The sequence below is a fragment of the Prunus persica genome, chromosome G8, assembly GCF_000346465.2.
Source record: "Prunus persica cultivar Lovell chromosome G8, Prunus_persica_NCBIv2, whole genome shotgun sequence".
Classification (NCBI taxonomy): Eukaryota; Viridiplantae; Streptophyta; class Magnoliopsida; order Rosales; family Rosaceae; genus Prunus; species Prunus persica.
In genome coordinates, this window is record NC_034016.1 from 2,780,568 (window position 1) to 2,852,656 (window position 72,089).

The 72,089-nt window shown below is 37.4% G+C and overlaps 4 protein-coding genes across 4 annotated transcripts; 3 read left to right on the forward strand and 1 right to left on the reverse strand.

Moving 5' to 3' along the window:
- On the forward strand, positions 17,649 to 18,557 carry LOC18768995 (protein PHLOEM PROTEIN 2-LIKE A1). Its single transcript, XM_020570315.1, has 2 exons — positions 17,649 to 17,781; positions 17,891 to 18,557. The coding sequence occupies exons 1-2, from the start codon at positions 17,678 to 17,680 to the stop codon at positions 18,246 to 18,248; spliced, it is 462 nt and encodes a 153-aa protein (XP_020425904.1). The 5' UTR covers positions 17,649 to 17,677; the 3' UTR covers positions 18,249 to 18,557.
- LOC18766689 (protein PHLOEM PROTEIN 2-LIKE A1) lies at positions 26,679 to 29,232 on the forward strand. Its single transcript, XM_007200777.2, has 4 exons — positions 26,679 to 26,701; positions 26,786 to 26,976; positions 28,375 to 28,487; positions 28,630 to 29,232. Exons 2-4 carry the CDS (start codon positions 26,863 to 26,865, stop codon positions 29,003 to 29,005), a joined length of 603 nt encoding a protein of 200 aa, XP_007200839.2. The 5' UTR covers positions 26,679 to 26,701; positions 26,786 to 26,862; the 3' UTR covers positions 29,006 to 29,232.
- On the forward strand, positions 39,243 to 40,603 carry LOC18766909 (protein PHLOEM PROTEIN 2-LIKE A1). Its single transcript, XM_020570314.1, has 3 exons — positions 39,243 to 39,541; positions 39,812 to 39,924; positions 40,096 to 40,603. The coding sequence occupies exons 1-3, from the start codon at positions 39,380 to 39,382 to the stop codon at positions 40,493 to 40,495; spliced, it is 675 nt and encodes a 224-aa protein (XP_020425903.1). The 5' UTR covers positions 39,243 to 39,379; the 3' UTR covers positions 40,496 to 40,603.
- LOC18767808 lies at positions 53,718 to 58,369 on the reverse strand. Its single transcript, XM_020553872.1, has 5 exons — positions 57,497 to 58,369; positions 57,181 to 57,330; positions 56,426 to 56,536; positions 54,699 to 55,231; positions 53,718 to 54,578 (listed from the first exon to the last, which is right to left on the reverse strand). Exons 1-5 carry the CDS (start codon positions 58,194 to 58,196, stop codon positions 53,952 to 53,954), a joined length of 2,121 nt encoding a protein of 706 aa, XP_020409461.1. The 5' UTR covers positions 58,197 to 58,369; the 3' UTR covers positions 53,718 to 53,951.

Below are 72,089 nucleotides of genomic sequence, written 5' to 3' on the forward strand. Positions count from 1 at the left end.
GGAATTTATTTTAAAGTTCTCGTTCGAACTATTTAAATTAATTTAGTCTTCGTATTCTTAAATAGGTACTCTGACCCAACGTACGCAATAGGCGGGACTATTATGGAAGTATTGGAATTATATTCGAATAATTGTGGCTTATGAATATTTTGAATGGATATGTGCTATTTTTGAGAATGTTATTTATACTTGGATATGTGTTGAGTACATGTGTTTGTTGAAAATAGTTTATGAAATGTGGATTGGGTTGTGGTTAAGTTAGTTTTGAGTGCTATTAGCACTACCTTATGTACCTCCCCGGATTTGAAATACTTGGATTGAAAATTTGGAACTATGGGATATTTGGATATGTCGGAACCCGGGCACCCTTGACGAGGTGTTTCGTAGACAATTAGTGGGGTTAGTCTGCGCTCGTAAGATTTGTCATAAGCGTACGAGTATTGAGGATTCTGCTGTATGTGCTGGTGAGCCTAGTCCCCTGGTTGGACGGCTCATTCTCTAGCCACATGGTCAATTGAGGATTCTTCCATGTGGTCTAGTCAAACAATCCCCCGGTTGGATTGTTTCCCCAGTACAAGTTTGGTAATAGCCATACTTATATATATGTAGATATATATTATATTTAATATGTATATATAGATACCTATACATTTATTCTTGTTTATCGATGAGGATACATCCTTGCTTGTAGTGCCAATGAGCACGCAATTCAATATAATAGTTTGGGGAAAATGAAAAAGGTTTTGGAATGGGATAGGTGTTAATATGCTATTACGAGAATATGGACTCCACAATGGTTTTGACTTAGCTATATATATACTTTGGTTTTGAATGCATGTCGTTTTTAGCATCGTTTTCTAAATGGTGGGGTCATTATAGGTTGTTTTCAAATATAACGAAACTTTGTTCTTGTCCACTCACACATTTTCTGTTTTGTGCCCCCTAGGCAGTAGATAGACTCGTACCGAGCGGTCGAATCGAGATAGTCACTTCTGGGCCCGATCTCTTGTAGTATGACTTTTCTTCGTTTTATTTCCGTTGAACTTTTTGTTTCACTTGTAAAATCAATTTCATTAGATATGCTCTGTTCCTGCCCATGCTAGGGTTGGATGTAAGGTCGGAGGCCTATTATGCAAACTGCATGAATTTACATTGTCCATGCTGTCGGTTGGTGTTTATAATTGTGTTTTTAATTGGTTGAAAATTTTGGAAAATGTCCATTTTTTAGGGGAGACTCTTCTGAAATTTTAGTAGAAAGTCTTGTCCCTTTTTAGTAAGTGGGCACGACATCAGTTTGATGTTGGAAATACCACAGAATTCGTTCCGGATTCCGAGGATTTCAAGGTGGGTCCTGTCAATTCTCAAATAAGATTATTTGAGGGATCCCTCAACTAAAGCTCTCTATGTGTGTACACACACACACACACACACACACACACACACACACACACACACACACACATATTTATATATTGAAGGGAAATCACTTGAATCCGAAACCATTTGACCACTCAATTAGATGGGTGTTATTATAGTATATTCTTGAAGCACCCTGCTCGTCTATTTTGTTGGCCTTAATTAGATGCCTTAATGATTTTCAATTTTCATAATTTTTTGCAAGGACAATCCATGAATAAACATGTTAAAAATAGATGGTTTGGATCGTTCAAAAAAAGTTCGTAAGGGACCCTAAATGGTGTCTCCTCAAATAAGCTTATTTGAGGGACACCCCTTGTAGGCCCCACTCCGGATTGTATTTCACTAATCCAAACCATCTATTTTGTAGATACTCATTCAAAGATCACCTCTACAAAAAATCACTTGAATATGATATCATTTGACCACTCAATTAAGTTATTGAAATTTTAGCATTTTCTTAAAGCACCGTGTTCATTGATTTTGTAAGACACAATTGGATGTCGAAACGGTTTCCAGTTTGTCTAATTTTTTGTAAGGACGATCTATGAATGAAGGCCTAAAAAATAGATAATTTGGATTATTGGGAAAAAAAAAAAATTAGGGTACCCTAAAAGGCATCCCTCAAATAAAATTATTTGAGGGATCCCTCAATAGAAGGGGACTATATATATATATATATATATATCCTGTCTAATGTTTAGATATTCCCTCAAAGATTATCTGTGCAAAAATAATTTGAATCCGAAATAATTTGACCACTCAATTAGATTATTTTAGTAATTTCTTGAAGTACCGTGTTCGTCGATTTTGTTGCTTGCAGTTAGATGCGTTAATGATTTTCAATTTATTTTATTTTTTACAATGAAGATTTATGAATGAAGACGTGAAAAATTGACGGTTTAGATCGTTTAAAAAAAAATCATAGGCGTACTCCAAGGGGCGTCTCTCAAATACAATTAAAGTCTAAACCTACACCAGGTTTAACAAAAAAGTTTCTTATGCTATTTGGACGGTATTTATTGGCCATATTGATGACCCTAAACCCTAGTAGCAACAGCCTTTCATATTATGGAAAAATAACTTTTATTTTTTATTTTTAACAAAATAAGTTGTTTTTAAGATTTTATGCAAGGATGACATTATATATGATAAACACAAACAAAACACACACATACACATATATAACTTTGAAAGTTTGATTAATTACCCGTAGTCTTCCTTGAACAACTAGATTGGCAAGGCTGACTGATCCTGTGACAGGACCCGCCTCGAAATTTTTCGAAAACCGAAGCGGACCCCGTCTTTGTTCCGACATCACCTCGATGCCGGGCCCACTTACTAAAAACAGAGACTCACTACCAAAATTTGGCAGAGCCTCCCCTGTGAATTGAACAAACCCAACAAAATTTAACATGCATAAAAATACAATAATCCCAACCAGCAGCATGCTTTAAAGCGAATAAAAAGTTTACAACAAAATGGCCTCCGGCCTCACAAATTAAACCCTAACAGGGGCAATAACAGAGCATGACTAAGAACTTCAATTTCAACAAAACAGAGTTCAAAGGGAATAACATGAAGAAAGAGTCCTACGAAGGATCAAGGCTCGGAAGCGCAGGATCCGGTTCTGCTGCGGAGCTCAGTCAACTACTGGTTGGGGGGGGCAAAACAGAAAATTGTGAGTGGACAAAAATAAATTCAGTTCAGTGTAAACCAATGTAATAGAACCCCACCGTTTAGAAAATCATGCAAGAAATCCCATGCATCTCAAAACCATCATACTCAAGTATATATATAAAATATATATAAAAAAACAAATCAATACCAGATGCCAAGTCCGAAACCCATAAAGAACGCTTTACAAAACCCACCATCCAAAACTTATAAATCCCACAACTAAACTCTCGAAAGCGTACCCATTGGTACGACTGGCAAGGAAGTATCCTCACCGAAAAACAAGAATGAATGAATATATATAAATATATAATATAAGAGATATATAATATAAATATGACCATCACCTGGTTGTACCGGGGAAACAATCCAACCGGGGGATTGTTTGACTAGTCACCCTGGCAGAGTCCTCATGAAGAGTCCTTAATCCACCATGTGACTAGGGAACGAGTCGTCCAACTGTGGGACTAACTCTCAGCCATCACGTACCGTCGATAGCCTCAAAACCCGTACGTCTGTGATCAGTCTTACGCGCACAGACTACCCAATCAAGGGTCTACAGCAACATCCCGTCAAGGATGCCCCGGGTTCCGACAATTCCAAGTATCTCAAGTCTCTATATCTAAGTTCCAAATTCAGGGAGGTACATAGGGTGGTGCTTATAGCACTCCAAACTGACATTCTATACTCATCACTTTCTACAATCTCATCTTAACAACCCAAGTGCCCCACACATAGCCAAACATATATAGAAATCCTCAAAATCCATATATTCATACTCAAGATACTCAAATATGTCAAAACCCAAAATATATTTCCAATGCCTCATAAAAATATCACTTTCAACAATTAAATAAATAATATATCCAAAATACCATTTAAAACATCATGCATAATATTTCCCAAAATTCATATAAAATATACTTTCAATACCCAACTATGCCAAACCCACAATATATTGCCAAAGCGCTATACAAACATCAAATTCAACCCATGAATATAATATATTCAATAAATCATTAAAAACATTATGCATAAATCTTTCATCAATAAAACCATGCATAAGATTTGAAAAAAAAGTCCACTCACAAGTAGTCCCACGCTGCTTGACCTTGAGAGGGTCCCGCCTGTTGCGTATGCATGGTCGGAGTACCTATTTCAGAATACGTATACGAGATTAATACGAAGCGTTTCGAACGAGTACTTTGAATTTAATATCCTAATTTCCCAGGTTTCTAGTAAGTGTACTAGGAACGAGACGTTCTAAGGTCCAACTACCCAATTTGGACGATGGAACTGCTTCGGGAGACACTCGGTCAACCGACGGTCAACCTTCCCAATTCGGGTCAACCGGGCCCATGGGACCCACACCCTCCGTTTTACAACCCGAAAGTTCCTGAAAGTTTCACGAGGTCTAAGATACCCGTCTCGCAAGTTTGGTCTGAAACGGACGGTTAGATCGCTTACGATCGCACGATCGGACGGTTATTATAAAACATAAACTTTAAGTTATTGAATTGGAACATCCGGGGCTCTGATTCACAATCCGCGAATTCCTATACGATCCTAGGAATACCTAGAACAACATATATTGATTGGGAAACAATCCAATGGTCAAAACCTATCGAACCCGGATAATGCACAATATGCGAAAATCCGTTCGATAGTCAAACGATGTCTGAATTGAGATCCGCAAAATCCTATGCACTCGTGACAACCAGGAGATCGCATTGGGACAATCATGCCCCTCTGTAGTGCCCACATTCCGCCATATGCGCCGGCAGCCCGCGGGTGTCCAAAGCGATAAAGCTTCACCAGAAAATCTCCAAATTACAAGCCACCCTCCCAGCTACAGGTTCTACTCGACAAGTGGAACACTTTATTCAACTACACCCAAGTCCAATTCAGATGGCAAGTGGTCGGAATCGGCGTCGAAAACTCACAGTTTAACCCGGAACTTCACGACCTCGATCCGGTGACCATCGTTGCCATTGTCGTCGCACAACCTAGGAAATAGCTAGAAGGGGAGGAGAGCTACCTGTTCCAAGCGACGGCGCAGCTCACCATGGCCAAAAACGTAGCCGTTGATGTCGACAGTTTTGGCTGATTTTTCACGTCGTTGCCACCGCTGTTTGCTGGGTTTTCGATCGGAGAAAAGGGGTGGGCTGGGTAGAGGAGGAAGAGAGGAAGCTTTTGCAAGAAACGGCAACCGAAATGGAGGTCAGACGGCGAAGTTCTCGCCCTCTGAAATTCCGGCGAAAAATTGAATCGGGGAGGGGGGTTCAGCCGCGGGGAGAGAGAGAGAGAGAGAGAGAGAGAGAGAGAGAGAGAGAGAAGTCAGATATTTTTAAACCCAAATTTTGAAATATTTACGGTTTTGCCATTGTCGATGTTTTGATCATAATTTCTTCGTCACAACTCCAAATTAAGTCTACCTTGTGTCTACGAATTCTTCTCAGTATCACCTACCCAAAAATACCAGTCACTGCCCCCAAACACTTTCCGGACAAGAAAATGACCAATTTACCCCTATCCTAAGGGTAAATTCGTAAATTCACTTAAATAATTTAAAATAGGAATTAAATTTGGAGTCGGGGTGTTACATCCTGCTCTCCAAGTCATTGTAAAACCCCGACTCCAAATTTAATCCCATATTTAAATTATTTAAGTGAAATTACGAATTTACTATTTGGGTAGGGGTGTTTCGAACATTTTATTACCCGAAAAGAGTTTGGGGCAGTGACTGGTATTTTTAGGTAGATCGTACTGATATGAGTTCGTAGACACGTAGTGGGCTCAAATAGGAGTTTTAACGAAGAAGTTACTTGCAAAACATCACCAATGGTAAAATCGTAAATATTTCAAAATGGGTTTTTTAATAAAAAAAAATTGAAAAACCCTCTCTCTCTCTCTCTCTCTCTCTCTCTCTCTCTCTCTCCCCTATCGCTAACATCCCCCCTCCTCTTCCTTTTCACAGCCACCACCCTCCAAGGCTGTTGCCGCCGCCATAGTCAACGACCGGCCTCGAGACCGGTCCCATTCGAACCGCCACCTCTCCCTCATCCTTTCCCAACTGGTCTCAGCCATCCCCGTCCACTGTGCTCGCCGGAATCCATCGATAACGAGCCAGTTTTGACAGAACTTCTCACCGCTCGATCTCTCTCCTCCAGCCACCAATTACGTCTGGTGAGGTATGATTTCTCATCTATTTTCCGAGCTCTAGCTGTCTATGGGATAGGATTGGATCGATTTGCTGTCTAGAAAACCGATTTGAAAACCTAAGTTTTGACCAGATTTCAAAGTGAAATTCTGGCCAGTTGCCGTCCGAATTGGACCTCCCCATAGTTGAATGAAGTGATTCTTGCCTCGAGTAGTAGCTAGGATGGGAAGGGTGAGCAGTTGTGTGGAGTTTTTCCGTCACCAGAATTTACTCTACACACCCACACGCTGCCGGCAGGTGTGGCGGCCCATGAGCAAGGGTGGTGAAGCTACACTTTGTCCTGATGAGGTCCTCAGGTTGTCATGAGTGCGTAAGATTTCGCGGATCTCGATTCAAAATTCGTTTGACTATCGAACGGATTTCGCATATTGTGCGTTATCTGGGTTCGATAGGTTTGAATGGTTGGATAGTCTTAGATTTATTATATTTTAGTCTGCACATCCTCAGGATCGTATAGGATTCAACGGATCGTAAAACGGAGTCCCGGATACTCCGAAAATGCCAACCTTAGGGCTATGTTTATAGTATCCGTCCGATCGTGCGATCGTGAGCGATCCGACCGTCTGATTTGGACCAAATTTGCAGGACGGGTGTCCTAAACCTTGTAGGACCCATAGGAACTTTAGGTAGCTTGAATCGGAATTTGAAGGTCGTGGGGCCTGTGGGCCCGTTTGACCAAGTTTGGGTAGTTTGACCCTTGGTTGATCGTGAGTCTTCTGAGGTAGTTTTACCTTCCTAGGATGATTATAATGACCCTAGTGACATGTCTTGAGCGTTATTGAGCTATGTTGACTAGGTTGAGATTTTTAGAGTGTTTAGTATTATTGTAGGAAACTCTTAGATATTATTTTAATAATTGAAATTATGAAATTTATGTTTATGTGCGTTATTGTTGGTCTAAAAATAATATTATTTTTCTGATGAAATTACGTTGTAGTCTACTATAGACTGGTGTCACTAAATTATGATTACCTCTAGTATTAGTTTAGAAAATTAAGAGTATGTCAGTTTGAAGTGCTATACGCACTACCCTAAAGTACCACCCTGTGTTTGTCAAGTCACCCGTGGAATAGGATTTTCCGATGGGATGACAGACCCCATACATGACGTATGGGGAGATTATGTGATTGTTAAGTCCCACATGGCGTAGGTTATCCGGCGTGAGGACAGACCCTATATGTGACGTTGGAATTTTCGGCGTATGGAGATGCTATGATTGTTAGGTCACACGTGGCGTAGGTGATCCGGCGTGCTGACAGACCCTATACGTGGCGTTGAAATTTCAGACGTATGGGGAGATTATGTGATTGTGAGGTCACCTGTGGCGTAGGATTTTTCGGCGGGATGACAGACCCCATACGTGACGTTGGAATTTCCGGCATCTGGAGAAATGTGATTGTTAGGTCCCACGTGAGGTAGGTTATCCGACGTGAGTACAAACCCCATATGTGGCATTGGAATTTCCGGCATATGGGGAGATTATGTGATTGTTAGGTCTCGCGTGGCGTAGGATTTTCCAGCGTTGAGACAAACCCCATACATGGTGTTGGAATTTTCGGCGTATAGGGAGATTATGTGATTAACAGAGAGATGAATAAAGGTATATTGTGTGTTTGGAATCGGAATTTAGTGGGAAGAACTATGTGTGGCTTGATCCCTTAGTGAGGATACGTAGGCAGCCTAAGGTTATTAGGTGTAGCTGCGGACATAGATGTAATTGTATTAGGAGGTTAAAACCTCGTATGATGAAATTGGAAAAGTTTTATGATGTATGTTGTATTTAGTATTCATAATTCATAGTTGAGTTTATTATGTGCCTTGCTGAAAGCAATATTTGGCTCAAGAGCCTTGTGGGTAGTTTGGTTTCGCTTCGGTTTTTGTGAGGGCCGAAGGCCGAGTTTGTGAATTGCATGAAATTATATTGTGTGTGCTGCCTGTTGGGTTATTAAATGTGTTTTATGCAGGTCGAGAAATTTGGGGAATGATCAATTTACAGGGGAGACTCTGCCGAAATTTCGGCAGAAAGTCCCGGTCTTTAGTAAGTGGGCCCGATATCGGGGTGATGTCGGGAATTCCACAGGATTCGTCTCGGGTTTCAGGAAATTCAGAGCTGGTCCTGTCAATCATCCTTTTGATTCGGTGGGACATCATCAGTAGAAGGGAAAATGCCTAAATGTATAATAAGGGGAGCACAAAGATCAGCATTATCACTATTAGAAAGGCTTCCATAAATAAAGGGGGCACTATTCTTGCTCCATAAGCTTGGCTTGGACTTCATTCTGAGAGTGTAACTACCAATGGTAATTCTTTTAAGAAAAATCAAAGAGCTAATAAATAAATATGGCACTCCCAGGATCTGACTTCTCCCAGCCTTGTGTAAATAAAATGGACAAAATTAACACTCTATCTTCCACTAAGAAAAATAATGGGAATACAAAAATAATCTCACCAAACACCGGTGGCTAAACTCTCTCTTGGTTTTTCTCTCAAGAGGATTTTTTCTCTCACACAAGTGAGGTTTTCTTATCTCTCAAAACTATCTATGTTTTGGTTTTCTAAAGGATGATTTGAACTAAATGAAGGCAGCTGCTTTTATAGCCAACGTTCCTGACAAATTGGTGGCCTTGCATGCGAGAGAGTTTTTCTCATTTTCTCTTCCGTTCGTTTTCTTCAAATTTTCCCGTCCTTTCTTTTATTTTATTTTAATATTTATTTTCCTTCTTTTTCTCTCCTCCACTAATGAGGGAAACCCATCAATCTCCCCCTCCCGATTTGGGTGGAGGGCTCCAGCAGCCCAGCTGCTATTCTGCAAAATTCGTACTTGTCCTTAGGTAAGGACTTGGTCATCATATCTGAACTATTGTCATCAGTATGGATTTTCTCAAGCTGTAATTGCTTTGACTCTAACACATCACGTATCCAGTGATATCGCACATCAATGTGCTTCGACCTCGAGTGAAAACTCGGATTCTTGCTCAAGTGGATCGCACTCTGACTATCGCAACGCAAAATGTATTTGTGCTGCTCTTGCCCTAATTCTTGAAGGAATCGCTTCATCCAGAGCATTTCTTTGCATGCTTCAGTATCTGCAATAAACTCTGCCTCTGTAGTTGATAGAGCAACACATTTCTGTAACTTTGATTGCCACGAAACTGCTCCCCCTGAAAATGTAATCAGGTATCCTGAAGTAGATTTTCTGGAATCAAGATCTCCTGCCATGTCTGCATCTGTGTAGCCAATCAATTCAGGTTTTCCACCTCCAAAGCACAAACTCATTTTGGAAGTACCCCTAAGATATCTGAGAATCCACTTAACAGCATTCCAATGCTCTCTGCCTGGTTTAGACAGGAATCTGCTTACAACGCCAACTGCGTGCGTTATGTCTGGCCTTGTGCAAATCATTGCATACATCAGACTACCAACAGCTGAGGAATATGGCACCATAGCCATGTTTTCTTTTTCTTTCTCACATGTGGGACTCTGCTTTGAACTAAGCTTGAAGTGACTAGGAAATGGAGTAGAAACTGGTTTTGCTTTATCCATGTTAAACCGCTTTAATACCTTCTCGATATAACTTTCTTGTGATAACCTCAACTTCCGATTTTTTCTATCACGGGATATACTCATACCGAGGATTCGTTTTGCGGATCCTAAGTCTTTCATAGCAAAAGACTTGCTCAACTCTTTCTTCAGCTTGCTAATCTTGTCACTGTTTTGTCCTATGATCAACATGTCATCGACATAGAGAAGAAGTATGATGAATTCACCATCATCAAATCTTTTCACAAATACACAATGGTCTGAAGTAGTCTTTCTATATCTGTGTTCAATCATGAAGGAATCAAACTTCTTGTACCATTGTCGAGGCGCCTGCTTGAGTCCATATAAGCTCTTCTTCAGCCGACATACCAAATCTTCTTTTCCTTTGACTTTGAATCCTTCTGGCTGCTCCATGTATATTTCTTCTTCAAGATCTCCGTGAAGAAAAGCTGTCTTCACATCTAGTTGTTCGATCTCAAGATTCAGGCTTGCAGCCAAACCGAGTACAACCCGTATGGATGACATCTTCACTACGGGTGAGAAAATCTCTTCAAAGTCAATTCCTTTCTTCTGACTGAAACCTTTCACAACTAGCCTTGCCTTAAACCTGGGTTTAGAGTTGTTTTCTTCCGTCTTCAGTCGATACACCCATTTGTTCTTGAGTGCTCTTCTACCTTTTGGTAGGTTCACTAGATCATATGTGTGGTTCTCATGCAGAGATTGCATCTCTTCATGCATGGCTTTCAACCACTCATCTTGTTGATCATGAGTCAATGCTTCTTTATAGCATTCTGGTTCTCCCCCGTCTGTTAGGAGAACGTAATCATCTGGAGAGTACCTACTCGGAGGTCTCCGTACCCTGGTCGATCTTCTTGGTTGGAATTCAGCCTCTGGCTCTTCATCGGCTTGTGCTTCTAGCTCTTCATCCGCTGCATCATCTGCTATACCATCAGTTGTATGACCATCACTCATGTCACCATCAACTGGTTCATTTATAATAGGATCACTAGCTAGATCATCAGTATCATTGGATTCATCTCGCTCGTCATTGTGCTCCAATGGGGAAGGAACTGGATCTAAGTTAGTTGGATATTCTCTAGGATTATTAGGTTTATCACCTCTTCGAATGTCTTCAATGTTCTGATCTTCAAACAAGACAACATCTCTACTTCTAATAATCTTTCTAGCTACAGGATCCCATAACCTGTAACCGAATTCTTCATTCCTATATCCCACGAAGATACATTCTTTCGACTTTGCGTCGAGCTTGGATCTCTCGTCTTTAGGAATATGAACAAAAGCTCTACAACCAAAAACTTTCAGATGATTGTAGGAAACGTCTTTTCCTGACCAGAACTTGTTCGGGACATCACCATTCAAAGGTGCTGAAGGAGAAAGGTTGATTAGATCAACCGCAGTCATCAGGGCTTCACCCCAAAAACTTTTGGGCAGCTTGGCATGAGATAACATTGTTCTTATTCTTTCAACAATTGTTCTGTTCATTCTCTCAGCTATGCCATTATGCTGAGGAGTCTTCGGAACAGATCTTTCATGCCTGATTCCATTACTTCTACAGTAGTTTCTAAATGCCCCCATATATTCTCCTCCGTTATCGGTGCGAATACATTTGAAGCTTCTACCAGTCTCTCGTTCAACGCTAGCATGAAACTGCTTGAAAACTTCATACACTTGATCTTTTGTTCTAAGTGCGTAAGCCCATACCTTCCTGGAATGATCGTCAATGAAGGTAACAAAGTATCTTGCACCACCAAGAGTACTAGTGGTCATAGGACCACAAACATCAGAGTACACAACATCCAATACATTGGGTTTTCTTTGTGCATGACCATGTTGGAACGAAGCTCTATGCTGCTTTCCAGCCAAGCAATGCGTGCATGATTTTAGAGGCATGTCTTTCTTCATCCCAATCAGTGCCTCTCTTTTGGCTAGAATTTGCAGCCCTTTCTCGCTCATGTGACCGAGCCGTTTATGCCATAGCTCGATTGAGTCTTCTGCGAGAGCATTTACGTACCCATTACTAACTTTTGCATGTGTCATGTATAGGGTGTTCTCCTTCTTCCCTCGTGCTAGGACAAGAAAGTTCTTGCTGAGTTTCCATTTCCCTTCAGCAAAGACATTGGTGTATCCTTCATCGTCAAGTAATCCAGTGGAGATTAGATTGAGACGCATGTCTGGAACATGTCTCACATCCTTGAGAACCAAGTGACAACTTGTGTTGGTTTCAAGGGAAATATCTCCTCTTCCCACGATCTTGGACAATTTGTCATTTTCCATCCTCACATTACCAAAATCTCCATTGGTGTAAGATGTAAAGAAGTCCCTCCGTGAGGTAACATGAAATGATGCACCAGAGTCCACTATCCAACATGTATCTTGAGATGACAAATTAACGAAGCCATCACCACATAGAATAATTACCTCATTTCCACCAGAGGTAGTTGCGGTCGTGTGCCGGGCATCACTTTTTTCGTTACCTCTATCTTGCTCTCGTTTAAACAATCTGCACTCTCTCTTCATGTGGCCTATCCCGCCACAATGGTAACATTCTAGGTCCTTTCTTGTCTTGAACCTTCCTCTCGAGCCATCTCTTGGCCTGCCCTTTGACTTGTCTCGTCTGTGGAATTTTCTATTGTTAGTTCTTCCACGATACTCTGAGACGAGGGCTTCTGACTCGGCTACTACACCTTGTTCTTTCCTCCTTGCTTCTTCATTGAACATGCTATCTTTAACTATGTCCAATGTAAGAACGCCTTGAGGAGCTGAATTGCTTAAGGATACAACTAGTGTATCCCAGCTATCAGGCAAAGAGCTGAGTAACATTAATGCTTGTAACTCATCATCAATCACCATCTTCATATTCGTCAACAGGTTGATCAAACCTTGGAAGTCACTGAGATGCTCGGTAACACTTCGACCATCTCTGTACTTAAGGTTTACCAACCGTCGGATAACCGATGCTTTATTTTGAGCGGTCTTCCGCTCGTACATGGACGACAATTTTGTCCATAATTTGTATGCATCCGTCTCTTGTGCCACATGGTGGAACACACTTTGATCCACCCATTGTCGGATTTGTCCGACAACTTTTCTATTCAGAATGCTCCATGCATCGTCTGACTTCCCTGCTGGTTTTTGTCCCAGCAATTGAAGAGGCTCATACAAATCCTTGCAGTAAAGGATGTCCTCCATTCTTGGATTCCAAATGGAGTAATTGGATGCAGTCAATTTTAACATTGTTGCTAATGATGATGATGATGACTCCTCCATCTTAAATTACACAAGAATATAATTTTTGAGCCGAAGCTCTGATACCACTTGTTGGGAAAGATTGCGAAAAATCAAAGAGCCAATAAATAAATATGGCACTCCCAGGATCTGACTTCTCCCAGCCTTGTGTAAATAAAATGGACAAAATTAACACTCTATATTCCACTAAGAAAAATAATGGGAATACAAAAATAATCTCACCAAACACCGGTGGCTAAACTCTCTCTTGGTTTTTCTCTCAAGAGGATTTTTTCTCTCACACAAGTGAGGTTTTCTTATCTCTCAAAACTATCTATGTTTTGGTTTTCTAAAGGATGATTTGAACTGAAGGAAGGCAGCTGCTTTTATAGCCAACGTTCCTGACAAATTGGTGGCCTTGCATGCGAGAGAGTTTTTCTCATTTTCTCTTCCGTTCGTTTTCTTCAAATTTTCCCGTCCTTTCTTTTATTTTATTTTAATATTTATTTTCCTTCTTTTTCTCTCCTCCACTAATGAGGGAAACCCATCAAAATTTTTTGATATAAACCTGAAAAATGGGCATAAATTGATCCTAAAGAATAATAGATGGGTTGTTCCTAAATTGAAATTTTGAGTTTATTATATCTAATTTTAGTAGTAGTGTAAAAGCAGCAGAGTAGATAATACATTTATAAAGGAGCATCGTCCATATGCTTTTGCGAAATTTGGGTCCAAAGGCAGATGGCATTTGGGCTAGCAATTGAAGACTTGTGAGGCCATTGCTTTCCTTTATGTTCGCAAGACATGGGTGCTTTTTTAGTAACCAAAGTGCAGTCTCTGCATTGAAGGAAAATCATGTTAATAATAATTCGAACCAAACACACCAAGACATGTTCAAACTAAAAATGCAATTGTCAAATTCTGGAGAGGGGGAGAGAGAGACCAAAATGTTGGCCGATGACTGCGATATGAAGAATGGATATTTTATCTCTCTTTCGTTTGAAGTGCAGCTCCATATCCTCCATTTCGGAAGCCAAATATTCAACAACTTTCATTTGACGAAAAGCAGCTGCCCTGTAGAGTGGGGTCTGTCCTAACTTGTTCTCAATCTTTAGCACACATTGATATTCAGGCTTACTCTGAACTATGTCTTCCAATTGCAAAAAATGCTTTGCTGCGTCCAGATTTCCAGACGCAGCCACCTCATGAAAAACGGTGTTGCCACGGTTTTTCTGCACGTTCAACGCAGCGCATAACAAACTAGATTCAGTACATTCATTTATCAGTAGCTTCAGTAAAAACTCAAGCACGTTCCGCTTGGCGAAGGGCTGCGACGTGAAGTGCAATGTCGTTGTTCATTGTCAATTGGCCAACTATTTCCTCCGTCTTATCATCCTCCTTGTGGAATTTTTTTAGGCCTTCCCAGTTGCCGCTCATGGCAAATTCATATGGCTCTTTTGCGATACTCAATGCCTTTCCTCTACTTTCAATACTTTCAACCTCAGCATCGCTCGCCTCCTCCATCTCTAGCTATATTATTTTTCGACTCAATTCATCGCTCGCCTCCTCCATCTCCAGTACTCTATGTAGCAGTTCAAATCTTTTAAAAAGAAAAAGTAGTAAAGCAAAAGTAGAATAACAAGTTATAAGGATCAGCCATGATTCACGTTTTGGTACCGCGCCTAGGTATAAGCAAAAGTAAAAAAGCAAAGTAGAATAACAAGTTTAAAGAAGCATAAAGTAAACTAAACTTTACTGTTTGCTTATCTGATTTTTTTCTTCGAGTTTTTGATAAATTATTTACGCAATCCGATAATTTCCATCCATGAGCCACTAATCTACTCGCCACCTTGCCAAAAATTGGATAATAGGAGTTGCACTCAAGGGGATTCAAACCCCCTACCCTGCGCTTCAATACCTGCCAGCGCCACTCTGCATCTTGTTTTGTGATATGTTCCATTTCTATAATATGGATACATATTTAGACTTGTGTGAAGGTATATGTTATTATTGTGATAATCTAACCTCATCAATAACATGCTCCTCTCATTCAATTTTTTTCTCACAATTTCCCTGTTCATATGTAAAAAAAAAAAAAAAAAACCTATTTCTCACCAATATCCTGAACCCCAAAGGTAATATTATTTTTTGGGAAAAACATCAAAAGACCCCTCAAGGTTTGGGGTCGTTCTTAATATGGATCACCGGTTTTTAATGTTATCATTTTACACCCCATAGTTTTCAAATTCGGCCAATTTACACCGGCTGTCAAGTTCACCGTTAGATTTTCTGTTAAATTGGTGACATGGCAATTGTGGTACCCACTTTGATGCTAATCTGTGAACAAAATAATAAAAAATTCTTTAATAATATTATTAAATTAGATTTTTAAAAACAGAAAAAAAAAAAAAAATTCTCCACTCTCTCTCTCCTATCTCCCTCCCTCTCTTTGCCCAGAACTTGAAAACCCCACCCACATCTCCGACCCATCTCCGACCCATCTCCGACCACCTCCCCAGCCAACCACCATTGAAGCCATACAAACCCCACCCACATAAAGAAAAATGAAGAAGAAGAAAAAGACAATAAAGAAAAAATACTCCGAGAACCCCCACCTTAACTTGGTTTCTGATTCCTTGAGAGAGAGAGTTTTTTTTTCTATTTGTTGGGTTGTGTTTATTTCAGCATTTTTCTTGTTCTTTTGATTGTTAGCTTTATGTTCTCTCACCTAGAAGAGAAGACCAAGGAGATTAATGTTGGGCCGATCAACACAATGAGGGGACCATGTGGGTTTTTTGACGGTTGAGATTTGGCCCTTGCTGTTTCTGTTCATAACTCTAGCTTTGCTAGAGTTCAAGTAGTTAATGAGGGAGAATCTGATTCAGGAAATGAATCTAAGTTTGGAGATGATAGGCAGGATGACCAGTCATACAGGGAACTATGTGAAAATTTCAATGAAACCTGTAATTTCAAAGAACAAAATCACATGCTAGAACAAAAGGTCAAAAAACTTGATGAATTGAATGAAACTCTCAAAATGACCAAAAACAAGTTGAGTGATATTTGGTATGAGAATGAAGTTGACATGTATGAATTGTATCATAAAGTTAGCACTCTTGAAAAAGAAAATTCTAATTTCATTGAGAAGTTGAATATGCTTGAAAATGACAAATCCTTGTTTCTTCATAGACTAACTTTGTTTGAGTTTGACAAGTCATTAGTTGAGATGGTATTTGAGAAAGATATTGAGTTGCAAAACTTGTTTGTGATGGTAAAATCACTTGAAAACAACATGGTTAAACAATTTGAATCTTTTGATGCTTTACAATTTGAAAAATATAAGATTAGAACATGAACTTGAGTTGGAAAAAGAAAAAATTCAACGTTTAACCATTGGTGCTGGAAAGATTTATAAAATGCTCAATTTGGGAAAATTGTTTGGTGATAAAAAAGGTTTATGATATATAGATGAGTCTTCTACACCTTCATCATTTGCGACAATCTTGGTCAAATATGTGTTAACTCAAGAAGCTCCAAAATTGGTTCATGATCTGAACTTGGGTTTCGATTCTATGAATATTGTTTCAAAGGGAAAGTTATCTCCTCCACAATCCAAAATTGTGCTTAGTTATCACCATTGTGGTGTGAAAGGACACATCTGACCTAAGTGTGATATTTTTAGGATTGAGTCTCGAGCTACCAAAGAAAATGAGTTTAAGAGTCATGTGTCATCTTGTAAGGGGTATGTGGCTATAAAGTCAAGAGTTTGTACAAGAGGTAACAATCTTCATTGCAAAATTTGGTTTCTCAAAACCAAAAAGGTTCATTCCTACATGTCATCATTGTGACACATTAGACCAAAGTATTTTGAGCTTAGGAATTTTGAGCGAAACCCTTTTGTTCATTTCAAGAAAGTAAATGGTAATTCACTTCAAACTCAAGTGAATGATCTTCTTTATAAAGTTGTCAAAATTCCTAAGTTGATCTCTTTGCTTCGTAAAGTTTCAAAAGTGAAGCAAGTTCGGGTCAAGAAGGAAGACCATGTTCTTCTTCATGTTGGTGACTAGTTTCTTCGTGTTATGTATCTAGACCATTCTCTTGTTTATATGTGCTTCATGTCTCCTTCGATACCTGCCAGCGCCACTCTGTCAGAACCCTCAAAATATGAGAGCCGGCTTTGCTAGGAATGATGTAATTATGCATAAGAAAGAAAAATGAAAAATGTAAAGGTTCAAATATAAATGTTCAAAACAGCAAATATTACTTTATAAAAAGGGAATACATATATATCGGATGTGAAGAATGGAATATTATATGCAAACAAAAGCTTCTTTTTTTGTGAAGAATGGAATATTATATGCAAACAAAAGCTTCTTTTTTTTGGCGTTTTTCTGATATTCCAAAGTGTTTTCGAACCCATCGTACACGAAAAGCAAACAAAAGCTTCTTTTTTTCTGATATTGCAAACAGAAGTGTTTTTCTGATCCTCATCCTCATATGCATGGAAATGACCAACTTAGCCCTGTTTTTACCTATATAAGCAACAAAAGAATTGGATGGAAGACGTATATTGAAGAGATGGAGGAGTCCAAAAATGACTATATGGTCTGTGCAAGGGATCTCAAAATCATTTGGTCTAGAGACCGTCGTTACTGGCGATGGGTCAAAGAGACAGAAAACAGGTAACGAAAACTTCATTACATAACTTATGGTTTTTCATTGCAGTTACGTTGCTGAACTGTTAAATTTATGCTATCAGTAATCTCAGTCCTAACTTCGATTTCATTGCAGTTACGTTGCTGAACTGTTAAATGTATGTTGGCTAAAAGTGAGTGGAAAAGTTGAGAACTCAAACCTGTCACCAGGAACTCAGTATGAAGTTGTACTTGTGGCCAAGATGAAAACTAGAGCTTATGGATGGGATGCTCCAGTGAATTTCAAATTCACTCACCCAGGTGGTACAAAGGACTGGACCATTAATTTGGAGAATAAGTTTAAGGATAGTAAAGATCAGTGGAAAGATATTAAGTTGGGTGAGTTTATTGCATCTGCAAATCCAGGGGACATCGAGTTTTGGCTGTATAAATATGGTGGGAAATGGAAGAGCGGACTTGTTATCAAGGGTGTTGCCGTTCGACCAAAGAGCTAAGTTGCAGAATATTATTGTAATAACTAGTTGCCAAAAACTCACATTTTGCTTTCAATCTTAATGCCATCTACAGCTTCCCATTTTAGGATTTAAGGTTGATTTCTTTCCCAGTGTTAAGCTTGTAAATAACTAAATAACTGATTGTCTTTAATTTCCTATTTTCTTTCCCATAATCTTTGCAGCAGTGGTGGTTTCGATTAGCAAGAGCCATGCTGCTCATGATCATTACCATGTTTATATCAGAATTAGAAGTACAATTCGGACCCCCACCTTTTCCTGCTTAATAAATTACTTGAATTCATAAGATTATTTTCTCCTTATTTAATTCATTTAATGTTTTTTCTTATTTAGTTGTATCATTATTATCTACTATAGTTGATTAAATCACTCAATCCCAATCTCCAAATGATTTTGTTTATGAACAACATTGAGCAGTGCCAAACCCATATTATAACTACCATCACCAACTAGTTTTATTTTTATATGACTGACATAATAACTACATGCAAAATTATTTGGAGATTTATCGTTCATGATTACTCTTGATAATACATGTACTATACACATAGACATGATGAAGACAACGATCCTTTATTCCTACACTCCACCTGCCACCTGCCACAATTAATAAGTGAATTAATTCTCACATCTTTAATACACACTTTTAATTGGTTTCTGTATCTGTTCCTCTTTAATACACACTTTTAAATTTTAATTAGTTGGTTTCAATTGTGTTTTGTAGGATAATTAGTCAAAGAGAAGAATTTTGAGCATAAACGGAAGTTTCTGAGCCTCTTCTACAAAAAAAAATTTGTGAAAATTACGAACCTAATTTCTAGACCAACTTAATTAAAATTTTAATTGCAAGTATACGAAATATGTAGCAAGCAAATACGAGATCCTTTCCATAGAAGTAAATTTAAACACTTTAGTTCTAATAGATAACTTAGTTAAATTAAACAAAGATTTAAGCAAATACGAGATCCTTCCCTTAGAAATTAATTTAAACACTTTAGTTCTATTAGTTAACTTAGTTAAATTAGATGAAGATTTAAGTACGGATAAGCATACACACAACTCAAGACAGGTACACAACTTATAACCATATATTTCTTCATGGCCAAATTAAATCTTCCAAACAATCCAAGGTGATATTGCTTCAACCAATACAAAGCCTTTTTTAAACTTGTACACATGTTTCTCTTTTACTCCCCTGTCGCAGAGTACCCAAGCAGCAAGTTCGAATATACTTCTTCATTTAAGTCTCCATGTAGAAAAGTAATCTTTATATCATATTGCTACAAAGGCAAATCTAAAATTACAGCCTGTGACAAGAGGACTCAAATTCTATTAATCTTGGAAACATATGTGAAAGTTACCTCACAGTCAATTTCATAAGTCTGATTGTATCTCTTCACAACTAATCGAGCTTTATATCTTTCAATAGACCCATCATAATTATACCTAAAACCAACCCTTTTGTCATTTTAGTAATATCATTACTAATATTAACAATATATATATATATATATTGGGTTGTATTTGTCTAAGCCCACATACAGCAAGCCTTATCTAATATGGATGATAAGCTTTTAAATAATAATAATAATAATAATAAGTAAAGCCAATTATCCAATAACCTTTTCAAGTTTCAAAGCCACAGGATAAAACAATAATCTCCTAAAAGGAGTCTTAAAAAAATAGGAATTTGGCCAATCAATGAAAACTCTCAAAAGGGGTTGATGGTGTTGTAAGATGATAAGATAGAGCTCACATGTTGGAAGGGAATCTCCATACACCTTCCTGGAGTCTTCTAAATTGTTAGCCAAGGTTTTGCTTATAAAACTATAGCTTCATTCCCATTTGTATATACAGAAGAAAGACTCAATAAAATATTAGAAGAGCATTTCTATCGCTATTCTCTAAATTCTCTATCCAATTTCTTTAATTTTATAACACGTTATCAGCACAAATTTCTCCTAAATACCTGCTGAGTTCTTCTAATCAACACCAGAACAGACCACCTTGCAAAAACTCAAGCAGAGGCTTGGTGGGATTTTCTTTTGTTTTCCTAGATAACCCACTTCACAAATTCAAGAACCAGACTTGGTTCACGAAACTTCTCATGGGTCTTCAGTTCTTCTCCATCTTCCAGTGGGCCCTGAGCATAATTCAAAGCTTCTCATACTACAACTACTACTTCGTCTTCTTCTTGTATTAATTCAAATTTCAAACTGAATTAACCAAGAAAGCCTCAACCTTTTCATCAGCTTCAGAGCAAATGCGCCAACTTGCTCTGCTTCATAAAGACTCAACCAGTCAAAATTGAAGCCAACCCATTTGAGGAAACAAACACCCACTACTTCACCATCAGCTGCAACTCCCACCAAGCACAAGTATCCGGCAGCTGCTCCCACTCCAGATTTGGACAGCCCACCTGCGCCTCCGGCTGAGGCTCCTGGAGCAACGAGCCTCGAGGCTTCAACCCTTGGTCTTTCTGTAGCTGACGATCAGCAAGCACGGCGCCGATTCTGCCAATAGATGAAGCCCCTCTTGCTCCACCATTGCCAGCGCCTTGGTATCTGCAAAGTTCATGGATGACAACAAGTACTGATGGGAAAAAGAAGATGCAGGGTGCCTGGGCTTTGATTGCAAAATTGGTCAGAAGAAACAACACCGAAAGGATAAGCTCCTTTTTTTATTATTTTATTATTAATCTATACTATTTAATATCAATATAAGTGCAGGTGTGCAGATTACATGTGGAAAGCATTTGATTTGAGAGACAAGCATGATGCCTTCCACAAACAATAATAATATTATATACTACATTATTTGGTTGTGGTGTTGATAAGAACTCATCAATAATTGTCTTTACTTTATCCATATATATAGTAATTATATGGACGGTTTCACTTTCTATATTTTTAATGGTGGTTTTATCCCCACATTTACTTTAATAAAAATAGACGGTTTCATCTCTGATATTTTAAGTGGTGATTTTATCCCCACATTTATTTTATTTACTGTATGGTGTAGGTTTATTACTCATATGACACAATTTATTTGTTGCATGGTGTAGGTTTATTACCCATACGACAATATTTATTTAAAAGTGTGGCGCGGGTTTATCGTACACATAACTGCCTTTATTTTTATTTAAAAGTATGGAGTAGAATTAGTGCCCGTACTCGCATATTTACTTTATTATTTAAAGTAAGGTACGGGTTTATCGTCCATACCAGTAATTTATTTACCAGTAATTTATTTACAAGTAATTTATTTTATGGATTAATTGTCTGGTATAATGAGTTTTTACAGTATGCAGATTAGGATTAGAAGTTTCTTGATCCTCATCACACAACTACATCAGGACTTGAAGATCCTTGATGATGATAATAATATGAGAGTCGACAGTCTCTCTAGTACTATATTTGTAAACAAAAGATCAGACCTGAAGATCCTTAATCCTTGACATGTAAGTAAGGAATTGGAGTTCCTTGATAATGTAACAGTACCGTATTGGTTAATAGTGTCGTACACATGAATAGTAATTGTATTGGCAAATGTATTGTACGCATGAATAGAAATGTATTCATGACTTGATGAATAGTACCATATACATTAATAGTGACGTATGCATAAATATTAACCATTTTGGGTAAACCGTCACTATACATCCCACGGACCACATATCGACGCCGGTAGAGTAATGAGTTGAACCGAGCAGAACTTCCAGTGCTTTGTACCAGAGAGTAACAATCTCATGCATGTAACTCTTGTGAGGTACAGTGAAGGCTCGGCCGAGTCCAAGATCAGCAATCTTCAAAATCCCTCACTAGTAAAAAAAAACCCCTTGCGCGACCAAAGTTGAAACTTCACTCAAAGTCTTGTGCGACCAAATTTTGCGCGACGAAAAATAATTCGTCGTGCAAAATCACTTTGCGCGACGACAATACATCGTCGCTCAAAGTCTTGCGCGACCAATTTTGCGCGACGAAAAATAATTCGTCGCTCAAAGTGACTTTGCGCGACGAAAAGTAAACTTCGTCGCGCAAAGTCCTTATAAAAATAAATAAATTAAAAAATTATTTTTTAAAATCTTTGCATGACGTAATCCAAACATTTTGTCGCCTAAACTAATTTATTTTTGTTTTTTATTTTGTATGCATAACACTTAAGAAATTAAACGGTATATATATTTATTAAGTAGCTTTAAATTTATTATTTTAGATCGGATCGGATTTTTGTTAGAAAAATATATTATTATTGTTCGGATTGGGTTTTTGTTAGAAAATATATATTTTAAATTGACGATCGAATTAGTTCATTGTATTCATATAGGGTCAAGGAGCGTAGCTTTAAAAAATCATCAAAATCGGAGTTAAAATAACCGTTAAATCGTGATTTTTCACTATAACTGTCGAAGAGTTTTGTCCAATTACTTGATCTCTGAATGTTTATTTTTTCCGATTTTTAGGGTATATGATCTCGAAGTATAAACAAACAAGTTTGACGGTTGGATCGTTGAAACTAGTTTTTTTGTATGCATATGCCATCAAAATAATATATTCACTAACAATTAAGAGTTTATTTATATTTTCGTTAAATATAACATAAGATTTTGTGGTATCCACTAGTGTAAATATTTTAAATTGAAGATCAAATTCAGTCATTGTATTCATATAGGGTCAAGGAGTGTAGCTGTAAAAAATCATCAAAATCGGAGTTAAAATAACTGTTAAATCATGATTTTTCATTTATAACCGTTGAAAAGTTTTGTCCCTTTACTTGATCTCTGAATGTTTATTTTTTTCGATTTTTGGCGTATATGATCTCGAAGTATAAACAAACAAGTTTGACGGTTGGATCGTTGAAACTAGTTTCGTAGAATGTGTATGCCATCAAAATAATATATTCACTACCAATTAAGAGTTTATTTATACTTTCGTTAAATATAACATAAGATTTTGTGGTATCCACTAGTGTAAATATTTTAAATTGAAGATCAAATTCAGTCATTGTATTCATATAGGGTCAAGGAGTGTAGCTGTAAAAAATCATCAAAGTCGGAGTTAAAATAACCGTTAAATCATGATTTTTTATTTATAACCGTCGAAATGTTTTGTCCATTACTTGATCTATGAATGTTTATTTTTTCCGATTTTTGGCGTATATGATCTCGAAGTATAAAAAAATAAGTTTGACGGTTGGATCGTTGAAACTAGTTTCGTAGAATGCATATGCCATCAAAACAATATATTCACTAACAATTAAGAGTTTATTTATACTTTCGTTAAATATAACATAAGATTTTGTGGTATCCACTAGTGCAAATGTTTTAAATTGAAGATCAAATTCAGTCATTGTATTCATATAGGGTCAAGGAGTGTACATGTGAAAAAATCATCAAAATCGGAGTCAAAATAACCGTTAAATCATGATTTTTCATTTATAACTATCGAAAAGTTTTGTCCCGTTACTAGATCTCTGAATATTTATTTTTTGCGATTTTTGGGGTATACGATCGTGAAGTATATACAAACAAGTCTTACGGTTGGATCGTTGAATGGTGTGTGTGTATATATATATATTTATTAAGTAGTTTTAAATTTATTTATTTTGTACGTATAACACTTAAGAAATTGAATAGTATATACATTTATTAAGTAGCTTTCACCTTAATTATATTTTAAATCATAAAATAATTTTTTTTATTTTTTCTGATTCAAAACAATTATTTTTATAAATATTGTGTTACGAACCAATTTTTCGTCTCTCAAAAGTTTGCGCGACCAACAGTTCGTCGTGCAAAACTCAAAAAATTTGTACGAGTAACAAAAATGGGACGCGGGTTTTTAAAATAAAAAAAAAACTTTAGACTTTGCGCGACCAATATTTTTTGTCGCTCAAAACTTTGCGCGACCAATATATATTTTTCGTCGCGCAAAAATTTGGGCGGGTACCAAAAATGGGACGCGGGACTTTTTTTATATAATTGTTTTAGACTTTGCGCGACCAATATGTACTTTTCGTCGCGCAAAAATTTAAAAATTTTGGCGGGTACCAAAAATGGGATGCGGGAATTTTTTTTTTTTAAAAATAATTTTTTTTAGACTTTGCGCGACCAATATTCCTATATTCGTCGCGCAAAGTTAAATTTTGGCGGTACCAAAAATGGGATGCGGGAATTTTTTTTAGACTTTGCGTGACCAATATGTATTTTTCGTCGCGCAAAGTTAAATTTTGGCGGGAACCAAAAATGGGATGCGGAAAATTTTTTTTTAAAAAAAAAATTTTTTTTAGACTTTGCGCAACCAATATTCCTATATTCGTCGCGCAAAACTTTGCGAGACCAATATGTTTCGTCGCGCAAAGCTTTGCGCGACCAACAATATTTTTCGTCGCGCAAAGTGATACGATTTTTAAAACCAAAATAACTCCTCCACCATTTTCTCAATGTCTTTCTCTACTCTTACCTCTCCTCTCTCTTTCCCTCTCCTCAAATTCCACCTTTTCTCTCACACTCACTCCTCTCACTTAATCTCTCATCATATCTCTTCACTATCTCTCATATCTCTCTTCACTATCTCTCACTCTCACTCACTCTCTCATCTATCTTTTCACTATCTCTCACTCTCTCATCTCTCTATCACTATCTTATCTAATTCTCTCACACTCACTTCTCCCTCTCATTCTCACTCACTCTCAATCTTGCCAAAAGGTATATTCTCTCCAAATTTTAAATTTGTTTTCATTAATATGTGTTTTTGGAGTTAGTTTTGAGTTTGTGTGGGGTTTGGGGTTGAGTAAACGGGAGAGATTGGAGTTTGGGTTGGATTTGTGGTATAACAATTTTAGGGGAGATTATGCATTCTTTTTTCTTTTTTTTTTTGTTATTTGACCATATTTGTTTTTCTTGTAGGTAATCATCAAGACTTTGATGGCTAAAGTTGAGGATTAGGAAGCTATCAAAATAAATCATCCGCCACTACCACCACAATACTCTTGTATTAGGATTTTATTATTGTACTTTGTTAATTTATGTGTACATTTTGAATATTATATATATATTTATTGGATAATTTGATCACTATTTTTCATATGTAATTTTATTTTTCATATGTCAATTTAAATTAAAGTAATTAAGAAAAATCTTACAATTAAATTAAATTTAAAAAGTAAAAATTCGAAAAAATTAATATCAACTTAAATTAAAGTGATTTTAAAAAAATCATACAATTAGATTAAATTTAAAAAGTAAAAATTTGAATAAACTAATATAAATAAATTAATATTAAAGAAATAATAAAACAAAAAGTCAAAAACCTTGTGCGACAAAATATTTTGTAGAGAAAACTATTAAATTAGTTTATTTTAATTAAAAAAATTTAAAACACAAAAAATATTTAGTCGCGCAAATATTTGCGCGACGTTAGTATTCATCGCGCAAAACTCTAAAAATGTAGGCGGGTACAAAAAATGGGACGCGGGAATTTTTTATTTTTTATAAATTTTTTTGAGACTTTGAGCGACAAATATTTTTCGTCGCGCAAACATTTGCGCGACCAATGTGTTTCGTCGCGCAAAGTTTTGTGCGACCAATATTTTTTCGTCGCGCAAAGTGACTTTGCACGACCAATATTTTTTCGTCGCGCAAAGTCACTTTGCGCGACCAATGAAAAAACTTGGTCGCGCAAAGTCTTTCTTCACGATCTTTGCGCGACAGATTCTGCGCGACGAAGTTTCTGTCGCGTTAAAATTTGTGCGACTACAATGTATTTTGCGCGACGAAATTCTCTTCGTCGCGCAAAGTGTAAAATGTAGTAGTGCCTCTTTCCTTGTCTAGAAACGACGGTGTTACTAGAGAGAGAGAGAGAGAGAGAGAGAGAGAGAGAGAGAGAGAGAGTGAGTGAGTCCCTGTGATTTGTGGTTTAGGTGGGGTAGGGGTTGGAGGTGGTGGTGGTGAGGGTGGCTTTGGGCATGAGAAGGGGATGAGAGAGGGAGAGAGAAAGAAGAAGCACAGGCAGAGGAGGAGGCGTCAATTCTCTGGAGAAGAAAGAGAGAGAATGAATGAATTAAAAATAATTAATGAGATGAGAAAGAATGAATTCTTAATTAATATTGTTTTGCCATGTCAGATTTAATCTTAAGCATTAGAAGTGGAGTAATTTAATGATCCAAAAATTGTGTCAAAACTTGTGTCAAAAATATGATGCCACGGATCCTCCCATATATATATATCGAATGTGATTCCTTTATCTTAGAATAAAAGCATTTTTTCTTTTCCTGCAGAATGGAATATTATATGTTAAGCAAACAAAAGTTTAGCATATGGAATAAAGGCGTTTTTTCTGATATTCCAAACTGTTTTCCAACCCATTGGTTGCTAATTCATTCTTCACATCAGCATGCATGAGAAACTGAAGTCCAAAGAACAAAAAATTTAACAGGTTCACAAGCTAAAACCCTCATCCTCATCCAAAGCTTTGGCGGTATATACGTAGATACTAAAATCATGCACCATATGCATGCAGGGAAATGCCAACTTAGCCCTGTTTTTACCTATATAAGTAACAAGAAGCATTGGATGGAAGACATTTATTGAAGAGATATGGGGAATGCACAGGAGAAAATATATAGTGGACAAACAACTAGTAACAATGCATCGGAGAAACCAACCGAAGGAGGGCCTTCTTCTACTGCAGCTCCCTCTGATAATCAGAAGGTACGTAGAAGTCAAAAACGCTTCTGATAATGAGAAGACAGAAACACAATCAGTTAAGTAGCAGCTCCCTTTATCTGAAATTCAAACACCATGCTCGGATGGTTTAATTTTGTATGTTATAGCTACATATATACATATAAGGTTAACTGTTAATTTGCCTCCTGAATTTGTACCTAACTTTTGATTTACCCCTTATCTTCTTTTTTTTTTTATAAGAAAATTAATGACCTCAATTATTATTTTTAGTCAATTTCCCCATTCTCTCACAGTTCATCCAATTAGTGTTAAGAATAGCCACATGCCTTGCATGTAACACTTAAATAATTATAAAATAATGTTATAAAACAATAAAGAAAAAGAAAACAAAACAAAAACATTTCCCAGCCCCATCTTGCTCCCACCAATTCCTAGCCTCCCCCACCATCATCCCCTAACCACCCCACCATAGTTGGGACCTTAACCCCTTGACTTCCTTAGTCCACCCAAGTTCCCAACACCGAAGCCGTGTAATATCTGTGTCATGCTACTCAACCCGCAAGCCCCACCTGATCTGCCTATGGGAAGAGAGAGAGAGAGACACACACACACACACAGAGATAAACAAAGATGTTGTGCTTGTGGGTTATGGAATGCTTGTATTTTTTCTAAATCTTTGTTGTAAATTATAGTTGGGTATGCTTTGTATTGAGTTTAGTTACAAGTTGGGGGTTTGATTTTGGTGGCGCGGGTAACAAAGGCAGAGGTGGCTGGGTGGGTGGTCTCAGGTTGGGGTGTTGAGAAGTTCTGGGAGGGAGGGAGCAATAGGGTGGGTGGGTGCAGGAAAGGGGAGGTGAAGGGAAGGGTAAGGGTAAAAGGATGGAGATGACTGAGAGGTGGGGGTAACCGTAGTGGGGAAAGGGGAAAGAGGTGGCTGAAGGGTTTTTAATTATTACAATTTTCTGTTTTTTGCTTTAATTTGTTTCTCAAAATTTTAATTACTATTAAGGTGCAAAATGACCAAATTGCCCTTAAATAACCTCACATGCTTGGCACATGATATTTTAAACGGAAAATTGGATGGAATGTGAGGAAAATTAATGGTATGGGGGGAATCGGCTGAAAATAATAATTGAGGATCTTAATTTTCTCGGAAAAAAAAAATAGAAAAGTTCAAAGGTAAGTTGAAAGTTAGGTACAAATTCAGGGGGCAAATCAAGAGTTAACCTTACACATATATATACTTACTTAAGCTTCTGATGAAATGTGAAAATTTCCAATTGGTGCCGAAATTCAGCTCCAAATAAAAAATTTTGGGAGTTTAATTTGATTTAAAGAATGGAAACTTGTTAAAGAAGTTAGAGATCAACCATCTTGATTATGTCAATTATATTTTCTTGACTATTGTTATCATTATCACAGCCTGTGCAGACGTATGGCGATGGAAAGTCCAAATGGTGTATGGTGTATGCAAAGGCTCTCGATATCACTTGGTCTGGAGACACTCGTTACTGGCGATGGGCCAAAGAAACTAGGTACCAAAAACTTCAATATTAAACTTATGGTTTCTCCAGTCGTAATATTGACCATTTCAAACAGATAGGAATAACATATACAAAAAATTAAAAAATATATATGCTATCAGTAATCTCAGTCCTAACTTCGACTTCATTGCAGTGGTGACAACTTTGAAGCTGCTGAACTGTTAAATGTGTGTTGGCTAGAAGTGCGTGGAAAACTTGCGACCACAGACCTCTCACCAGGAACTCTGTATGAAGTTGTATTTGTGGTCAAGATGAAAACTGAAGCTGATGGATGGGATGCTCCAGTGAATTTCAAATTCACTTCCCCAGATGGTGCATTAACAAGGAATACGACATTTAAATTGAGGGAGATTTTGAAGGATAGTAAAGATCAATGGAAAGATATTCCGTTTGGTGAGTTTAAAGCACCCGAAAATCCTAGGAATATCGAGTTTTCGCTGTATGAATATAGTAGGATATGGAAGAGCGGACTTGTTATCAAGGGTGTTGCCGTTCGACCAAAGAGTTAAGTTGCAGAATATTATTGTAATAACTAGTTGGCATATGAGCCGACAGATGATGATTTGCATAACTAAGAAATGATAATTAAGAACAGAATAATGAAGCACTTATCCAATCTCCCAATCAAGTTGTTATCAAGGAGATTTTGAATGATAATTTAGTTGTATCATTATTATGTACTATATAGTTGATTAAATCACTCAATCTCAATCTCCAAATGATTTTGTTTATGAACAACGTTTGAGCAATGCCAAACCCATATTATAACTACTAGCACCAACTAATTTTATATTTATATGATAAGCATAATAACTACATGCAAAATTATTTTGGAGATTTATCGTCTCATGACTTACTCTTTATAATACATGTACTTTACACATACACCTGATAAAGACAACAAAAAATGTGAACTAGGAATTTTATTTAATACTAATTTACTTATGTGTCTTACTATGTAATGTATAAAATATAAACACTATGCCAAAAAAGGACTTTAGCAACAAATAAAATATGTTGCCTATTCCCCCAAAATACCTTGGTATTCAAGCCTGTTGCCTTTTACTATGTAATAGGTAACGGATATTATCCATGGCCTTTTTTTACTTACAACATCGGATATTTAGTAAACTCCGATGCGTAAAGGATTTCCGTGTGCCAAAAAACGTTGACTTCTGACGCTTAAACCTAAAACAGCATTGATGGTTTCAAAAGGGAGGAGGCTAAAGAGGTATTACAGCATCAGTGATATCTCCTATACTGATGCGTATTACCAATTACAACATCACAGAAACAAATAGTGTTGTTACGAATTATGTTATACGCCATTGCTTTTTCTATTTTGCAGACGTGAAAAGCATCCAATAGCGTTGGTGGTTATATAAATGCTGATGCTACTTCTAATTTTAGGCATCATGATCATAGATGTCTGGTGGTTGTTTTAATCTTTTAACTTCAATTATTTCTACAAAACTGAAGTTAAGTTGTTATAAAAAAATACGCACCACTTATGTAAGGAAAGTGTGGGCATTTTGCATGTTCCACGTCACACTTTACTTGGTTACTATCTTATAATATCAAAAAGGCATCATTTCCAAATCATGTTGTGTTGCCATTGCTCATAATATATATATATATATATATATAAACAGTAATTTAAATATATCCATACTTGTTGTTGAGGCCCAAAAAATTCACGGTTCGGCCCAAATGAATTCCCGGCTCGGGGCAATGCCTTATTAAGAAAAGACCCGATTTGGAGCATGCAAAAGTTCGTCATTCACGCTTGCATGAGCCACGACCACGTGCCATGCCAAATAAATATGCAATCCATCACGCTAAGAATTAAAATGAGCCTATAAAAGGCAATGGCTCTACAAGCCCATGCTAATTATTCTGTCAAGCATCATGTCTCTTTTCAAAGACGATAAAATTCAAGCACGCCAATCGACATGCCATGCCAAGCAGGATATTATTATTTCACACCTAGCCACGCTATAAACTTAAGTGGGCTAAAGCCACACAAATGCCCGGGGCTTGCTGAGTGGGTTGTGGTATGGATGGTAACGAGGTTTCATGAGGCCCATTGATGAGTCGAGAAATGAAAGCTTTGGGCTGTTTGGGAGCCCCAAAACTCAAGCTCATTTCTTGAGTCCAAATATATGGGTAAGCATAAAAGAGAAAAAAAAAAGGCCAATACTCTAGAGAAAAAAAGCCCAATACTCTAGAGAAAATTAGCCCAAATACCCTAGAAAATTAACCCATCACCTTAGGAAGGCCCAAGCAACCAAGCAAAATATCTGCAATCTCCATCACTTAGCTGGAGACAAAAGCCACAACAAAAGCCAAAGTTGCCCATGTATGTGAACTGCTGGGAGGCTCCGGCACGTGGGCAAAACAAACCTCAAGGCAGATCGCTGAAAAAACTAGAGGAAATTGACACGCGCAGGAGAAAAGGCAGCCTTCAGACTAACTAAAGTTACCTATCTCCTTCCTTTACCAGATCTTGCCATGAAATAGGGAAGGAAAGGAGGAGAGATGGATAGCCAAAGATAAGAAATCACCACTGGTATGGCTATGGAAAGACTTCTGAATTCCCAAAAATCTGGTCTCTATGTATTGAGAAGAGGAGAATTTCACAAAATGGGATGGATCAAAGGGAGAGAAAAGAAATGAAAGGGGAGACTTGGCAAAATTGGAGAGAACCCATTAGAGTTTCTTGGTAAGGAGGTACCTCCTACCCATTAAACTCAACCAAAGCAATCGAGCAAGTTTATTCTCTAACTGCTGGAAACATCAAGCCTAAGTGCGTCACCTTCTATCTCCTTCTTCTTTATCCTAAGCAACACATCCGTAGAGCAAGCTTCACCTCTCATCCCTGAAACCTCTGCAATTTTTCGTGTCCTATTGCTCCATCTCTTCCATTTTCTCCTCTGATAAACTGTTCCAGAGCTTGACAGAGCCACCGTCAAGCTACCGAAAACTACTTAACACACCCATTTTTCCCTTATCTCTCTCTCTCTCTCTCTCTCTCTCTCTCTCTCTCTCTCTCTCTCTTTCTCTCTCTTCAACAAACCCTCTTAGAATCCCTTCCCCCTTTCCTTAGAACCCCTGTCTTTCATAAGAACTCACAGCTCTCTCTCTCTGTTTATGCTAAACTCATGATTGTTTTGCTCCCATACCACAAACTTCTGATGCCAAGCTAAGAATCTATCTGTAAGCAGTCGTTGTTTTTGTTGGTGAAGATAACCAGGGTGCTTCCTAAGGCCTCACTACCCTTTCGAAGCATTCTTGGGGTCTGATTCTTGAACTTAGACCTAGGGGCAATTTTCACACACTTGGCCCTTGCCGGAACGAAAAAGCCCATACACTTGCCTATATATATAAGCAAAATACTTGAATGATCCATACTTGTCACATCCAAATCACAATTTTTCCAACCCCACACCACAAATTATCCGTACTTGTCTATATATACGCAAAATGCTGGCTAGAAAGACATGTAAAATGAAGGAGGAATGTTTAGTTCAATCAAAAAGCCATTATAGGACATGAGTTCCCAATTCTTCTCGCACCTCATCCAATTCCATTTGGGCATACGTGTACTTCCGTCTAGCTCTATACTGAGGAAGAAAAAAAAAAGGCATGTAAAATGTAAACACAAACAGCAGAAATATGAACATAAGCTTCAAGGTACTAAATTTGCACAAGATATGTTGTCACTTCAAATTGACCAGTATGCATATTTACCAAATCATATCGGTGAACAAGAAAGCCTGAAAGTGCAAATTAAATATGCCTTTGAATTCCATTTGAAGATACTAGTTAAGGATTTAATATTAATTGCACAGAGAAAACAAAACTTTTTTTAAAAGTATGGGTTTTAGTCATTAATAAACAACTTATCAAACAAAAAACATCTGCAACTTGATTGTACCAGATCTGTGGTACTTGCACAGAGTCATTTTCACACTGGCACTTGCACATATCCACAAACAAGGTAAATTTTTACTTGCTTCTATTTGAATTCATTGACAAACAAGAAATATCTATAAATTATTGTTCAAACATATCAAATCTACCAAAGGAAGAACTTGTCTGATAATAGTATTTCAGTACAAGTGATGAGTATACACTTACTTATGGTTATCAATCACAACCTTTTCTGAATAATGGGAACAAATTTTTAAGCAAAAATGAGATATACCTCTTCTCATTAATGGATATAACACCCAATTTCTCAAAAATCAGTTTAAAAATCACTCTTCTTCACTCCCTTTTCCAAATCATGCCCATGCCTTTGCCTCTAACTTCACACAAACTAATTACCCTCCTACTCTAATACATATGGGTGTAGGAATTCTGTATACGCATGTCTAGCGGAATCCAGAATATTTATAAAATAAATATCACCATCAAACTATGCAATAAACCAACAAAATTCGATTAACTAACTCAATAAAGCTAAATGAAATCAAAGATACTGCCATAATTCAAGGGAGAGTTCCAGTATAAGAGTACAAGGTTGTACCGGATCAGATCAACTAGGTTTGATTGTGAAATCTTAAATCCTGCACTAGCTATAGCATCAATCCTCAATGATAATTCTTTGGCTCCTGGAGAAATAATAGAATCACCTGTTCTAATCTGCCATTTAGATACCACTTCATTTCAGCCAAAGGAATAATAAAAACTACTTTAGTAAGCTGAGATTTAATTTAATTTAATTTTTTTTAAAGGAACCACAAGAACCAGTAGAAGATTTGGTGGTGAGTAGCAACTATTAAGTAACACTATGCCAAAAATGATCTTTAGCCTGAAATAAAAGAGGTAATTTATATTAATCTCGCCCTCGTATCCTGAAATATATACTCCGGCTACTTGTATGTATCAGGTGAGACCCTCTCAGGGTCAAGTATCGTGGGACTACTTATGAGTGGACTTTATTTTCAAATAATGAGCATTGTTTTATCCCCAACAAATTATGAATAATGATTTATTAGTTTATTGAATTTATTATATAACAAATAGTTGAAACTTGATATTTTTGTAAAGTAATTGCAACATATTTGGGTTTTAGCATATTGCGAATATCTTGAGTTGATATATATTATTTTTCAAGAATTCCTATCTATTTCTGGTTATGTGTGAGGTACGTGGGGTGTTGGTAATGAGATTATGGAAAGAGAATGGATTATAATTATGTCAGTTTGAAGTGCTATAAGTACTATCCTATGTACCTCACTAGAAATGAAAATTATAGATTGGAAATTGGGAACTATGGATATGTGGATATGTCGGCACCCGGGTACCCTTGACGGAATGTTTTGTAGACTCTTAGTTGGGTTAGACTGCGTGCATAAGACTTGTCATAGGCGTACGAGTATTGAGGATTCTGCTATACATGCTGGTGAACTTAAAGTTTCAAGTTTCATCACTCTCTATTGACAAAATATTTTGTTGATTAATTTTTTTTGTTTCATTTGCACATCCCATACTTAAGTGCTTGAGTGGTCCAATTTTACGGCTCTTTGCTCTAGATGCTTCAATCTTATTACCTGATACCTTCCTAGAGCAGTGACTACATTGGTCACACTTCCCCTTTTTATTTTAATTGAATAGATTGGCTAATAGAGTGAGATAAGATAAGAGAGGATGACAATGACAGTCCAAAGTGGATCATAGACACTTCGCTCATCAAGAGGATAAGATAGCACGAATTAAGTCCCATCTAATAGCTTTAAACAAGAAGGGGGACTATGCACATAAATCAGAAAGCACAAAATGATTCAAATTTCACACCATCAGATAGGAGAGAGATAAGTGTTAGACAGCTGCATATCATGTTTTTTTTGTTTTTTTTATTTTTATACTTGACTTTTCAACTACATGTAAGATGACTAGTCAACAATTTTGAAATGTGCTTAAGACAAGGAACAAACATACTAATCAATTGAGCAAAGGTCAATGGCTGTCTGAGTGTGACATGTTTCTAAAAGTCTAAGGCCTTGGTAAGTATATCTGCAAGCTGTTTCTCAGAGGGAACAAACTCTAATGTTAAAATGTCGTCTTCCACAAGATCTCTAATAAAATGATGTCTTATGTCAAAGGGTTTGGTTCTTGAGTGATGGACATGAATTTTTGAGATATCTATTTCACTCAAGTTATCACAATAGATGAGAAAGAATAATTGTTGAAAAGCATAGTCATCCAACATATGTTTCATCCAAAAGAACATATGTTGACAAGCACAATAATAAAGAGATATGGAAAGAGAGATTCAAACTCAGAGATTTATACTGGTTCAGTCCACCTGGCCTACATCCAGTCCTCAAGCACACCGGGAAAAACTCCTTGCAGATGGAGTTGAAACCCTTACATTGTCAGAGCACATCACTCCTTCACAGCTAGAGCACACCACTCTAATACAAGATGGAAGACACCCTTCTCACCTCACAGGGTCAAACTAACCTTTTTTACGAGTTTGAAAGAAATAACTCTCGGAATAAAAATCTCTCCTAATTTAGAGGGATATACAATTGAAGCTCACAGAAAGATAACTCTCCTTTATGAGTAGATGATTACAAACGTAATTTTGGACACTACAACTCTTTTATGAATTTGAACAAGGGATGGCTCAAGAGAAAATGATATTCAGAGTATGATGAATGCTTGTAAGCTTGGATGAATATGTTGAGTTGTTGTTTTCACCACAAATTTGAATACATATTTATAAGTATGGAAATACAGTTGTTGAGAAGATGGAGCCGTTAGGAATATTGCTATTGGGAAATATAGCCGTTAAAAATATAGTTGTTGGGAAGTATAGCTGTTAGAAAATAGACCTGTTGGAACAGTGTTCAGCTAACCTTATTTCCATTTCCAACATTTAAGTAAATGTCTTTGTCCTTTTACTTTCATTTATTTTTATATTACTCAATTTACTTAAGTTTACAATGTAAATAAGGAAGTACGTCACCCCGCCACATCTCCCCCTCCCAACCACCCACCCCCTTCATTTGGATTCAAATAAAAATACTAGAAAAATCAGATTCCCACCAAATCAAAATATGAAAAATCGATTTTAGTTCAACATAAACTTCATATAAAAATTTCATAAAATCAGGTTTTCTTATTTGATATGTAGGGAATAAAAGCCGGAAAAAATTATCTTCAAAAAATGATTAGTTTGAAAAAGCATTTTTCATACTTAGCCAAAATTTTGATAAAACAATTTTGCAGGTATGATATGAATGCATGAAGGAACCTAAGGTCAGTCTAGGTAAAGAGCCTTAGATGTTCAATTCATAAAGAGTTTTACAAGAATAACCTAACTCTTCCGTCTTGAAGAAATATATGCTTGAGTATCGGCTTCTTGCTTTAATGTCCCAAAAGTCTTCCAATGTGTACAGTATTTTTGATCCATTCGAGAATACCTTCTTCTTACAACTTATCACACTTGAAATACATTAGATAACTAAAGAACAATTTGTTATCATCAAAATATGCACAATAATATTAAAGATCGTACGGCTAACAGAGATGATTGAAAAACATGCATGCAATGACCACATTTAAAAAATAATAATAATAATAAAACCTAATAAAACAAAAGAACACGTACGGTGCATACGCATGACAATGTATCTAGAGTCCATGAAGCATACACAAACAAGAGAATGGTATAGATACATAAGACAAAGAAACTAGTCACTAACATGAGGAAAAATATGGTCTTCCTTCTCTTGATCTAAACTTGCTTCACTTTTAAAACTTTATGAGACAAAGAGATCACCTTAGGAAATTTGACAACCTTGTAAACAAGATCATTCACTTGAGTTTGAAGTGAGTCACCATTTACTTTCTTGAAATGAACAAAAGGCTTTTGCTCAAAATTCCTAAGCTTAAAACACTGGTCCGATGTGTCCTAATGTGCCACAATGATGGCATGTAGGAATGAACCTTTTTGATTTTGGGAAACCAAATTTTGCGAGTGAAGAGTGTTTATCTCTTGTAAAAACCACAGACTTTACAATAGCATACCCCTTAAAATATGACACAAGAGTCTTAAACTCACTTTATTTGGAAACTCGAGACTCAAACCTAAGGATATGACACCTAGGTCGAATGCGTCCTTTCACACCACAATGGTGGCAGGTAGGCATGAATTTGGATTGTGGAGGAGACAACTTTCCCTTAGAAACAATATTCATAGAATTGAAACTCAAGTTGAGACCATGAACAAATTTTGGAGATTCTTGAGTTGACACATCTATGACAAAGATTGTCTCAAATGATTAAGGTATAGAAGACTCATCTATATATCCTAAACCTCTTTTATCACCAAACAATTTTCTCAAATTGAGCATTTTATCAATCTTTCCAGCACTAATGGTTAAACATTGAATTTTTTCTTTTTTCCAGCTCAAGTTCATGTTCCAATCTTATATTTTCAAATTGTAAAGTATCAAAAGATTCAGATTGTTTAACCATGTTGTTTTCAAGTGATTTTACCATCTCAATTAAGTTTTGCAACTCAATGTCTTTCTCAAATAACATGCATTGCAAAATAGAATTTTCAACCACAAAATTATCATGCATGACTACTTTTTCATGCTTAACTAATGACTTGTCAAACTCAAACAAAGTTAGTCTATGAAGAAACAAGGATTTGTTATTTTCAAGCATATTCAACTTCTCAATCAAATCAGAATTTTCTTTTTCAAGAGTGCAAACTTTATGATACAACTCACACATGTCAACTTCATTCTCTTACAAGATACCACTCAACTTCTTTTTGGCCATTTTGAGAGTTTCATTCAGTTCATCAAGTTCTTTGATTTTTTTTTTCCATTATGTGATTCTGTTTTTTGACATTACAGGTTTCATTGAAATGCATATCATACTTTGCACATAGTTCCTTACATAATCGATCATCCTGCTTATCATATCTAGACTCAGATTCATTTCCCAAATTAGATTCTCCCACATTAACTGCATGAACTCTAGCAAGGCTAGAGTTATGAATATAAACAGCAAGGGCAAAATGGTTTGCCTTTTTATGAGATGAAGTGATATTAACATGTGGTTATTTGCACATTCCACATCAATGTGACCAGCAACACGTACCTGCAAGCCTAAAAGATTACTAGTGACAACCTAGACACTCAGAAGAACCCGTCAATCTAGGCATCCCTTGTGCTAGCAACAACTATGGTAAAAGTGTGAAAGCATCATAATCAAGTAAACAACAACTAGCAGATAGTGATAACTAGTCAACTGTAAGAACACAAATTCAGAAATACATGAACATCATGCGATGACTAGTTAACTATCAAGAACACAAACCCAGAAAATAACATATCTGCAAAACAGAAATTGTTCACCCAGAAACCCACCACTAGGAAAAATTGAAGGTCACCAACCGACCAAGCAATCCACTAAGCAAAGAAGATTCTTATAAATAAACACAAGTAAGCTCAAGAAATCCTAGATCTATTTAGGAAGATGAGTTATAACTCCTTTGTGCAATCTTCTTCTCCAATTTAGGAAAGCTAACAGCTTAGTCCTTCATGGCAATGGAAGCTCCTTCTTAAGCCCTTTCATCCCATGGCACCAGCTAGCCAGCTCAAACTCGAACAGAAACCAACAATTTCGATTCAAGGAGAACATGGCCAATTTGTTCAAGAAACCATACTCTTCAAGAAACCAATCTTTAATCTGAACTACATGTATATGAGAATGTGTTTGTTCTAGCTAGATGCAGATTTTATATTTCAAAAGTAGTTTTCAAAAAATCAATTTAGAAAACTCATAGATGAAAACGATGGTTTTCTCTTCAGGAAGAAGAGCAAGTAAAAGGATGGAAGAAACCTTTTTGAAAACTCACCTAAAAAAATCACGGCTGTCAAATAAGGAATCGTTTGGCTTTTACCCAAGAATTCCTAGGTTAGAATAGTACACATGGTAGCTGAGAAAATTCGTAGAAACCGGTGAGCTAGAAAACTTACTGATGCAAAAGATGACTAGTCATACGAAAACAAGATGATTAGTCATAATCTTAAGAAATCTAACGAATGCAATATGATGCAATGCACAAAATACCTTTTGCCAATAAGTGATATTCCATAAGATAGCAGCCAAACAAGAGCAATTAGAGAAACTATTCTTAAACTAAGCATGAGCTTGGGTGATTACAATGTATGTCCTATTATAATATTGTCAAGGGGAAGCCAAAAGAAAAACTCAACATGCATACACTTACATAATTGCTAGCAACAAAATAGATGAACACGATGCTTCAAGAAAAAACTAAAATAACAATAATCTAATTGACTCAAATGGTTTCAGACTCAAGTGATTTTTTTACAAATATGATATTTAAGAATATATAAATATTAGACAATGCGGATCATTGAAAGACAACGTGTGATGGGCCATACAGAATGTCCCTCAAATAAGTTTATTATTTTAGTGATCCCTCACTATAGATATTTTATATATCGGATGTGATTCCCTTATCTCAGAGTAAAAGCATATTTTTTCTTTGCCTGCAGAATGGAATATTATATGTTAATTAAGCAAACAAAAGTTTAGCATATGGAATAAAGGCGTTTTTCTGATATTCCAAAGTGTTTTCCAACCCATCGGTTGCTATTTCATTCTTCACATCAGCATTCTTGAGAAACTGAGATATCCAAAGAATAAAAAAGTTAACAGGTTGCTTCCCATGCTAAAACACTCATCCTCATCCAAACCTTGAGCGGTGTACACGTAGATACCAAAATCATGCATCATGTGCATGCATGGAAATAACCAACTTAGCCCTGTTTTTACCTATATAAGTAACAAGAAGCATTGGATGGAAGACGTATATTGAAGAGATGGGGATTGTGCCCTCACAGCCAACTAGTGGACAAACAACTAGTAACAATGCATCGGAGAAACCAACTGAAGGAGGGCCTTCATCTACTGCAGCTCCCTCTGATAATCAGAAGGTAGAAGTCAAAAACGCTTCTGATAATCAGAAGACAGAAACACAATCAGTTAAGTATCAGCTCCCTTTATCTGAAATTCAAACACCATGCTCGGATGGTTTAATTTTGTGTGTTATAGCTACATATATACATATATATGCTTACTTATGATTCTGATGAAATGTGAAAATTTCCAGTTGGTGCCGAAATTCAGCTCCAAATTAAAAAATTTGGGAGTTTAATTTGATTTAAAGAATGGAAACTATCTAAAGAAGTTAGAGATCGACCATCTTGATTATGTCAATTATATTTTCTTGACTATTGTTAGCATTATCACAGCCTGTGCAGACGTATGGTGATGGAAAGTCCAAATGTTGTATGGTGTATGCAAAGGATCTCGATATCACTTGGTCTGGAGACACTCGTTACTGGCGATGGGTCAAAGAAACTAGGTACCAAAAACTTCAATATATAACTTACGGTTTCTTTCTCGGTTTCTCCAGTCGTATTGACCATTTGAAACAGATAGGAATAACACATACACAAAATTAATATATATATATATATATATATATATATATATACTCTCAGTAATCTCAGTCCTAACTTCGATTTCATTGCAGTGGTGGCAACTTCGAAGCTGCTGAACTGTTAAATGTGTGTTGGCTAGAAGTGCGTGGAAAACTTTCGACCACAGACCTCTCACCAGGAACTCTGTATGAAGTTGTATTTGTGGTCAAGATGAAAACTAAAGCTTATGGATGGGATGCCCCAGTGAATTTGAAATTCACTCCCCCAGATGGTGCAGTTTCAAGGGAGACGACAATTAAATTGACGGATTTGAAGGATAGTAAAGATGAATGGAAAGATATTCCGTTTGGTGAGTTTAAAGCTCCCGCAAATCCTGGGAACATTGAGTTTTTGTTGTATGAATATGGTGGGAGATGGAAGAGCGGACTTGTTATCAAGGGTGTTGCCGTTCGACCAAAGAGCCAAGTTGCAGAATATTATTGCAATAACTAGTTGGCCAAAAAAACCTAGTTGGCATATGAGCCGACAGATGATGATATGCATATATAATAAATGATAATTAAGAACAGAATAATGAAGCACTTTTCCAAGTTTTATAAACCTTCTATTGGCATTTCCATTTATTTATTTATTATTTATTTATAAACCTTCTATTGGAATTTCGATTAGCAAGAGCCATGCTGCTCGGTAAAGCAATTCCAAACATAGGTTTAATTCTGCAAGAGAGAGAAGCAAATGAACTGCTCATGATCATTAACCATGTTTTTAGATCAGAATTAGAATTACAATTCGAACTCCCACCTTCTCTTCCTTGATTAATTACTTGAATTCATAAGATTATTTTCTCTATTTCCTTATTTAATTCATTTAATGTTATTTATTATTTAGTTGGTATCATTATTATGGACTATAGTTGATTAAATCACTCAATCGCAAAACTATTTTGGAGATTGATGTCACATTCCGGGATCGGCTCTGCCGTAGCACGATATTGTCCTCTTTGGGCCTCTCTCTCTGCCCTCACAATTTTGTTTCTGGGAGCTCATGAGCAACTTCCCAGTGGGTCACCCATCCTGGGATTGCTCTAGCCCCAACTCGCTTAATTTCGGAGTTCTCACGACTCTGAAGCTAGTGAGCTCTCAAAAGGCCTCGTGCTAGATGGAGGCGGGCATGTACATATAAGGCACATCACCCCCTCTCCGTTAGTCGATGTGGGATGTTACAATCCACCCCCTTAGGGGCCCGACGTCCTCGTCGTCACACTCGCACCACACAATAGAGTGGCTCTGATACCAAATTGTCACATCCCGAGATCAGCTCCGCCGTAGCACGATATTGTAAGCTTTGGGCCCCCCTCTCTGCCCTCACGGTTTTGTTTCTAGGAGCTCACGAGCAACTTCCTAGTGGGTCACACATCCTGGGATTGCTCTAGCCCCAACTCGCTTAACTTCGGAGTTTCTCACGACTCCGAAGCCAGTGAGCCCCCAAAAGGCCTCGTGCTAGATGAAGGTGGGCATGTACATATAAGGCACATCACCCCCTTTCCGTTGGTCGATGTGAGATGTTACAATTTATCGTTTCATGATTACTCTTTATAATACATCTACTATACACATAGACATGATGAAGATAACGGAAAGTGTGAACTTCATAGAAATTTTATGTGATACTGAGTTACTTATGTGTCTTACCATGTAATGTAGAAAATATTTAGTAAATCATTATAAATAAAAGATTAGAGTTTGTTTAATCTTGTTTAATTAATTACTGCACGTATTCTAGGCTTGAGTGATTGTTAGCTCACAATATACTCAACTTAAAGCATTCGAACAAGCATCCAGATTCTCTGCTTGAATTTTCTCTGTCATGATCTGCTTTACTTTTCTTCTATGTGCGCTACCTCATTAAAATTTCATCTAAGGGACTCTAATGTTGACACATCACATACAAAACCCAAATAGCTCACAATTTTTATTTTAGACAAAAAAAAAATTCCATTTGAACTAACTTGAGTTAACGTGGTCTTCTTCCTTCATCATTTTTTTTCAGCATCCCAGTATGCTCTCCTTTCCAGCCTCACTGTCTCTCCTCTTCCCATATGAAATTCAATTCTTGCTAATGCTCAAAATTTCATCATGCAACTATGAAATATGAATCAAAACATTTAAACCAAAATAAGTAATAGTGCGCATAGTTGGCTGCATCTATTTTTCTTGGAAGGCAAAATAACGTGATCTATTATTTTAATTTTTTCCACAGAATTTCTTGATTTTGTAATTCTAGTCATGGTTTTTTTTTTTTTTTTTTTTTTTTTTGGAGAAAGAAGTGTAGGTTTATATTCTGATTCAGTTTAAGTTCGATACATGTTACGTCTGAAAATCATGGTTGAAATGGCTATGGTGGTCACGTACGACTCATTTGACATCTTCTCATCTTTCTTTGGTGGTAGCCCAATCGGTGAGAATATATGCGTTGTGGTTCTTATTTTGTGAATAACAATTATAGTCACTGGAATTGTGTTTGTTTCTATGACGAGAGTGATAGTAGAAGAGGACTAAGATAGTGGCATGGAGAAGATGCTGTGTTGTTGCAAGAAAGAGAAATTGAAAAGAAAAAAAATGGAAGAGAAAGCGGCTGCACACTTTAACTCATGTTTAGGAATTGTTTTTTTCCAAACAAAAATTGTGAGGCATTTAGGTTTTGTGTGTGATATGTCAACATTAGAGTCCTTTAGATGTAATTTTAATGAGGTGGCACACATAGAAGAAAAGTAAAGCAGATCATGGCAGAGAAAATCCAAGCAAAGAATCTGGATTGACAAGACCCACCTCGAATTTCCTGAAACCTGAGACGAATTCTGTGGAAATTTCCGACATCACCCCGATGTCGGGCCCACTTCTAAAACCATATCCTTTTCCCCAAAAAGGAATAAGGGCACAAGACTTTTTACCGAAATTTCGGCAGAGTCTCTCCTGTAAATTGAACATTCCCCAAATTTTAACCTGCACAAAATTCCCAACTTAATATCCTAACAGGCAGCACGCACAATATAAATTCATGCAATTCACATTAACGGCCTTCGGCCTTCCGATAATTCGAAGCAAACCGCCAAGCACGCTATCAAGTCAATTAATACCTTAAACAAGGCAAACAATAAATTCAATCACACTTAAGAATGTCAAAGCAATCCACTACATTTAATTTTCTCAACATCCAACATACGAGATTTTAACCTCTTAACACAAAAACATCTTGTTCTCACTCAAATAGCAGGACCAACGACAAGGTCCGCATCGTACTCAATAATACACAAGTAAAGTTTAACCCGCGACTGCACCTAGGCATTACCCTAGGTTGCCTACGTACCCTCGCCGAGGGATCAAGCCACATGTAGTTCTCTCATACAAAATTTCCAAAACCATCAACATGAAATCAATTACAGAAATCCCAAACAAAATCTTTTTCAAACATCATTCGTTCCCAGCTCAGTATAATAATCCTTAATTCATCTTTCTAATAACCACATAATCTCCCCATATGCCGGAAATTCCAACACCACGTATGAGGTCTGTCATCATGCCGAAAAATCCTACGCCACATGTGACCTAACCATCATATCATTTCCTCATACGCCAGAAATTCCAACGCCATGTATGGAATCTGTCATCCCGCTAAAAAATCCTACGCCACGGGTGACCTGACAATCACATAATCTCTCCATATGCTAAAAATTCCAACGCCACGTATAGGGTCTGTCAACAAGCCGGATAACCTACGACACGTGTGACCTCAACAACATATCACAATATCTCCTCATACGCCGGAACTACCAACGTCACGTATGGGGCCTGTCAGCACGCCGGATAACCTACGACACGTGGGACCTCATCATCATATCACAATATCTCCTCATACGCCGGAACTACCAACGCTACGTATGGGGCCTGTCTGCATGCCGGATAACGTACGACACGTGAGACCTCAACATCATATATCACATAATCTCCCCATACGTCGGAACTACCAACGCCACGTATGGGGCCTGTCAGCACGTCGAATAACCTACGACACGTGGGACCCTATCATCATATATCACATAATCTCCCCATACGCCGGAACTATTAATGCCATGTATGGGGCGTGTCAATACGCCGGATAACCTATGACACGTGTGACCTCATCATCATATCACATAATCTCCTCATACGCCGGAACTACCAACGCCACGTATGGAGCCTGTTCGCACGCCGGATAACCTACGACACGTGCGACCTCATCATCATATATCACATAATCTCCCCATACGCCGAAACTACCAACGCCACGTGTGGGGCCTGTCAACACGCCGAATAACCTACGACACGTGCGACCTCATCATCATATATCACATAATCTCCCCATACGCCGAAACTACCAACGCCAAGTATGGGGCCTATCTGCACGCCGAATAACCTACGACACGTGAGACCTCACAATCACAAGATGGTACTTACACAGTGTAATCAAACATCCGGGGAGGTACATAGGGTAGTGCGTTTAGCACTTCAAACTGACATTCTAAACTCTTTTTATATAAAGTTCTAAAGTTGTACAAGCCTGAACCACAATCTAGCATCCAATAATCCTCGAATTCAAAACAAGAAATTTATATCCTAATCCTACATCATCAACAAAACTCAACAACGCTCAAGACCTATCACTAGGGTCATTATAATCCTCCTAGAAAGGTAAAACTACCTCGGAAGACTCACGGTCAACCAAGGGTTAAACTACCCAAACTTAGTCAAACGGGCACAGGGGCCCACAACCTCCAAATTCCGATCTGCAAGTTCCTATAGGTTCCACAAGGTTTAGGATATACGTCCTACAAGTTTGGTCCAGATCGGACGGTCGGATCGCTCACAATCGCACGATCTGACGGTTATTATAAATATAAACTTTAAGTTATTAAACCGGAACATCCATGGCTCCGATTCACGATCCGTGAATTCCTACACAATCCTAGAAATGCCTAGATTAACATATATTAAATTCAAGACTATTCAACAGTTCAAACCTATTAAACCTGGATAACGCACAATACGCGAAATCCGTTCAATAGTCAAACGACCTCCGAATTGAAATCCGACCAACGCACTTGGGACAACAAGGGGATTGCATTGGGACACAATGCCTCTTTTTTTACAGTGCCCACGCGCCGCCAGCGCGTGGGTTTCCAAAGTGATTACGCATCACCGAAAAATCTCAAAACCACTGGCCAAGACTTCTACCCTAGGTATAACACCCTATTTGGAGTCACTTTTGTTCTTGGGACTACCCCAAAAAGCGACCGGAAGTGGCCGGAATCGTAAACCCAAAATTGACCTAACCCTAAATTAAAAATTAACTACCCTAGGCTCAAAATTAAAGAAATACTACCCAACCATCAGCTATAGCATGGAAAATAGGTAGAAATCCATACCTTACTTGACTGAATCGGTGAAGAAATGAGAGAGAACGAGCGGTTTGAAAATCTGTGAAAATCGGCTCGTTTTTTGCAGATTCCGACCGCTGGAGTGGCTGACGGCGGCGGAGACCGGGTGGGATGAGAAGAGGAGAAGGTGGCGGTTCGAACAAGACCAGTCTCGAGGACGGTCGTTGACGGTGGTGGCAGCATTGGCTCTTGGAAGCCACGGCTGTGCAGAAAAATATAGAGGGAGGGCGCTGCGCTCGCGAGGAGAGAGAGAGAGAGAGAGAGAGAGAGAGAGAGAGATCTAATTTTTATGAAAATTCCATTTCGAAATAATTACGATTGTGCCATTGATTTTCTTTTGATCGTAACTTCCTCGTTACAACTCCAAATCGAGCCCACTATGTGTCTACGAACTCATCTGATCGAGCTCTACGCAACGGTACAGCTGAAATTCTCAAATTCCTTCCCGGTTGAAAAGTCAACTTTAAACCTAATAAAATATTCTAGGGGTATAATGATCTTTTACCTACATTAATTAATAAATACCAATTTATTTAGGAGCGGTTCGTTACATGGATCCCTGAACAAATCTTTGTATTGATCAGAAAGCTGAGCCGCTTATTCATGTAACCATTACGACAGGTGAGCTGCATATATATTCTTTTAAAAAAGCTTTCCATGGTATCAGAGTTTCTGTCCACCCATCGGTGATTCCCCAACTTGTGCACTGCCATATTGCATCTCCTTCTTTCACCAATACATTAATTCTTCATATGGCATCTATTCCTTTCACCAATCCTTTATGCCTACACTCCACCTGCCACAACCCAGCATATCTCCTCTTTTACGCATCAAGCTCACCCGTACGTGACAATTAATAAGTGCATAAATGCACACATCTTTAATACACATTTTTAATTGGTTTCTGTATTTGTTCCTGTTTAACATGAGCCAATTAGTTTGGTTTCAATTGTGTTTTGTAGGATAATTAGGTCAAAGAGAAGAATTTTGAGCATAAACGGAATTTTCTGAGCCTCTCTTTCAAAAAATTGTTGTGAAAGTTACGAACCTAATTTCTAGACCAACTTAATCAAAATTTTAATTTCAAGTGCACGAAACATGTAATAGTCCAGCAAGCAAATACGCGATCCTTTCCATAGAAATTAATTTAAACACTTTAGTTCTATTAGTTAACTTAGTTAAATTAGATGAAGATTTAAGCAAAGATAAGCATACACACAACTCAAGATAAGTACACAACTTGTAACCATATATTTCTTCATGGCCAAATTAAATCTTCCAAACAATCCATGGTGATATTGCTTCAACCAATACAATGCCATTTTTTTAACTTGTACACATGTTCCTCTTTTACTCCCCTGTTATGGAGTACCCAAATGGCAAATTCAAATATACTTCTTCATTTAAGTCTTCATATGTAGAAAAGCATTCTTTACATTATATTGCTGCAAAGACAAGAGGACTTGAATTCTATTAATCTTGGAAACATGTGTAAAGCTTTCCTCATAGTCAATTTCATACGTCTGATTGTATCCCTTCACAACTAATCCAGCTTTATACCTATCAATGGACCCATCAGAATTATACCTAAAACCAACCCATTTCTTTCCTTTTAGTAATATCATGACCCTCTCATGTTCCATTCAAGGGTCTGCATCTCTTTATTCATAGTCTTAGCCCTGCTAGAATCAACACTAAAGCCTCGTGTGCTTTATTAGGTATTGATACTACATAGCCATCATATGCGCAAAGGCCTCATAGGACGGACAAAGTCTATGTGTGGAGACATGATTAGCAAATCGGGAACTTTTTAATGATATCTGGACAAAATCCTTCACGTGGTTTCCCACAGTTAGCACGTAATGGTAAGGTAGAACCAGTAGAGGTACTAATTAAATCTAATATCCTCAAGATCATGGTCTGGTACACTGGAACCCGATGACTTGGCACAGGTTCATGAAATACATTTCCGTCAACACCAAGTTCACATCCATAGTAACCAAAGAAATAAAATAGTGAGAGCATGTAGCCATCCTTTCTGATGAGGAGAGTAGCCAATGAAAACATATCTCAATGCAACCGGAATAAGCTTATCTATTTTATTTTTGTGGAGATGAACAAATGCCACTCAACCAAAGACCATTTTCGTCAATGTAAAAATTGAGGGCAATAAAATATGTTTTTCCAACTCATCAAATGTTGTCTGAAACTCAAGAACATGAGAAGGCATATGGTTCAAGAGATAGCTGCGTAAACTACATCATCCCAATGACTACGAGGAACGATTCCTCCAAAAAATTAGAGCACACATCATCTTGAATATGTGGCTGTTTTTCCTTTCTGCCACACCATTATGTTGTGGTGTCTATGAACACGAAGGTAAATAACACACATTAAGGAAATAAACTTCTACAAACACAAGGAACAAAAGGTAAGAATCAACCTACAACGTGTAGTTATTCTACCATAACAATCTTGTGTAGTGGAAGAGAAGTTTACCTCATATCATCAAAACAAAGAAGCCGACCCACACCAGCACCAAGGTGGTTTCCTTGTCCTCCAACTTAGCAATCCAAGCACCACAACACCAACAATGAAGGCAAGAGGTGCTAAAATATAAATATGGTTTTAATAATTTAGGTTAATTGTATTCCTCTTCATAAGGAGGTATATATAGAAGTTTACAAGGGTGTTTTATAAGGAAATAGATACAATAATTAATTAGGAGAATATCTCTTAATTATACAAGGATGTGTCAACTATATAAAACGAGGAAGTAAATCACCTAATTAACTTGGAAAATAAATCTCCTTGATTTAGTAGGTTAACTCACGTCAACACTCCTCCTCAAGTTGGTGCATACACGTCACTAATGCCCAACTTGGTAAGTGGGTCATAAAACACTCATCCCCAGACAGTTTTTGTTAAGACATCCTCTAATTGATCTTATGATTTTATAAAGAGTAGACAGATGATCTTGTTGTCAATTTTTTCTTTGATGAAATGTCTATCCACCTCAACATGTTTAGTTCGATCATATTGAACTGGATTATGAGCAATATCGATAGTTAACTTGTTATCACAATTAACTCAATTGACCTATCTGGTTTAAAACCCAATTTTGTCAAGAGTCCTTTAATCCATAATAATTCACAAACTTCTTGAGCCATTCCTCGATACTCTGCTTCTGCACTAGACCAAGAAATCACATTTTGTATTTTACTCTGCCAAGTGATTAGGATACCTCCAATGAATGTAAAGTCACCTGATGTTGAGCGTCTATCTATAATGGAATCAGCCCAATCAGCATCTATATATCCAACAACTTCAAGATTTCCATTCTTTGAGAACATTAATCCTTTTCCAATGACTGACTTTAAGTATCTTACGATCCAATCAACTGCATTCCTATGAGAAACACTGGGTGAATTCATAAATTGACTAACTACACTCACGGCATATGCAATACCTTGTCTTGTGTGTGCCAAATATATCAACCTTCAAACAATGAACTGGTGTTGTTCCTTATTGGTTGGCAATAGGTCCATGTCTTCACACAACTTTTAATTCATCTCAATGTGTGTGTCAGTAGGCTTAAATCCAACTATTCATGTTTCAGTGAGTAGATCCATCACATACTTCTTTTGAGATAGAAATATACCAGTTTTAACCTTGCTACTTCAATTCCGAGGAAGTATTTCAAAGCACCTAGATCCTTCATCTCAAATTCCTGAGACAAATACTTTTGTAGCTTCTGTTGCTCTCCTTTGTCATTCCCAGTTACGACTATGTCATCCACATAAACAATTAATGCAGTGATTTTTTCTCCATCACGCTTCAAGAACAAGGTGTAGTATGAATTACTTTGAGTGTATCCAAAATTCTTCATGGACTTAGTAAATCTACCAAACCATGCCTTGGGAGATTGTTTTAACCCATATAATGACTTTCTAAGCTTTCAAACTTGATTTTTCTTGTCATTAGCTAAATTACATCCTGGTGGTAAATCCATATATACCTCTTCTTCCAAGTGTCCATGTAAGAAGACATTTTTAACACCAAACTAATGTAGTGGCCAATCTAGATTTACTACTAGAGACAGTAGGACTCTGGTAGTTTTAATCTTTCTTGGCTACTGGGGCAAAGGTCTCTTGGCAGTCCACCCCATATCTATATGTGTACCCCTTCGCCACCAATCTTGCTTTATATCTTTCAATGGATCCATCTGCTTTGAGTTTCATAGTATAGATCCACATGCATCCCACCGTCTTATTTCTGTGACGTAAAGGCATGAGCTCTCATGTGACATTCTTCTAGAGAGCTCACATTTCTTCATTCATAGCTTCTTTCCCTTTTGAGTCTTCTAGTGCTTCAGTCACACTATTAGGGACATATAATCGGTCAACTGCTTCATAAAGTGTACATGTGAGTCTGATAATCTGCTTAGAGATATATAATTATTGATGGGGTATTTTCCTTTGGCTTTAAGATATGTTTCGTACTGTACTCAAGGTTTAACACAGTTCTTCCTTTCTGCAAGTAGGTATATAGGTGTATCTATATCCTTTATGATTTCTGACATCAAATCATCATAGTATATTACATTAGTGTTATCAGTTTCAGGTGGAGATGTTTACCATGATTCTTCCTTTCTTTACGATGTTTTGCTAGTCTGGTTCATTCTAGTGTTTTTCCAGTTTGGTTCTTTTAGATAAATGAAATCGGCTTGACATAGGTTCAGGGCTTGTTTCACCAGTTTTTCTTTCAATTTTATTTTTTAATTAAAAATCCAAACCAAACTGCCAAAACCCGTCCAATTTGGTCGGTTCATTTGGGTTTTTTGTAATAATGCTCAACCTTTCCTATGGTTCGTCATTGGGTCAGGCTGGCTCGGCCCTAAATTTTTGGGCTTAAGCAAAGCTTTTTCTTTTTTTGTGCCGAGTCAGGCTAGGCCAAGGTTTGAAAGGGATCGTCTCATGCCCGCCCATAGGGTGGGACCTAAGTGGGCTTTTCGGGCCAGGCTGCCCATTGCCTTTTTTTTTCCCCCTTATTTCCATCATAAACCCATTTAAGTAAATGTCTTGTCTTTTTACTTTAATTTATTTTTATGTTACTCCATTTACTTATGTTTACATGTAAATAAGGAAGTATCCCCCATTTGGATTCAATCAAAAATACTAGAAAATCAAATTCCCAACAAATCAAAATATGAAAATCCAATTTTAGTAAAAGATAAAGTTTATACCAATATTATAAATCAATAAGTCAATGTATACTTTATACTAAAATCTCATTAAATCGTGTTTGATTATTTAAGTTGTAAGGAATATAAACCGCCAAAAATATCATTGAAAATATTAGTATTTCAAAAGTCTATTTTTCATACTTAGTCAAATTTTGAAAGAAAATAGTTTGTCAAGTATGGTATATGTGGTAATATTCTATATTATTATTTAAGAGTTATGTAAGGCTAACATAATGCTAACATTATTTTTGTACCTTAAGGTTGTAAAGTGCAAGTGATTGATTAATGTGTAAATGCCAATCTAGTTGACGTATGCATAAATTTAGTTGTGCCAACGTAAATTACTACATATCATACTTGAAAAACTGTTTTCTATCAAAATCTGACTAAGTATGAAAAATGGACTTTTGAAATGCTAATGTTTTCAATAATATTTTTGGCGGTTTATATTCCTTACAACTTAAATAATCAAACAAAATTTTATGAAATTTTAGTATAAAGTATACATTGACTTATTGATGTATCAATATTGGTATAAATTGTATCTTTAATACATAATGTTCATATTCCTTAGCCTGCCATCGGTGGCCTCCCTTTGGTTGATTTTCTTTTCAAGCTTTTAATTTGTAAAATTTTAAAGAATCTATTTTTTCCTAAGTTTTCCGCAGAGTTAGAAACTTATTTTTCAGTGATAATCTTATGTACATAATGTTTTTATGCAAGCAGTTCAATATAAATTAGTGAACTTCTACTTCTTCCCACTTTCAACTACAATATGTAACACCCCGACCCCAAATTTCCCCAAATTTAACCCTTATTTAATTATTTAATTATTTAAGGGTATTTTAGTTATATTTTTAACCGGAGAGAGTTTGGGACCGTGACTTGTATTTTTGGATAGGTCGTACTGAGACGAGTTCATAGACACGTAGTGGGCTCGAATCGGAGTTGTAACGAGAGAGATATGGTCAAAAGAAGCCCAGTGGCACAATCGTAAATATTTCAAAATGAGATTTTTTATAAAATCAGATTTTCTCTCTCTCTCTCTCTCTCTCCCTGTGCGCAGAACAGCCCCCCTGTTACTGTTCATAGCGGCGGTTTTTGGGCCGCCGCCGCCGCATCCGGCCACCGCTCGAGGTGGCACCGGTCCCAAAAGAACCGTGCCATCTTCCACTTTCCATCCCGACCAATCTCAGCCACTGGAACCACCTGTGCTCGTCGGAAAATGCAAAAATCCGATCGGTTTTAACCCAAAATTCAAGGAGCTCGATCTCCCTCCTCCGGCCACCAAATCCGACGAGCAAGGTATGGTTTCTCACCTATTTTTCATGCTCTAGCTGATGGTTGGGTAGGATTAGATCGATTTTTAGCGTAGACAATTCGATTTCCGAATTGAAAATCGGCCGAACTTCGGCCGCCGTGATCGGCCATTTCCGGCCACTTTTTGGGGTAGGTCCAAGAACAAAAGTGGCTCCAAATAGGGTGTTATACCTAGGGTAGGAGTTTGGAGCCGTGGTTTTGAGATTTTCCAGCGAAGCGTTATCGCTTTGGGCACCCAAGCGCTGCCGGCGCGTGCGGCGGCGCGTGGGCACTGTATAAAAAGTAGCGATGTGTTCCAATGGGATCCTTAGGTTGTCACGAGTGCGTAGGATTTCGCGGATCTCAATTCGGACGTCGTTTGACTATCGAACGGATAATCGCATAGTGTGCGTTATCCGGGTTCGATATGTTGGGACCGTTGGATGGTCCCAAATTTAATATATGTTAATCTAGGTATTTCTAGGATCTTGTAGGAATTTACGGATCGTGAATCGGAGCCCCGGATGTTCCGAATAATAATTTAAAGTTTATATTTTATATTAACCGTCAGATCGTGTGATCGTGAGAAATCCGACCGTCTGATCTGAACCAAACTCGCAGGACAAGTGTCCTATACCTGGTAGAACCCATAGAGACTTTCGGATCGGAAATTGGAGGTCATGGGTTCTGCAGGTCCGTTTGACCAGGGTTAGAGTAGTTTGACCCTTAGTTGACCGTGAATCTCCCGGAGTAATCTCACCCTTCCGGGGGGGGATTATCGGGAGCTAGACTATTGTGGAGGGTTACACAATATTAGAATTATTTATATAATTATATGTGGTTGTACAAGGGTACAACAGAGTCTAGAATGTCAGTTTGAAGTGCTATACGCACTACTTTAGGTACCTCCTCGGATGTTGGATTCACTACAAGTACCACCAAGTGAAAGGTAGGTCTCGCGTGGCGTAGGTTATCCGGCGTTGGGACCGGCCCCATACGTGGCGTTGGTTGTACCGGCGTATGGGGAGTTATGTGATATGATGTGCAGGTCTCACGTGGCGTAGGTTATCCGGCGTTGAGACAGACCCCATACGTGGCGTTGGTTGTACCGGCGTATGGGGAGAGATAATGATAGTATGGCATGGTCGCACGTGGCGTAGGTTATCCGGCGTGTTGACAAGCCCCATACGTGGCGTTGGTTGTATCGGCGTATGGGGAGTTTATATGAAATCTAGAGAAATGAAATAAGGTATCGCCCAAGTGTGGAATTGGGTTTTAGGGAAGAACTACGTGTGGCTTGATCCCTCAAGGAGGGTACGTAGGCAGCCTAAGGTTATTAGGTGCAGCCGCAGACTAAATGTTAGTCATAATTTGTATTTAAATGGTTTGGTAGTTGGTTAAGAATTATTGGAAGGCCGAAGGCCATTTATGTGAAGTTGCATGAAATTATATTGTGCATGCTGCCAGTTGGGAATATTAAATGCGTTTTCATGCAGGTATAAATTTTGGGAAATGTCCAATTTATAGGGGAGACTCTGCCGAATTTTCGGCAGGAAGTCTCGGTTTTTAATATTTGGGCCTAGCATCGGGAGGATGTCGGGAATTCCAAAGGGTTCGCCTCGGGTTCTGAAAAATTCGGAGCGGGTCCTTTCAAATATATAATGGAGAAAGCACAGAAGGCAAAAACAATTAACATCTTATCTAAAATAATATTTTATTTTCTTTGCATATAAAAACATCATACGGACTGTTTGGCATACACTTTATTTAAGCCCGTAAAGTTCTTCTGAACAATACATAAAAGGAGGGGAAAACGCAGAGGAAGAAGAAGAGAGAACTCCAACTCAGAGCTATATTGGCCTTTTAAGCTACAACCTGTAGCTCACACATAATCACTCAATAATAGGCCTTACTCAAACCAAGAATACATATCAGCTTCCTCTTGCAGGGCAAATTGAAAATTTAATCTTTCTAATTTTCTTTAAAATGTATTTCAAACCTTGGGAAAATCCTTTATACAAAGGAAGCTGCATGAGCCCAAGCATAGGGACAGGAAGAAATGCAACCACGTAAATGAGGGACGTTGTCCATTTCTTTCGGAGATGAATCAATAGCACAATAGTAGCAGTGAAGGTGAGCATGGTGGTTACCAGTGAGAAGAACAGAAGGGTGAACCCTAAATGCAGCCGGAATGGAAGAGAACGGTAAAAGTCTTGGTACTCAAACGGGGACGTCAGGATAGAGAGAAACGTGACTAAAGAAGCCAATGAGCTGATAAGCGAGACAGTGTCGGTAATGGCGAATGTGACAAAGAAAGCGGAATTCCGGAGAAGAGGAAGCCCGTTAGAATCATAACCGCCGGGAGCCGTGTATGCGGCTGCATAGACCACTGTGGCCACCAGAGCCGCCACGGTCGAGCATGACTGAGCAGTCCCTTTCATCCATTCTTGTGCCGACTGAAGAAGCTCTGTATGCTCACTATTGAAGAGCTGCTCCGCTGTCATACCCTTACGGTTGTGGTGCATGGTATAATGACGTGGCATAATCTTTTGCACACGCTGGCCACAAATAGAAACATTTTTTTTTTAATGTTGGAAGATGTTCCCCTAATAATTTTAGAGGCCGAAATGTAATATTAAAATTATACTAATGTAGTAAAATCAAGTCATATAACTCACCACCATCCAACGCAATTCTTCTTGCAATTGTAATGCGGGACCACCTACGCGTTGAGTGCTTGTAGAGTAATATTCCATATAGGCAGCTTGATGCAATAGGGTGTTGCCATCACGGTCAATCTTCATAGCCATTCTTGACGTTACTGATTTGCTCTTTTTCACAAGCTTGAAGATCTCTAGCCGACGATGCTTAATGGCCATGTGAAAAATGTTTTGTTGATTATCTACATCGTGTGCCTCAACTGATTGAGGGTGTAGTTCAAGCATCTTTTTCACAATTTGTGATATTCCTGTGCTGGTTGCTATAAACAATGGGGTATCATTATGATGAATAGATTTGGTCTCTTCTTCTTCCCCATCATCGTCACCGGAAATAGGATTTTCTTCCTGTGACGGCACCGTGAAAATTGGCACGTCGTTCGTTTTTTTATTTTCCACCCATGAATAGTCCTTCTCCACCAGCAGATGAGTGAGTTCCAACAGCGCTTTTTGCTTTTGCATTTCCTCGGACTTCATACGCATTCGTGGCCATCCTACCAGTTATATATGATCATGCATATTCATGAGAGATATTATATTGATGAAGGGAAAGATAAGATGTCCTAGGTATAATATTAATAAATAGATATATGTGTTATGACATGAGCAGATTGGTAATACTAAGTCGCAAATATGACCAGCACATTAAAGAATTTCTCAGATCACTAGTTTTTTTTTATAAAAAGATTTATGGGCATGAACATTGGTGTGCGGAAAAGGAGTTTGTTGATAATAATAATTGTAAATTGCTCATCTTTTTTTTATGGTCACAACATATCTTAATTATTTTCAATTTGTCTAATTTTTTGTAAAAATAATCTTTGAATGAACAACTAGAAAATAAATTGTTTGGATCATTGAGGTCAAATTTTTAATGGACCCTACTATGGTCACTCAGATAAGGTTATTTAAGGGATCCCTCACATAGTATTTGAGAGACACCGTTAGAGTCCCATACAAATTTTTTTCAATGATCTAAACAATTTATTTTTTTAAGTCTTCTACCACAGATCATCCTTGCAAAACCTCAGGAAAATTGAAAATCATTAAGGCACCTAATTGGGACCAACAAAATAGATGAATACAATGCTTCAAGAAAAGACTATAATAACAACAATCTAATTGAGTGGTCAAATAGTTTTGGATTCAAGTGATTCTTTACAGAGATGATCTTTGGGGAAATATCTAAAAACTAGACGATTTGGATCACTGAAATACAATGCATGGTAAGCCCTACAAGGGTGTTTCTTTAAATAAGCTTACAGAGAGCTTCAATTGAGAGATCCCTCAAATAAACTTGTAGGGTTTATTTTGCATTGTATTGCACTGATATGAATCATCTATTTTTTAGGTATTGCTTCAAAGATCATCTTTGCATATAATCACTTGATTCTGAATTCATTTGACCACTCAATAAAATGGTTGTTCTTTTATTGTTTTCTTGAAACACCATGTTTATCTATTTTTTGGGTGTTCACAACTAGATATCTTAATGGTTTTCAATTTTCTCTCCTTTTTTTTTTTACAAGGATATCTATGAATGAAGACTTAAAAAATAGACGGTTCAAATCCTTGAAATAAAATTATTCATAGACCTAAAAGATGTCTCTTAATAAAATTATTTGAGAAATCCAAAAAATGGCACACAAATATATGTATGGCCCATTTTTGAAGGTTTGATCAATTACTCTTAATCTTCTTTGAACAACTAGATTGCCAAGGCTGGTTGATCTTGCTCTCCAAGTCATCGTTTTGATTTGGTGGGACCCAATCAATAGTATCATCACCGTTAGAAATGCCTGATAATGCATAATAAGGGGAGGACAAAGATCAGCATTCTAATAATCAGAACGGCTTGCATAAATAAAGATGGCACTACTACAATCCATGGTAATCCTTTTTTGGGCTACATTTAGTACGTATGATTGGATCATTTACAAGATTGAAAGTATGTTAAAATAAGAAAAGAAGGTAAAGTTGAAGGGTTTTTCATTTTGTAGGGATTAACATATATAAGTTATAAGGTGTTGATATCCCACCATTCCGTGGCGAATTGAAAGGGATAAGTTTTCTAAAGTATGTTGAAGTAAGAAATGAGGATAAAGTTGAAAGATTTTTTCATTTTAGGGATTAAAAGAGATAAAATTAAAAAGTTTTGATATCCCGCAATTTTGTGCCGAATTGAAAGAGATGTTTTCTTTTTTATTGATCCATCTTTACCTTCAATATATGTATGGTATGCTCTACAACGATATGAAGTTTGGTTCATGAAATATATTTAAGAATGCTGCTAATTGTATCACATTTGCTGACCACATTAATGACAACCTTTGTAATATAAGTAGATCTCATATTCATTGAGGTGATCAGTAATGTATTCAGTAAATATGATACACATAACATTATTGTGTATTTAATATTATGTGGATAGAGTAGATCGTACATTTATAAATGAGCCGATTCCATAAGCTTTTGCCTAAATTTCCTTGGAAAGCGGATGGCATTTGGGCTAGCAATTGAAGACTTGTGAATCCATTACTTTTCTTTCTTTCTGCAAGAAATGGGTACTTCTTTTGTAACCAAAGAGCAGTCTCTGCATTGAAGGAAAGCCATGTTAATAAGTTCAGACAAAAAAAAACCATGTTAATAATAATAATAAAATATATTAAATGTTTACTCGTGCCTATAAGTAAAGTGCAGACTTATGCAATTGTCAAATTTGAAGAGAGAGAGAGAGAGAGAGAGAGAGAGAGAGAGACCAAAGTGGTGGCCAATGACTGCGATATAAAGAATGGATAGTTTATGAATTTGGAGGTGCGGCTCTATATCCTCCACTTGGGAAACCAAATATTTGACCAACTTTGTGTGGCCGAACGCAGCAGCCCTGTAGAGTGGTGTCTCTCCCATCTGGTTCTGAATCTCCAACGCAGGTCTATAGCAAGCTTCATCATGCGCACCGTTTCGGTCGAGATCAAGTCTAGCAAGCTCAGCCGTAACTCTGTTATCCAGGCGCACCAAGAGTATGGCTGCGTCCAGGTTTCCGGACTCAGCCACTTCATGCAGAGTGGTGTTTCCTTGGCCGTTCTTTATTCTCAGCGCACGGTGCAACTGCGGAGCTTCTTTTATCAGTGAAATCAAAAACTCCAGCACGTCCTTGCGTCCCGTGAAAGCTACGAGGTTAAGTGCAGTGTCGTTGTTCGTCGTCAATGGATCAAGAAGTTCTCTCGGATTATCTCTGTAGTGTTGTTTTAGGCGTTCCCAGTTCTCGTACATGGCCCATTGATATGGCCCTTGCGTGTGTTTCCGTGCTTTTCCCGCTCTTTCAACCTCATCCATCTCCTCTATCTCTAGCAATATCTTTGACTCTTTATTGCTTTCTTTTATAGCCACGCGCTCTCCCAATCTCCTTTCTTTTCTTTCTTTCTTTATTTTTTTTTGTTGGTTTTTTGGTAATAGCATCAGATACCTTGCTTAATGATCAAGTTATCCTTTTGAATCGGATTCCAGCTCAATGCGTTTGAAACCCTGCTCTACACACACCTGCAAAAGTATCATGACGAATCACCTCCGCCTCCACCACCACCGGACCTGACCTACACATCAGCAGCTGCCAGCTGCCCACCTGAAACTTACCCACTTTGGGCATTAGAAGGGTATGGTGCGTTTGAAACTCAAGATCATTCTAGACCGCAATCGACCACTTCTTCTCCCACTACAAAGCTTTACCTATGCGATGCTTTTGTCCGATCGTTGTAGGCGTTCCAGCTGTCGTAGATGGCCCATTGATATCAACCTTTCATTCCCACTACAAAGCTTCACCTCTGCGATGCTTATGTCCGGTCAGTGTTATTAGGAATGAATCCACTTATTATAAATTGTGATTTATTTAGTCAATTTTCCGATATGATACTTATTCCCTTTCATTCCACTCCGTGCCTTTCCCTCTCTTTCAACCTCATCTATCTCCTCCATCTCTATATTTTCCGACTCGGTCATTGCTTTATTTTATAGCCGTGGGCCCTCACAATCTATAGCAATATATTTGATATACATTGCTTTTGTTATTCTTGTTGTAAAATAAAGAAGGTGGGTGGAGTCCCCAAATGCCTATAAAAGGCTCCCCCCTTCCCTACTCAAAATATACAAGAAGAAGGAAAAACTACTCCCTTCTCTCCATCTAAATTCTCTCCTCAATCTCTCAGTTTTATAACACAGATTTAAGAACATATACAGATATGAATAGAGAGAAATCAGTTTCTATTCCATTCTCTCCATCTCATTTCCCTCTCCAATTTCTCTAGATTTATAACAATTCTTCATTTTTAGCGTGCACTTAATCAAGAAACAAAGTAACACGTATACCAGCCAAAAATTACACAGTTACGAAATTTTTTGAAGAAATTAAGACAGCAAAAGTAAAATAACGCAAGTTAAAAGAAGCATTAAATAAATTAAAGTTGTTAAAAGGATCCGACAATAACAAGTGAACTACACTACACACTTTTGGAATTCGAAGAGGATCTTAGAAAACAAGGTATGACATAAAGTTACAACATATGTGCAAATTATAGATAGAGAATCTTATGCAAACCCGCTCCCATTGTCGAAAGAGCGGCCAAATTCCGAAGAAATTTTTGGAATTTGCATCCAAAGAGGTTGGGGCAGTAAGTGATCGGGCTGTAAAAGTCACAAACCCAAAATGAAAAAGCATCCAAAGATGCAAAATCTGGATTCAAAAATATTCTGAAACCCACCGGAGTGCTCCAATCATGTCCACAAATATGCAGACGTTTGAAGAAAAATGTGAACCTCCCAACATAATTTCACTACCACTAATTAAATAATAGGATTTTATTATTTTAGGTTCGACCCATTCGAGACATAGTGTCTCTTAATTACAATCTCTTTCAAGGGAACACCCTTTGATTCCATCATAAAGAAACAGAACGTGTGTATTTGGTCTTACAGTTGCTCCTAAGTCGAACCTCAGGATGCCTACGTATCTCTTGAGGGAATCAACCTACTCTAGTTCAAATAATTGTAATGAATAAATGACTCATTGCAAAGAAAACTTGATTTGAATTGTATTGAGAAGTGTTTGAGTGAATTTAGCTGAATAAACCAGGGATTCAATATGGAATTGTGTTTTGGGGCGAATTTGGTTAAGAATAAACCAGGGATTTTGTTTGGATTAAAGATTTGGGCGGTTGCATCTAGATTGAGTCTCTAGATTGCCTACACTGACAGGACCCGCCCTGAATTTCTCGAAACTCGAGACAAATTCTGTGGAATTCCAGACATCACCCGGATGCCGAGCCCACTTACTAAAGACTGAGACTTTCTGCCGAAATTTCAGCAGAGTCTCTCCTGTAAGTTGATCATTTCCCAAATTTTTCAACCTGCATAAAACACATTTAATATTCCAACAGGCAGCACGCACAATATAATTTCATGCAATTCACATAAACTGCCTTTGGCCTTCCAATAATTCTCAACAAACACCAAGCACGCTATCAAATCAATTCATATCTTAAACAAGGCAAACAATAAATTCAAATATGAATTATAAATACTAAATACAACATACATCATCTAACTTTTTCAATTCCAACATACGAGGTTTTAACCTCCTAACACAATCACATCTATGTCCCCGACTGCACCTAATAACCTTAGGCTGCCTACGTACCCTACTGAGGGATCAAGCCACACGTAGTTCCTTCCACTAAAACCCGATTCCAAGCACATACAATACCTTTATTCATCTCTCTGTTATTCATATAATCTCCCCATACGCCGGTACTACCAACGCTAAAATGGGGTCTGTCTCAACGTCAGAAAATCCTACGCCACGCGAGACCTCAACATCATATCACAATATCTCCCCATACGCCGGTACTACCAACCCCACGTATGTCAACACACCGGATAACCTACGCCACGTGCGACCTCAACATATTATCATATAATCTCCCCATACGCCGGTACTACCAACGCCGCGTATGGGGTCGTCCGCACGCCGGATAACCTACGCCACGTGGGACCTAACAATCATAGGGTGGTACTTAAGGTAGTGCATATATCACTTCAAACTGATATTCTAAACTCTTTTTATACCTTTAAATATATATATATATATAACTATATATAATAACATCTAATAGCATCCGCTAATCCTCGAACTCAAAACAAGAAATTAATATCCTAATCCTACTCATCAACAAAACTCAACGCTCAAGACCTGTCACTAGGGTCACTATAATCCTCCTAGGAAGGTAAAACTACCTCAGAAGACTCACAGTCAACCAATGGTCAAACTACCCAACTGGGTCAAACGGGCCCACAGGGCCCATGACCTCCAAATTTCAATCCGAAAGTTCCTATAGGTTCTACAAGGTATAGGATACTCGTCTTGCAAGTTTGGTCTAGATCTGGCGGTCAAATTGCTCATGATCGCACGATCTGACGGTTAATATAAACATAAACTTTAAATTATTAACTCGGAACATCCAGGGCTCTGATTCACGATCCGTAAATTCCTACATGATCCTAGAAATGCTTAGATTAACGTATATTAAATTTAAGACCATCCAACGGTCCCAACCTATCAAACCCGGATAATGCGCAATATGCAATATCCGTTCGAGACTCAAACGGTAACCAAATGGGAATCCGTGCATACCTACGCGCTCAAAACAACATGGGGATCGCATCGGGACACAATGCCCCATTTCTACAGTGTCCACACACCGCCACACGCACCGGCAGTGCGTGGGTGTCCAAAGAGATTATGCTTTGCCGAAAAAATCTCAAAACCACGGCTCAAGGTTCCTACCCTAGGTATAACACCCTATTTGAAACCACTTTTGTTCTTGGACCTACCCCAAAAACTGGCCGAAAGTGGCCGGAATCGCGATCCCAAAACCGGCCAAAATCCAATTCGAAAATCGAGCTACCTACGTTCAAAATCGATGTAATCTTACCCAACCATCAGCTATATTTTGAAGAATGGATGAATTTCCATACCTTGATCGCCAAAAAAGGCGGCCGGAGGAGAGAGATCGGAGCCGGCGAAGTTTGAGTGAAAATCGGCTTGAAAAACACCTTTTTCGGCAGCTAGAGCGGCAGCCGATGTCGGGGAAGGGCCGGGTCGTGACACCGGGGCTGAGCCGGTCCTTTTGGCACCGGTCCCGTCCGCAGCCGTGGCCGGTGGCCAGAGATTCGAAGAGAGAGAAGGGCTGCCGTCGCAAAGGGAGGAGAGAGAGAGCGCGTGGAGGAGAGAGAGAGAGATGAGGGCTTTTCTGACTTTTATCAAACCCTTTTCGTAATATTTACGATTATGCCACTGAAGGTATTTTGATAGTATCTCTCTTGTTACAACTCCAATTTGAGCCCACTACGTGTCTACGGACTCATCTCACCGTACTCTACACAACAGTACAGTCGAAATTCCCAAATTCCTTCCTGGTCAAAAAGTCAACTTAAAACCAAATAAAATATTCTAGGGGCAAAAATGGTCTTTTATCTGAATAAATTAATATTTATCTATTTATTTAGGACCGGGTCGTTACATACATACCATTTTAAAGGGATCAAACCAACGTAGTTCGAAATTGCAATGAGTGAATGACTCATTGCTCTTGCATAAAGTGTTTGGGCGAATTTGGTTAGGATAAACCAGGGATTCAAATTTGGTTGTGGTTACGTCTAGTGAGATGCTAGACTGCCTACATACCCTTGACTGGATCAGACCGACATAGTTCCAAAATTTGGAAATTAATGGGTAAGAGAGGCCTACTAATTAAGAATTTGTGTTTGAGATATTTGAATTTGATTTCATTGAAATTTGTATAGGTAGATCACCCATGAGAAAATTTGGAATGGTTTTGTACCATTTTTATTGTCAATGTCAAAGAAAAATTAATGAGCTATTTTGATGATCCCACTAACTCAATTCGATCATTGACACTTGTATTTTTCCTCAAGCATGATTTTGAGGATTTGAGATTAATGGGCTCTTGTGATGAACAAACCCGTTAATCCATATTGATGCTCCCTTCATATCTTTTGGGAATGAGCTTGATGCTTGGAACATGACCCAGCAGTGGAATTTGGAAGAGCAAGGCAGCATGAACTCCTTGTGGGTTTAGGCCTACTGCATACCCTTACTCATATCTTGATTTGAGTGTGGAATTAGACTAGTGCTTTTTGAACTACCTCACTTTGGATTGATATTTTTTAGCCTTTAGACTGAACTTAACCACTTCATAATTCAATAATGGTGCTGACAGTAAGGTCTGAGAGGCTTGAGATTGCCCTTTGGTTCTTAGAACAGCCACGGCGAGTTACCCCCACCTCTTTTTCTTTATTGGGGCTTCATCCTCTATAGAGAGTGGGTTTGACCCCAAAATGGATCAATCATCCACAGAATTTGGTTCATGGGTTTTATACCCAAGCATGAAGGACTACAAGAGAGGAGCTTTGTTGCATATGCAACATGTACCTTTGATTGCTTTTGCCCTTGCAGGGAGTAAAGGTGTTGAGCCTCATTTTTGTATCTCTGCAGCCTCATGGCTACTCCTCTGTCTCCTCCCTTTCTGTAAATATTCTGCAGCAACCTCCCTTTTCTTTTCCTCCCCCCAAATGGATTAATCATCCATATAATTTGGTTTGTGGGTTTTATACCCAAGCACTGAGGACTTTGAGAGAGGAAACTTGATTGCCTTTGTCTCCTTTAGCACGACTTTGCTCCATTCTTCCCCAAGCCTTGTGGCTTTTTATTTTATTTTTGTATCTCTCTGCAGCCTGCCGGCTGCCCCTCTATCTTCTCCTTTTTCTTCTTTGCTTGCTGTTTATACATTGATCACCCATCAGAGTGTCTAAAAAAAGAACCGCCAATCTCCTGTGAGAGTGCTCACTATTTGGTCAAACTCTCATCTTTTTCTTTTTGAATTTCCTACCTTATTTGATCAGCAAGTCAAACAATATGGGCTATAATATTTTCTGATATATTTTCATTCTCTAAAATGAGGTATTTATAATACAAGTGTGTAAACCCTAGTAGGGTTATACAAGGAAATAAATAAACTCCTAATTACACAAGATTTGTACAAAAGGGAAAGAAATAAAATCCTAATAGAATTAGGATCTCGCCAACACTCCCCCTCAAGTTGGAGCAAAGATGTCACGCATGCCAAACTTATCAAGCGAGTTGAGAAAGACAGTAGTAAACACAGCTTTCGTAAGAGCATCTGATAGCTGATACTCGGATGATATGAACGGAAAAGAAATAATCTCAGTATCCAACTTCTCTTTAATAAAATGCCGATCAACCTCCACATTCTTTGTACGATCATGTTGCACAAGGTTATGAGCAATCACAATTGAAACTTTATTATTACAATACAAATCCATGGGTTTCTTGGGCTCAAACCCAAGATATCCCAACAATCTCCTAAACCATAGTAACTCATACACACCTTGAGTCATCCCACGATACTCGGCTTCAGCACTAGACCGAGATACTATTTTTTGCTTTTTACTCTTCCAAGTAACAAGATTACCACAAATAAATGTGAAATATCCTAACATAGAACGTTTATCAGTGACTGAACCAGCCCAATCGGCATCCATATACCTTTCTACATCTGTATAACCATACTTGGAAAACTTTAACCCCTTGCCATGAGTTACTTTTAGATACTTTAGAATACGCATCACAGCACATATATGATCTTTACTGGCAGAACGCATAAACTGACTCACTACACTCACTTCATATGCAATATCAGGACGTGTATGAGCTAAATAAATCAATTTCCCTACAAGTCGTTGATAACGCTCTTTATCAGTAGGAATTTGATCAGGATATAACCCTAACTTATGATTTTGTTCACTAGGGGTATCAATTGGTTTACAATTCAACATTCCAGTCTTTGCCCGTAAATCCAAAACATACTTCCTTTGGGACATAAAGATACCATGCTTAGATCTAGCAACTTCAATCCCAAGAAAGTACTTCAAGTCACCCAATGACTTCATCTCAAAACTCTGAAGCTAGATACTTCTGAAGGTTTTGCATTTCTGTTTGATCATCTCCAATTACAATTATATCATCAACATAAATAATTAAAGCTGTCAATTTACCTTTATGATGCTTTTGAAACAAAGTATAGTCCGAATTACTCTGTACATACCCAAATTTCTTCATAGACGCAACAAATCTCCCAAACCATGCTCTTGGAGACTGCTTTTATATAAGGATTTTCATAGCTTACATACAACACCCTCCTTAGAGGTCACAGAAATACCAAATAGAAGATCCATGTATATTTCTTTCTTGAGGTCACCATGTAGGAACTCATTTTTGACATCAAACTGCAATAAGGGCCAGTCACGATTAGCAGCCATGGACAAAAGTACATGCATAGTATTCAGCTTTGCTACTGGAACAAAGGTCTCCAAGTAATCCACTTCATAAGTATAAATATAACATTTTCCTTCCAATCCAGCCTTGTAACGGTCAATGGAACCATCTGCCTTATGCTTCAAAGTAAACACCCATTTGCACCCAACAACTTTCTTCCCCTTTGGTAAAGGGACTAAATCCCAACTTTCATTCTTTTTCAAAGCTTCCATTTCAACATTCATGGCATCCACCCATTCAGGGTTAGAAAGAGCATCCTGCAGCTTAGTTGGCACACATACACTAGATAATTAACACAAATATGATGCATATGACTTAGATAAATGATGAGTTGACACATAATGGCTAATGAGATATTTGGACTTGGCATATATATCAGGAGAATATTGTACTTTAGGTTTCCCACGAGTGGTTTGTGAGGGTAACTAATAAGTTAACACAGATAGATCATTAGAAATTATCTCACTTGATTCACTATCATGAGTAGATTAGGATAATGGCAGGGCAGAGGGGGGTATTGCCTTGAACTTAGCTGCACACTGGTCACAAGGGTCACTGTCGCAATTTTCAAGCACAGTCGACCGATTGCATCCTAACTATCGACCGGTCATTTCTTCATAGAGAGAGATTTCGTCATCGCCATACTCAGTCAACCAGTCGAGTTCCAAATGTCGACTGGTCCTTTCTTCATAGAGAGCACCATCTTTAGCTTCAGGTTGTGGTGAACGGTTGCTTTCTCTAGTGTGACCGATTGTTTTCTTCCTGAGAGTAACATCTTCAAATATATCATTCTGCAGTTCAAGTCCAAGATTCTCCAATCCAAGACTCTACAATTCACTCCCCCTCTCCACGGAATTGGAGAGGGGGAAAAGACATGATATGACACTTCTTTATAGAAATTCACGTCCAAAGTAACATGCACCTTCTGTGTAGGTGGATGATAGCACTTATAACCCTTCTGTGTAGAAGAGTAACCAATAAAGACACACCAAAAACTTTATGGGGAAACTTGGAGATGGAGACAGGGGAAACATGGTCAACAAACACATCATGCGGAGACTTGAAATCAAGAACCAATCTAGGAGTACGATTAATCAAATAGGCAGTAGACAGAACAGCATGCCTCTAAAGATGACGAGGAAAAGACATATCCAATATGAGTGAGTGGGCAACTTCAAGTAATTGTCAATTCTTCCTTTCAGACACACCATTTTGTTGAGGGGTAAAAGGGGTTATTGTTCGGTGAATAATACCTTGAGCACGGAAGAAATACGCGAAGGTATTATTTACATATTCTCCTCCGTTATCAATTCGGAATACTTTCACTCGAGCTTGAGCTTGAAACTGAGTAGACACTATAGTACAAAACTCTGAAAGGATGGAAGCAACATCATGTTTATTTTTCAGCAAGAAAACCCAAGTGAGTCAGGTATAATCATCAATAAATGTGATGAACCAACGAAATTCGTTCAAAGTAACGCGAGCCGGACCCCACACATCAGAATGTAATAAATCAAAAGGCTTTGCAGCTTTACTGTCACTCAAAGGAAATGTAGTGCGATGGCTTTTTCCCAGAATACATGTCTCACACTTAAAACTAGACTCATCACAAGTCGCTTAAGGTAGCCAAACGACTGCTGTCCCAAGCGACGATGCCAGAACCAAATTTGTTGTGTCTTTGAAACTGCAACTTTGAACAGTATTAACAACACAATCACGAATTGGTACAGCAGACAATGTCAAATAATATAACCTCCCCTATCCATTTACCATGCCAAATCGTCTCATGAGTCTTGAGATCCTGAAAAGAGCACTGTGTAGAATAGAAAGTAGCAGAAGCATTAAGTGTATCAAGTAATCGACCAACAGATAACAAGTTACAATGTATAGTGGGAACTAGTAATGCACGAGACAAGGACAGAGTATGAGTGACAGAGATTGTGCCCTCACCAGTAATTGGAGTGGGCAAGCCATCAACACTAGTTATGTATGGGTCGCGGGCGTTACTAGACAACTCATCAAAAAATTTAACATCATAAGTTATATGATCAGAAGCACCAGTGTCAATTATCCAAGTATTGGAGCCAATACGTAGAATAGAGTCAGAAGCACGCAAATTTGCAGAATTAGCAACAACAAAACCAACAATGGGATTATCACCCATGATTGCAGCAGAAACTCAACAGATCACGGCAGCGTACACAGCGGAACACCGTAGAGGCACAAATACAACAGATGCATAAAGACAGGCAAGGCACGAACACAACAACACAATACACAAACCCAGGAGGGCACACACAACATAGATAGAAATATAATATATATATATATATGGGACTAGAACACGGATGGGCACAACACACAGATCACTAAAAAGTCAGCTTTGATGCCAAGTCAAATAATATGTGGTAGAATATTTTCTGATATATTTTCATTCTCCAAAATGAGGTATTTGTAATACAAGTGTGTAAACCCTAGTAGGGTTATACAAGGAAACAAATAAACTCCTAATTGCAAAAGATTTGTACAAAAAAGAAAGAAATAAAATCCTAATAAAATAAAAAATAAATCTCCTAATAGGATTAGGATCTCGCCAACAAGATTGGATAAGGTTGGCTGGACCTGGGCTTTGACCAATACAACCTTGGCAAAAAAAAATTATGAATTTTTTTGGTTCAACATAGACTAGGGCCCAAAAATGTTGTCCATATGTCAATAAGAGAGAGGCTGTAGAGTTATTATGATGGGTCAGCTTATCGAAATGAATTTCATTTTAAAGTTCATAATATGGACCTCTGAAATGAACTTTTGATCCCTGAAATGAAATATTAATCTCTGTAATGAACTGAACTTTACCACTAAAAGTCAAAAGTTCAATTTATTAAAATAAAATTGAAATGACCATCACCATTGCAGATGCTCTAAAAATAGTGCATGAAGGTGAAATTGTTCATTTTCCAATCAATTTAGTGGTTGGTTCATCCATCAATTATGTTCGGTATGTGAACTTGGATATTTGAGTTGTCTTTATAATTTCCAATGCCATGTGATAAGTGGCATTAACTTCGTCAGCCAAGATAGCTCACCAATCCAAGCATCCAAGAATTCAGTGTTCCACTCCAAGGAAAGTGAGAGTGAGAGAGATTGTGTATATCACTCATAGAAGAAACTCTCATGCAATAGGGATAGCACTTTTTGTTATCTCAGACTAATAACACAATGACATGTGGGATCATTTTTTCACATGTTATTGTGTTATTGACCGGAAATAGCAAAATAGTGCTATTTGCATTGCAAGAAAAAAAAAAATTCCACTCCTAGAGTAGTGAGAGTGTGAGAGAGTGTAGTCAGGTGCTCTCTTGTTTATATACATCAAGTCTTAGGCATTGGTATAACCAGTGTTGGAAGATGTCCAAATTCGAATCCTTCCTCATGCCCTGTTCCACGAGTGTTATCTCTCTTATGCTTAGTGACGAACCTATGAAGGCGCAAGGAGGTGGAGCTACATCTCCTCTCGTTGAACAAACCTTTGTAGGTGCTGCGAATTTCCCATGTGATCAGGCTGGTAGTGGTGTACTCCAGGTGTTCAACAAAATGCATCACCCACGTTGGTCTGATGCGCTGCATGTGGGCGTAGTGCGCCTAAATTTTTATTTTTTAAGTCCTAGGCCAAAATGACGTTGTTTTGGACCATGCCAAAAAAAAAAAGAAAAAAAAAGAGGAAAACTGGGCTCAAAACGACGTCATTATGTTCCTTTCCTCATCATTAATAAAACGCTATCGCCTTTGTGTTAAACAAAAAAAAAATCATAATAAGTAGAGATAAAAGAAACTTTAAACCTTAACACATAAAAGAATATTTAGGTTTAATAAATAACCGTATTTGTGTCTCATGGATTGCATATATAATGTAACATAATTCTTGAATAACTTGGAACATCATATTACTATTTTCGCATCCTCTTCAAAGTGGTGAAATCCTTTTGTTTTTCAATTCCATCTTTAAAAGAAAATTGGTACCAACAAGATCCTACTCTATTGATAAAGAACAAAAAATAGAAAATATGCTCAATTATAATGAATGATGAGAACTTATAAATACCCTCTAGACTCCGGTTCTTATTCACTTTAATTCTTCAATTCATTTTTCTCACATTACCTATAGAATTAAATTTTTAGTTTCGATGTTCTCTCTCTCTCTCTCTCTCTCTCTCTCTCTCTCTCTCTCTCTCTCTCTCTCTCTCTCCCAAACATTTATCTCAACAAACGTAATGGTCTATAATTTGGTTCTACAATATTATCTTGAATGTAATAAATAATGTGGTGTGTATAACATTTACTAGATAGGTTGGCAATAAAAACACTTTGTTCGTTACTCTTTCTATCAATTATACTGTTTTGCCTTGTTACTTAATTTCAAATTAACTTCGCATATAATAAATATGTATACCAAATAAGTAGACGTTCATAATGTATATTGCACTATAAAAACTCAATCTCCTACAACATTCACTCATCTCAAGGTATTCTTTTTCTCTTGAGAAACATTATCATCTATCTTGGAATTTCGAGCATAGTGATCAAGCATGGCGCAACAGTTTACGGGGTACCAAATGATGTTGGTGATATTACTATTCTTATTTGGGGCCTGCATTACACAATCAATGAGTGATGAACAAGATGATGAGAACAGGAAAGATCCGTGGGAAGGATATCAACTTCCTCCCCAACCATGGAAGGGATACGATGTATATTTGCGAAGCTGCGTTCGTGTGCTAACCAAGAAATGTGGGCTGGAAATGTATGATTTCATCTTCAGACGACGTCGAGGGATGAGTATGAGTTGTTGCTTGAAACTTGTTAAAATCGGTGAAATGTGCAGTACACAACTGTCGTACACACTCTCACATATTAAAGCGTTTGCACGAAATAGAGGCAATATATATCTTCGAAGTGAGCATGCCTATAGAAAATGTGCTAAGAGAGTAATGGAAGGTGTGCCGAAGTCATCGCCCATGTTATAGATCTTTTACACAAAACCCATAAATGTTGACATTCTATGTGTTTCCATGTCGGATATGAATAAATAAACTTTCTACAAAAATACGAGTAATTGTAATTTTTTGTCTTTTCAATGAAAATGTAGTTAAATAATTTCTTAATTTGTTTCTTCTTTTTTCTTTTTTGTGATATGGTTGAACATAAATATGATTTGAAAAATCAACTACATCATTTACCCTCACATCCATGGAAGGGATAGTATTTTACCTATAAACTTACTTGTTGAATTTAAATAAATCGGTGAACTGTAGAGTTGTTAATTAAATGATTATTGATACATGTTGTTACATTTTGATGTTTGATGAATTTACTCATCATATATATATACACGATAGGTGGCAAAGAACCCATTAGTGTAGTGGTTTGGAGTGTGTGTGAGTTTAGTATGCTATCGTCTCTCTCCATAAAAAAAGGTCATATAAAAGTATGTAGGGAAAGACTAGAATATTGGATAAAAGTAAGTAGGGAAAGAGAAAACTGTAAACCTTAAAACATAAAATAATTATTACATACACATATACTATAATGTACTTCTATACACATATATACATATATATATATATATATATAAACACATATATACATATATAAAATATAAATAAATACATATAGATATATACACGTATATTATTATTATAATATACCTATACACACATATACATATTAATATTATAATAATAGCATACATGTGTATATATATATATTATATTATATATTATAATACATATATATGCGTACATATACATATATGTGTACATATATTATACCCATGTATGTATTATAATATACATATACACACGTATACACATGTATATACACCCGTATACACATGTATATACACATATACATTATATATTTATACTATATGTATATATATTATAATATACATATATACACGTATATACATGTATATTATTATTATAACATACTCATATATATATACATATCTATTATAATATACATACGTATATATATGTATATGTATATGTATTATACCCTTGTATATATTATAATATATAGATACACCTATATACACATATATATTATATACATATATATATATATGTGTGTACAGAGAGCTTCCATTGAGGGATCCCTCAAATAAGCTTATTTGAGGGACACCCCTTGTAGGGCCCACTCCAGATTGTATTTCACTAATCCAAACCGTCTACTTTGTAGATACTCATTCAAAGATCATCTCTACAAAAAATCACTTGAATCCGATATCATTTGATCATTCAATTGAGTTCTTGAAATTTTAGTACTTTCTTGAAGCACCGTGTTCATTGATTTTGTAGGACACAATTAGATATCGAAACGGTTTTCGATTTGTCTAATTTTTTGTAAGGATGATCTATGAATGAAGACCTAAAAAATAGATTGTTTGGATCGTTGAAAAAAAATTTATAGGGTACCCTAAAGGGCGTCCCTCAAATAAAATTATTTGAGGGATCCCTTAATAGAAGGGGGCTGTATATGTGTATATATGTATATTATAATCTATATACATATATTATACATATATAAATAATATATATACATGTATTATACATGTATATACATGTATATATGTGTGTATATATGTATATTATAATATAATATAATATATATATAATATAAACATATATATATATGTGTGTGTGTGTATAGGTGTATATATGTATATTATAATATACCTAGGTATAATATGTAATAATATACATATATACACGTATATACATGTATATTATTATTATTATAACATACCCATATATATTATATACAGTCCCGATCTCTTGGACCACAGGAGTCCAAGAGATTGTGGTCACCCACCGTTGGATATTAATCCAATGGTTGAAAAAAAAATTTTAAAATGAGTGCAAGAG

Excerpts from the sequence above, each read along its gene's own strand:
- LOC18766909 (XM_020570314.1), top strand. The coding sequence starts at position 39,380 with ATGGGGATTGTGCCCTCACAGCCAACTAGTGGACAAACAACTAGTAAC. Across the intron at positions 39,542-39,811 it reads AGAAGACAGAAACACAATCA|CCTGTGCAGACGTATGGTGA; the intron begins GTTAAGTATCAG and ends GCATTATCACAG. Across the intron at positions 39,925-40,095 it reads CGATGGGTCAAAGAAACTAG|TGGTGGCAACTTCGAAGCTG; the intron begins GTACCAAAAACT and ends ATTTCATTGCAG.
- LOC18767808 (XM_020553872.1), bottom strand. The coding sequence starts at position 58,196 with ATGCTATTACCAAAAAACCAACAAAAAAAAATAAAGAAAGAAAGAAAA. Across the intron at positions 57,331-57,496 it reads AGTCATTGGCCACCACTTTG|AGACTGCTCTTTGGTTACAA; the intron begins GTCTCTCTCTCT and ends CCTTCAATGCAG. Across the intron at positions 55,232-56,425 it reads TTGTTCAAAGAAGATTAAGA|GATGGCCACGAATGCGTATG; the intron begins GTAATTGATCAA and ends TATAACTGGTAG.
- LOC18766689 (XM_007200777.2), top strand. The coding sequence starts at position 26,863 with ATGGGGAATGCACAGGAGAAAATATATAGTGGACAAACAACTAGTAAC. Across the intron at positions 26,977-28,374 it reads CTCCCTCTGATAATCAGAAG|CCTGTGCAGACGTATGGCGA; the intron begins GTACGTAGAAGT and ends TCATTATCACAG. Across the intron at positions 28,488-28,629 it reads CGATGGGCCAAAGAAACTAG|TGGTGACAACTTTGAAGCTG; the intron begins GTACCAAAAACT and ends ACTTCATTGCAG.
- LOC18768995 (XM_020570315.1), top strand. The coding sequence starts at position 17,678 with ATGGAGGAGTCCAAAAATGACTATATGGTCTGTGCAAGGGATCTCAAA. Across the intron at positions 17,782-17,890 it reads GTCAAAGAGACAGAAAACAG|TTACGTTGCTGAACTGTTAA; the intron begins GTAACGAAAACT and ends ATTTCATTGCAG.